Raw genomic sequence first — 72,089 nt, 5'->3', positions numbered from 1 at the left:
AATCCCACTTTAAACACTTCACTAAATCACAGCCTAGACAACATCCCCGTAAGTAGATCAATCATTATGACGACTTGGAATCACTGAAAAATCTTGTTTATAGGTTCATAATAATGATAATGAGCTTAAACATAAGTTATACTTAAAGTATGGTAAACATAACTCACTTACAAGGGGGGGTTTAGCGAGAAACCGGGCTCTGCGCGGTCAGAACTTCTGAGCTGAAAGCTCTTCTTCTCGGGGCCTTCTGGCATTCCGGGACTCGCTACTAACACCTAGGAGGTGCAAGGGAAAGGCTTAGATGGTTTGCTGGTGTTTGGGAGAGAAATGGGTGAAGAGATGTGAGAAAAATAGTGAAAACGCCTTCTATTTATAGGCTGTCAACACCGAGTACGCTGAGCGTACTCAAGAATTACGCTGAGCGTAATGGGTTTTTAAGGGTTACGTAGAGCGTATTCAAAATTATGTTGGGTGTAAAGTGCCATGTGTCGTGATCTCGTGCAAAGCCGTGGGGAAGAAGAAGCGGATCAGATCTTGCCATGTGTCACTCACTGGTTTAGTCCAAAAATTAATTATCTTCTAAAACCCCTAACTTTCGCATACAAACTCCATTTTGACGTTCTTTATATCCACACGTAGGTAGCGACATGATCTACAACTTTCATTTAAACTTCCTCGGCTAATTTTGACTTTATTATTAAAGTTATGTTTTAACAGACTTAGATAGTTAAACTCCGCTAAAAATTCATAACTTTGTCATCCGACGTCCGTTTTCAGCTATCTTTATATTGTTGAACTCCTATTAATGAGATCTTCAATTCTCGTTTAGTTTGTGTCGGAAAAAAATCGATCGATATAAAATTCGATTTCTAGGTTGTATACTACTACGCTAAATCTTAGAAAAATCATAACTTCCTCTAATGAAGTCAGATTTGGACGTTCTCTATATGCACGCTCTCGGTTAACGTCTACTATAACTTTTGTTTATATTGCTAAGGCTAAAAAGTACTTCGTCAAAAATTTACTTTTTATTATACGCGGAGCCGTGTCGGTTTAATCACGAAACTTCGACGGGTCATAACTGTTGGATTAGCGTCTAAGTCCATAACTATTTTGGTATGTACTTGACCCGATTGTGAGCATGGTCCTTTCGGGTTGCCTTCACCAAAGCAGCTTGATAGGATGATTTATGGAGAAAGAGTTTAATTATGATTTATTAACATATTATGTGAATAATATATTAAAAGAGAAATCATATTGTTTAATTAATATTAGTCAAGAATTAATCTTGTGGCTAAAAGAGATTAATTAAACTTGGGGGACTAATATTGTAATTATAAGATGATTGCATTGTGGGCTATGGATTCCTATTGGAAAGAGGATTGGACGAAATCTATGGGAAACCCATATGGATTTCGTCCAAGGGCTTTCTAAAGGGACTCCATGAGTTGCTTAAGGCCTAAGCAGAGAATTAGGGTTTTCACTAAAAACCCTAGCAACCCGCACAAGTATAAAAGGAACCCTAGGGCACCCAAAAACGTGGCTAAGCATTCCTTGGAGTTTCTTGAACGGTTTTGGTGCCTCCTTCTCCTCTCCTAAGTCATCCTCTTGCTCTTGGTGTTTGTGAGCCATTAGAGGTGTGACACTTGTGACACTAGGCTTTCAGAAGTCCATTACAAGAAGGAATAGATTGTTATTGCTACATAACAATCAAAGGTAAGATCTAAACCCTAATTCATATGTTAAATCATTTATTGTATGCTAAATCTAGGGTTTATGGCTTTGGATGATTATTGCATGTTCATTAGACAAACTAGATCCAAAGCTTTAGGGTTTGCATGTACACCATAGGAATGATGTAGTGCTCAAAACCCATCAGTGGTATCAGAGCCTAGGTCGTTTTCTAGTGAATTGATGCAATAATGAACTGTCAAAGATCAGGAAATTGAAATTTTTTGTTGTCTAGAGCATGAACTCGACGAGTTGGGTGAACTCGATGAGTTTAGAGCCCAACTTGACGAGTTTACTGTTCTGTTTCTGGGATTTTTGATTTTCTGGCCATATTTTGTTGAGGATAATTTCCAAAACTCGTTTTTCTTGCCTAAATCCGATTTTTTAAGTTTGGAATGGTTATCCTCCTCAAAATTGATGGATTTGGTTAAATATGGATAATATAAGATTATTATAAGTCAAATATTTAACCCAGTAACATTGAAAAGTTTCAATTTACACCTCTTAGTTTTATAGTTTAAATTTGAACTTAATAGTTTTAGTTTTTGAAATTTAAATAGTTAAACCTAATTGTTTTGAAAAGTTTCAAAACTTGCCCTCATGTTTTGGAATTTAAATTTTTGATTAAAAAGTTTAATTTTGAAATGTTTAAATTCTAAACCCTAATTGTTTTGAAAAGTTTCAAAACTTGCCCTCAAGTTTTGGAATTTAAATTTTTGATTAAAAGGTATTGATTTTGAAATATAAAATTCTAAAACCCTAGTATTTTTTTTTGAAAAGTTCAAATTAGACCATTATGGTTTTATTAAGTTAATTAAATGTATAATTTAAAGAGAGTTAATAAATTCATAATGATATGGTTTATATTTAATTAAATTAAAAGTATAATTTTATTAAATTAGACCACCTAGTATTTTAAAAGTGTAAAATACACCCTTATACTATATATAAAATTAAAAGGTCTAATATTATATATGTATGAGTAAAAGGCAAGTCTTATTGTTAGTAGGCATCATTCACGAAGCTGGTCTATAAGGGGTACTTAAGGAAGTGGCATGTAAAATGACCGTCATTGGGTATCCATTCTTACCCACCGCACTCTTGACTAGTGGAGGGTCGTTAGTCGAATGGGTAGGAGAGGACGCAACCTTCAGTTATAAGTATAACGAAATACGAAGTAACTAAATGTTTTAAAAATTCCCAAATCTTAGTTACTTTAGGAAAAATGTGGAGTTGGTGTTGTTCCATGAAATTACACTTTGTACCCTTGCTAAGACGTTGGTGGAGCGTGTGGGGTTAACCGGCACGTCAATTAGGTGACTGTAACATTGGGGACACCATGTATATTTACATGGTTATCCATAACTTGTTTGTGATCCTCGGCATCCCAGTCACAAACTAAGGACCCACTTGAGATTTAAACATGCCATTGAAAAGTTCAATGAATCTCAAAATATCTAGAAGTTTCAATTCATTTAAAACTTAATTTTCAATTTTCGTTTTTCATGGTGGAAATTGGTAAATCGTCATTTACTTACCTTCAAATATTCTGCAATTTGGATTACGACATCCCTCTTCCATATTGTAGGATATTGTGTTGGATCCTAGCCTTGATATTTCATTTGGTTGTTATATCAAGGATTCCAATCAACTAAAACTTGAATTTCTCCCGTTTTGCAGATGTCAAAGTCTGACAACTATGGTCTTCCTAAAATCTGTTGGAAAAAGTTTTCCACTTAAAGATGATGTTCCACGATTGGATTGTGGAAATGAAAATCATGCTTCACTTCCTCCACCTCCTCCAATAATTCTCCCTAACCTACGTGTTCGAAGACTTCAAAACTTCAAGGTCACTCAATCCCTATTGGCAAAAAGACACGAAGATGGAAAGTCTGTATGTGCTCATGTCTTAGATATGAAGTTGCATATTGATAGATTGGGAATGTTAGGTGTCGATGTCTCAAGGAACTTGGCTGTTGACTTGGTTCTTCAGTCACTTCCCGATTCATATGGTAAGTTCGTTAGAGAGTACTATATGATAGAACACGATGTGGCCCTCATTGATTTGACTTATTTGTTTATTGCTGCTGAATCAAAAATGATTTGGCGCACTGCTCAAGCAAATTTTTCTGGTAAATCAATATCCCATTCTTCTATGGGAAATGACAACATTGGAAGTCCAGAAAAGTTCTCTCTACCATTCCAAAAGAATCCATATGTTTCTACCTCCAAAAGATGGGGCATTGGTTAAGCTGCACTGACTACGTGAGAGATCTAATATATGGGCGAGTCAAGATGTATGACTCTACTTAAGGTAAAATCCACTATCTAACTCTATTAAGTTTTCTATTTTAGATTCTTAATACATGATGTGATAAGATTGCATTTTAATGTGTTGTAGGATCGAAGAAAAGAGAGGAAGCTTAAAGGAAGAAGTGAGTTGAGTCTGATCGCGAAGAAATGGATTTCGATCGCATAATTCGATGATCGAATTTTTGGAGCTGCTACTTTTAGAGTTATGATAGATTTCCTAGGAATGTGTAATAGCTAATTTTTATTCGAATTGCATTGTAAGGACAAGTTTTTCCGCACCTTTTATAAATAAAATAAATTTTTTTGTCTTATTTATATATTTCCTTGTAATGGCATAAATGAAAACTGGTATTTCTATCATAAGCAATATTAAGTGGATATGATTCTTAGTTATGTTATTTATGGTAATGTCATAATTTTTCTAAGTAAGGAAAGATTTCCATCGCCCAAGTTGCAATTAGACAGAAGCTTGGAATCACATGATTTGAATCATGTGATGTATGAAAATCTTGATACTTAGGAAATTAAGACTAATTCCTTGATCACACAAGTATGTGAATCAAGTGAAGGACTAAAGGACTAGAACACAATGTTGTGCCCTGGTCAAGTCCACCACAAATAACAATAAGACTATTCGTCATGATTTACTAAAGGTTTAGTAAATATGGTTATTCTTAAAAGATTAAGCATAATTCTGAATTGTTGAAAAGTTTCAATAGCAAAACAAATAAGAAGAATCAATTAGGCAGAAAGATAAAAGTTTCTCCAATTTGGAAAGAAGGGAGAGTACTTTGCTATCATGTTTTATGATCATCTTATTGATTATGAAACCATATTACAATTGATCATGTAGGTAAACCTTAGTGCACTGGTATGGCTAAGAAGAGGAATCGGAAATTGTTGAAATGGTAAAATCAATAGGTGAATCATACTTCGTTCCAAAATCAAGTCTTAGACTCCAAGATTGTGACTTGAGTAACATATCTAAAGAAGTTTTAACACACTCATCAAATGTAGAGTAGAAATTTGTTTTTCTTACTCTTGCACGTTTGAAATTGGTAAGTTGTGATGTCTTGATAAGACAAAGACCAACTAAGACCAATTGTGTGGAGTAGTTGTCTTGATAAGAATCTGCAGTAACTCTTGAATATTTGTTTGTCAATAAATGTTTTCTTGACAAGAGAATCTTATATGTCAAGAGTTCAGTGGGAGTCTAAATGATCTTGAAAAGTTTCAAGATCTAATCAATAGTAAACCTTTTATTAAACACTAGCACACAACTTGAGGTTTATAACCCATCGTGTTGACGTATTCTTGTTTCTCTGTCAATCCAGTTGAGTTGATTATGCATATGGGTTCTACGAGTTCTCAATAGACTGCATAAGGCAAGCACCTTGTTCAATGAAACTACATTGACTGGTATAGGTGAGCTACTAAATAACTTGGAAGCAATGGTGGGACCCTTGATGGCAAGAAATTAAGAATGAACAAATTCAGTCCATAAGAGTTTGGATTTGTCACAAACATTATCTTATGATTATGGTTATGAAAAATTCACATGGATAGGAACACATACACCATAAAATCTAAGTGTCATAAGGTTTCTCTCCTTCATGAAAATGATTGTGAGGAAACGCTTTCACTAGGAAGATTTTAAGGAGTTAGCTGTTGTTTAAATTGCATTCTCAAATTCGATTATGATTATGGCATCCCTCTTCATAGTTCGAATTGTGAAATTTGGCAATTGATTTAAACATATAAGACTTAATGTTATAAGTGTTGAAATTGTTTAGAAACACATATAAGCTATCTAAGGAAAGGTGTATGAGGTTGAGAAGCTTAGATAAAGGTTTATCGAAGCATATCGTATTAGAAATATGAACTTTGGTAGTCAATAAGTATTGATTTCTAGAAGTCCAACTGTTTTCTGAATATGTGTCAAAGCTAGTGGGAGCATAAATGTTATGCTGGTATGGATATAATTATCATGTTAGTAGGAGCATGATTATTATTTTAAGTGTTGTAAGTTAGCAATATTAATTATAGAAAACAAAGTTTCAATTCGCAAAGTTGCACAGGTTGAATAGTTTTTTTACTATAATTAAGGGAGAGGATATTATACTTCGTTTCGAAATCTAAAAGCTTGGATCGAGAAATTTTAATTGAATTTAGTCAAAGGACATATGTGGATGTTATGTTGAAAAGATTCAACATAAATGAATTCTATATATGGCAATATTATAGCAAGGAACTAGTAAAGTATCATGTTTTTCATTATGAATCGTGTCCCATACGCTTCGGGTATAGGATCGATTGCATATGCTGTAATATTCGACCGTTATAAAATTTTTCCAAATGCCTAGGGAATTAAGAGGGAAAAGAGACTAGAACCGGCTTGACTAAAATAATTGAATAACTGTCAAGTACAATCTAAGGTTCGCCAAGGATTGGTCACTTATGGGCAGTTGAAAGTATAGTAACGAATGGACCATAATGGCATTATTATGATTAGATATGATTCCATTAATAATGAGTTATTGTATGGAAAATATGGAAATGTTTCCATATTAGGAGTTGGACGTTAAGAATTTATGTCTAGATTAGAAACTTTTATGCAAGAAGGATGTTCAAAGGAATGTACTTTGAATGTGAGACTTCATGTCTATGGAATTTCCTTGTAGCAATCTCCCATAGAGAACTTTGTAATTTCATTGGCGAAGTCTTGGTGACTTTTGTGCAATAAGATTACAAAAGGATCATTGCATAAAATGTTAGAATCTAACATATTCTAGTAGTGGAAAGAATTTAGTATTCTTACACTAATGATAAAGATTAGGAGTTGTGAAATGAGTATCAATGAAATGTGTTAAATTGATCTATTTCACAAAGTAAGGACCATAGGTAAACATAGTGTGCATGCTTGGTGCATGGGACAACTGTTGTTGTAATTCAAGTAATAAGTTGATTACCCGAAACAACAAATAATGAGTAATCAATATGGTGATTAAATAAAAGTGTTTTATTTATACTCAAAGGTTTGAGGCCATATAGTATTAGTATTATTCTTGTATTTCACTTTGAATGTTTTGACTTCCCGAATAATAAGATTATTCAAACCCTCCATAGTCGATCATACTTTGGAAGTATGTATGAAAGAAGTCTGTCATGAATCTGATTGTAGATTGTCTAAAGTGTTTTAGACATAGCAAAAGTTTGCTGCAGGTTTCATGAGTGCTCCTATAAGATTAGAGTATTGGATTAAACTCACACTCGCTTGGATCGCTTCATGGATTTTATCACGAGTGATTGGTGAGACAATAATATCTTGTATTCTTGAAACCGAGACGTATGAGTTGTATTCTGCAAGTCGGTTGCACACTGATAATATGTAAAGGCACCAGTAACTTGGTGTTATAAAACATATTATTGTGTGTGATTTGATGAGTACGTACAAGCTAGCATTGGGTCAAATTTTATCCATTCCTTTTAACCAAAGTGGGATTAAAGTGATATCAGTGGGCCCCTCGATGATTTAGTGATGACACCCTAAGCACTTGGCTAAGTCGAGACTAAGTTGATGTGTTCAATTGTAGTCTGTTTTCAGTCGTCATAAATCGGAAGTCGGGAAACAACATATGAACAGAGAGTAAGATTAAAATCCATGTCTCAGTTCATACAATATCTAGAATGGAGGAATATAAGATCCCTTATCTAAAGGACACATTTCTGATATGATCAGAGTTCTACAACGGCTTTTGAAAGCTACGATTGCTGATCAGGTTTGAAGTCATACGCAAAATAGTTGTTAGACTTATCCAAGTGGCAGACTGTTGGATTAGTGTCTAAGTCCATAACTATTTTGGTATGTACTTGACCCAATTGTGAGCATGGTCCTTTCAGGTTGCCTTCACCAAAGCAGCTTGATAGGTTGATTTATGGATAACGAGTTTAATTATGATTTATTAATATATTATGTGAATAATATATTAAAAGAGAAATCATATTGTTTAATTAATATTAGTCAAGAATTAATTTTGAGGCTAAAACAGATTAATTAAACTTGGGGGACTAATATTGTAATTATAAGATGATTACATTGTGGGCTATGGATTCCTATTGGAAAGAGGATTGGACGAAATCTATGGGAAGCCCATATGGATTTCGTCCAAGGGCTTTCGAAAGGGACTCCATGTGTTGCTTAAGGCCTAAGCATAGAATTAGGGTTTCCACTAAAAACCCTAGCAACCCGCGCAAGTATAAAAGGAACCCTAGGGCACCCAAAAATGTGGCTAATCATTCCTTGGAGTTTCTTGGACGGTTTTGGTGCCTCCTTCTCCTCTCCTAAGTCATCCTCTTTCTCTTGGGGTTTGTGAGCCATTAGAGGTGTGACACTTGTGACACTAGGCTTTCAGAAGTCCATTGCAAGAAGGAATAGATTGTCATTGCTACATAACCCTAATTCATATGTTAAATCATTTATTGTATGCTAGGTTTTATGGCTTTGGATGATTATTGCATGTTCATTAGACAAATTAGATCCAAAGTCGCATGTACAACATAGGAATGATGTAGTGCTCAAAACCCATCAATAACTTCTTCGTTACTAGTCGGATTTCAGCGTTCTTTATATGTATGGAATCCCTGTGACATATACTATAACTTGGTTAAGATATTCTTAAATAATCTTCTATCAAAAATTCATTTTTAACGCTTATTATCTTAAAATTGACTACCCGAATCTGCGGACGTTACATATTGTTAATGTACATCGTCTCTCTGAACCAAACTCCTACAAAGACATTGTCTCTGATCCCCTTTGGCAGACCTCTATGGCTGAGAAACTTGCAGCTCTTTATCAAACTCATACATGGGATTTGGTTCCGCTTCCGCTCGAAAAACACATGATTGGTTGTCGTTGGGTATATAAAATCAAAAAAAAGTCTGATGGATCCGTTGAGCGTTATAAAACTAGACTTGTTGCAAAAGGGTACTTGCAAAAGTATGGTATAGATTATGAGGATACCTTTGCTCCTGTTGCAAAAATGACGACTGTTCGCACCTTGATTGCAGTTTCTTCCATTTGCCAATGGACGATTTATCAGATGGATGTTAAGAAGGCGTTTTTGAATGGTGATCTTCATGAGGAAGTATACATGTTTCCTCCCCTAGGTATTGCTCACCAACCAGGTGAAGTTTATAGACTTCGTAAGGCACTATATGGTCTCAAACAAGCCCTCGAGCTTGGTTTGAGAAATTTTCTATGGTGATTTCTTCACTTGGTTTTCGACCAAGTAATCATGATTCGGTTCTATTTGTTCGTTGTACGAGTGTAGGTCGGATTATTCTTTCCTTGTATGTCGATGACAAGATTATTACTGGTGATGATCATGATGGTATAGAGTCTTTAAAACGTGACCCGACTCATTGCTTTGCTATGAAAGACTTGGGCTTTGTTAGGTTCGATTTGTGCACCTTTTTGCACATCTTTTAGTCCCTTTTCATACATCTATTTAGCATAATTGTTCTTCATTTGTCTTGCATTTCATCATATTCATGTTAGTCTCTAGAACAACCTTATTTGCACACTTTTATGTCTTTTTCAGGTAAATCGGAGGTTGGAACGTGCTTTGGGAAGTGACGGGAAGCATTGGTGAAGATTTCGGGATGATCGGGTGAAGAACGAAAAAGTTGGAAAAATCAAGTTTAGATTCGGAGTCAGAGGGGTACACAAGCCGTGTTGGATTTACACTGCAAAACCAACACGGGCCGTGTTGACCAAAAAGAGGAGTTGTTGACCATGCTGAACATGGGCCGTGTCAGATTTACTCTATGTTCAACACGGGTCGTGTTGACCAAAATGTGAGTTGTTGACCATGCTGAACACGGGCCATGTCAAATTTACTCTATGTCCAACACGGGCCGTATTCGAACCAGAAACCAACTTTTGGCAGTTTTTCCTATCTTTCATATTACGGGTTAAGGGCCATTTTTTCACACACACAACATATCAGAGCACATTTTGAGAGGGGATTTCGAAGGTTTTTTCAAGGATTTGATCATTTATCATTTGGAAACATTATTTCTCTTATTTGTAAGTTGGAATTGCGCTTTAATTCAATCTTTTAAACTTGTGATCTTGTTCTAGCCATGTGTGGCTAGAACCCTAGTTTCTCTGATTTCATGTTTTGACTTTTTGGTAGTGACTTGAATCATATGACATGATGTTTGTTCTTAATTCCTATCTAATGAATTTGATTTTGCTTCAATCGAATGTTTGATTCTAATTGTCATTCTTATTGGCCATTTGACCGCGGAGGAGGTCCGCGCAACGCTCGATGTCGTGGCTGGTATGTATTCTTTCGTGTATTTATTTTGATGTTGAGATATTATGCTTATATTATGTTATGCGTAGGTACTTTTCTTGTGAATTCTGTACCTGCCTTGGTGTTATTTGACTCGGGTGCGAGTCGGTTTTTTGTATCTTTGGCTTTTAGTCAGCATATCAGTGTTAGTCGTGAGGCGTTGAGTCGACCTCAGAGAGTTTCCATAGCTGACGAGAGGGTGATATATGCCATGGAGGTTCTCCGAGGGTACGTATTCGAGATTTTCGGTGTTGAGTTCCCGATTGATTTGGTTCCTATTGCGATGGGTGATGTATGTGTCATTGTGGGCATGGACTGGTTGAGCAGATTCGGTGCGGTTATCGACTGCGAGTGACAGCTGGTGACCATACGAGATCCTAGTGGGGGAGTTCTTACGGTGTACGGCGAGGGTACACGTTCTGGGTCAGCGTTTTGTTCGTCCGCTAGGGTGAGGCAGTATCTACAGCAGGGCTGTAAGGGTTTTGTGGCGTATGTGATGGATACGCGGGTGGATTTCGAGAGGTCGAGGTCAGTTGAGGAGGTTCCGATATTGCGTGAGTTCCCGGATGTATTTCCTGAGGAGTTGTCGGGTGTGCCTCCTGTGAGGCAAGTGGAGTTCAGTATCGATTTGGTTCCGGGGGCCGCGCCTATTGCCAAGGTGCCTTATCGCCTTGCACCTCCAGAGATGCAAGAGTTATCCTCGCAGCTTCAGGAGCTGTTGGGAAGGGGGTTTATTCGGCCGAGCAGCTCGCCGTGGGGAGCGCCTATCCTGTTTGTCAAAAAGAAGGATGGTTCACACCGGATGTGCATTGATTACCGGGAGTTGAACAAGCTGACGGTCAAGAACCGTTACCCGTTGCCAAGGATCGACGATTTGTTCAATCAGTTACAGGGAGCATCTTGGTTCTCCAAGATCGATTTGAGGTCTGGATATCATCAGGTGAGAGTGCGAGATGAGGACATCCAGAAGACAGCGTCCAGGACGCGTTATGGGCATTACGAGTTTGTGGTGATGCCTTTCGGGCTCATCAATGCCCCGGCAGTGTTCATGGATCTCATGAACCGAGTGTGCAGGCCGATGCTGGATCGGTCAGTGATTGTATTCATCGATGACATTTTAGTATATTCGAGATCTAGACAGCAGCATGAGGAGCATTTGAGGGAGATCCTCGGAGTTCTGAGATCGGAGAGGCTTTATGCCAAATTCTCCAAGTGTGATTTCTGGTTGCGAGAGGCCCAATTCCTGGGTCATCTCGTTAACCAGAAAGGGATATTGGTCGACCCGTCCAAGGTTGAGGTGGTAATGAGTTGGGAGGTGCCGAGGTCACCCTTCGAGATCAGGAGTTTCCTAGGGTTGGCAGGTTATTATCGGAGATTTATCAAGGATTTCTCTAAGATCGCAGTGCCACTCACCAAGTTGACTCGGAAGGGTGTCGCTTTTTCATGGGTCCCCGAGCAGTAGGCCTCCTTTGAGACGCTTCGCCAAAAGTTATGTGAAGCCCCGGTGTTAGCCCTCCCGGAGGGGATGGAGGACTTTGTGGTATAATGTGATGCATCGATCTTGGGGTTGGGAGCGGTGCTGATGCAGAGAGGGCATGTGATAGCATACGCATCGAGGCAGCTGAAACCTCATGAGACGAGGTATCCCACCCATGATCTAGAGTTGGGGGCAGTGGTGTTCGCACTCAAGATTTGGCGTCACTATCTGTATGGGTTTCGGTGTACGATATACACTGACCTTAAGAGTCTGAAGTATTTGATGGGTCAACCCAACCTAAATATGCGGCATAGGAGGTGGTTGGATGTGGTCAAAGATTATGATTGTGAGATTCTGTACCATCCGGGCAAGGCTAATGTGGTAGCCGACGCCCTGAGTCGCAGGGCGGAGAGCGCCCCGTTGCGAGGTGTATGTTTATGATTGACCGTGATGGCTCCGGTGTTGGAAACCATTCGTGGAGCATAGGCTGAGGCCGTGAGATCGGAGAACCAGAAGAGGGAGCGAGTTTTTGGGTTGGTATCGGAGTTCGTTACCGATGGTCCGGGGCTTATGACTTTTCAGGGGCGTATATGGGTACCGTTTGTGGGAGGGGCGCGTACCATTTTGATGGAAGAGGCTCATCGGTCGAAATTCTCGATCCATCCTGGGGCCACTAAGATGTATTTGGACCTGAGGAGGGAGTATTGGTGGCCCTGTATGAAGAGGGATGTTGCGTGGTTTGTTGAGAGGTGCTTAACCTGCCGTAGGGTTAAGGCCAAGCACCAGAGACCGCATGGTAAGTCGCAGCCGTTGGAGGTTCCCGAGTGGAAGTGGGAACAGATTACCATGGATTTTATCACCAAATTACCAAGGATTGCTAGGGGAATCAATGCAATTTGGGTGATTGTGGACAGGCTGACAAAGAGTGCCCACTTCCTTGCTATTAGTGAGAGCTCCTCTGCAAAGAAGTTAGCAGAGATGTACGTGAGGGAAGTGGTATCTCGGCATGGGGTACCGATCTCGATTGTCTCAGACTGGGATGTACGTTTCACTTCCAGATTCTGGAAGAAGTTTCATGAGGAGTTGGGTACTAGGCTGCATTTTAGTACCGCATATCACCCCCAGACAGACGGACAGAGTGAGCGGACAATTCAGACGCTCAAGGACATGCTCCGGGCATGTGTGTTGGATTTCAGGGGGAGTTGGTATACGTACTTGCCCTTGGCAGAGTGTTCCTACAACAACATCCATCATTCGAGCATTGGTATGCCGCCCTTTGAGCTATTGTATGGGAGGAGGTGTCGGACCCCCATTTGTTGGGGAGAGGTCGGACAGCGTATGATGGGCAGTACAGAGATCGTGCTTCAGACGACAGAGCAGATCCAGCAGGTTAGACAGAGGTTGTTGACCGCCCAAAGTCGTCAGAAGAGTTATGCGGACAGACGCCGGTCCAAGCTTGAGTTTCAGGTCGGCGACTTTGTGCTCATGAAGGTCCCTCCTTGGAAAAGAGTGATTCGATTCAGGAAGAGGGGCAAGTTGGGGCCCCGATATATTGGTCCATTCCGGGTGGTCGCGAGGGTAGGCAGGGTAGCCTATCGTTTGGATTTGCCAGCAGAGTTGGGGTAGATTCACGACACTTTCCACGTGTCGCAATTGCGGAAGTGTATAGCCGATGAGTCGGCAGTGGTTCCATTGGAGGATATTCAAGTGGATGCGAGCCTGAATTATGCTGAGAGACCAATGGTAATCAGAGATCGGAAAATCAAGGTTCTGAGGAACAAGGAGGTACCCCATGTTTTGGTTCAGTGGCAGCATCGGAAGGGGTCCAAGATGACTTGGGAGCCGGAGCGTGAGATGCGTGAGCAGCATCCGGAGTTATTTGCAGAGCGAGACTTCGAGGGCGAAGTCTAGTTCTAGTGGGGGAGAATTGTAACAGCCTGGATTCCTAGGTATTTTTCATTCTTATATTTTTGGTGAATTGTGAGGAGACTCGGCGAGTTGGAGCCCAAACTCGCCGAGTATGATCGCGGCTATGGGCACGGGTTCGCGTCTGAACTCGGCGAGTCCACGCTGTTTAATGAAACCCTAATTCCCCGGGTTTGGAGCCTATTTAAGGGCACTTATAGCCTCCCATTGCGGCTACCAATCCCTTGAGAGAACCCTAAGAGAGCTAATTTGTTTTGGGAGAGGGGAAGTCACTTTTGGGCCTTTGTATTCCTTGTTTAGCAAGAAGAAGGTGGCAAGAGCAAGGAGGAGGTGAGATTCCAGCAGATCCAACGTCCAGAGGCTTCATTTTGAGGTAATAGTTCGAACCTCCTCCAGTTTTAGGGTTGATCTTTAGAGTTAGGGTTTTCTAACCCCTTTGGAGAGTGATTATGTGAAGCAAATGGTCCCTCTTCAATTTTGTGTCTTGGATCTGGACTCAAAGAGGTCCATAGACCTTAACCCTTGGAGCTTTTTGGGTTATTATAGAGTTATTGGACCTAGGTTGTCATTTTTGGGACCAAATCTCCTTTTGATGCCTTGTGGGGGTTATACAAGCATCAAGTTTCGAACTTTACGTGACATTCATGCTTGGGAAGGCCAGATCTATGGTTTGGGAAAGCAGATCTGACCTCAGAAGGTCAATAAAGTTTGTACATGGCATGAACTCGCCGAGTTGTTCTTGAGACTCGGTGAGTAGGGTTGGGGTTTCACGAAAATTGTTCAGCGAGTAGACTCGTCGGGTTGGGGGATGACCCAGTGAGTCAGGGAGAGTCAATAGGGGGCTGAGTCAAGCCGGAACTCGCCGAGTTGTTCTTGAGACTCGGCGAGTTGAGTCGTGGTGGCCCCGCGATTCATGCCAGGTGGAACTCGTCGAGTTAGGGAAGTACTCAACGTGTCAAGAGAGGATCCTAGGAAGTCAGTGAACACGTATAGACTCGCCGATTCGCTCTAGTGCACTCGCCGAGTCCGGTCAAAGTTGACCGTTGACCGTTGACCAGAGTTGACCAGTGTTGACTTGAAAGGGTTAGTCAACCTTAGTTGTGAAAGTGTTAATTAGAGATATATTGTGTTATAGGAGGATTATAGCTCGGGGGATCAAGCGCGAGTGATTTCCGGGATTTGTGAGTTATCGAGATACGCGAGGTGAGTCTTCTCACTATACTTTACCTTGAATAGGTAATCAGAGTTATGTGACAGAGTATTTGTATGCTATATGTATGTTATGTGTTGTACTGCATTATTTATATGTGATTTATGTTGTGCATGTTTACAGAGTTGGAACCGGAAGGTTCACAGAGTTAGAACCAGAGGGTTCACAGAGTAGGGTCCACGAACTTACAGAGTTATAGCCTCGAGTGGCTAATATGTGTTATGTGTGGTATTTTGGGGAACTCACTAAGCTTTGTGCTTACAGTGTTGGTGTTATTTGTTTCAGGTACTAGTGATGACCATGGGAAGGCACCGGCTTGATCAGTACACACACGGAATTTTTATGTTTTTATGGCAAGGATTGAGTTTCAAACATTGATGTTTTTATGAATGTTAAATGAATTGTGTTTTTATAAAATGCGAAAAATTGTTTTGAAATTTACGGTGTTACAGTGTTGTTGGGAACATTCACATAAAGCTTCATGCAATCTTATAATCTAATTCTAAGAGCTTGTTTAGATTAGGTTAATAAGGTTAGGGTTAATCAAAGAGCTTGTTTTGGTTAATTAATGTGGTGAATGGGAAGTGTTAGAGCTTATTAGCACTTTTAAGTACCAACTTAGATAGAATTGAACGAATATTGTGTCATCTTTAAGTCACATTGCTAATTTGTCATACATGAAGTTGGAGTCCTTACAAAATCTGAATTTAATTCACTCATTTAGTTGATTGCGTGTGTTTTTAATTTGTTTGTTTAGTATTTGCACTCTAAAACCCTCTTTTTTACTGTTGGTGACCATAGTACCTTGCGCAAAGAGGTATAGACTAATTATCCCATGTCTTTGTGGATCGACCCTGCTTGCCTTGTACTACCTTTTAGTGCAATATAGTGAGATTCTTTTGGAGTAGATCGTACCCCATTATTTGTTGGGTCTGACACGCCTAACAAATTGGTGCCGTTGCCGGGGACACAGTGTTACTAATTGTTTTATGCCAAGATCTTTTCGTACAAGTACTCCATTGCCACTTGATTCGGAGATAGAGAAGACTGCAAGGAGAATACGGAGGCAAGCGAAGCTTCATAAGATGCAACCGGTTTCTGGGACTTCTTCGCCGTTTACTCCCCCGGTCATCAACATTTGGGAGGACATACCCCTCTCAAGTGTCTCAGCATCAGAAACAGAAAGTCTCTCACTCTTATCACAACCACCCTCACCAAAAAATACCACTCCACCATCTTCACCTACCTATAATACCCCAAACACTATACCCGCATAAACTTCAACCACTACTCACACCATGGGAGATAACCATGGAGGGAATCCACCTCCAAACCCCCCACCCGAACAAACTCTCCGACAATGGTCGAGGCAAGAGGTTACTCAACAACCTCTTTGTATCACATATCCAGCTGCCACAAACCTTGAACTAAAATCCGGGCTTATCCACTTACTCCCAACATTTAGAGGTCTGGAAAATGAAGATCCTCACAAGTTCCTCACCGAGTTCCATGTAGTATGTGTGGGTATGAAACCACACAATGTCACGGAGGACCGAACCAAGCTTAGGGCATTCCCCTTTGCGGTGCAAGATGCAACCAAAGATTGGCTTTATGACCTCCCACCGAGGACGGTTACTACTTGGGTAGATCTTGCAAGGTTGTTTTTGGATAAGTACTTTCCCAAGATGAAAGCTTCATCCCTACGGAGGGAAATCATTGGAATCAAGCAACACAAGAGAGAAGCTTTTCACACATATTAGGAGCGATTCAAGAAACTTTGTGCTCGATGCCCAAAGCATGGAATTACCGAATATCAGCTTCTCCAATATTTCATTGAAGGAATGAATCCAATGGAAAAAAGGCTTCTTAATGCCTCCAGTGGCGGATCTTTACCTGACAAGACTCCTACTGAAATCTGCAATCTAATCAAGAACATGGCTGAAGATTCCAAACAGTCAAGCCATGATGAAGAATGGTACACGGATGCAACCCGAGGTGTAAAGGAGGTCCAAACTCCTCAAATTGAAGCTCAATTGTCCGAGCTTACGAAAGTGGTTATGATGCTAGCCAAAGACAAAGTTGTGCAGCCCACACCCCGCCCATGCGGTATTTGTACTCAAGTGGGGTATCCAACTGATATGTGCCCTCAACTTCAAGAGGAAGATTATGAAGAAGCAAAAGCCATGGGAGGTTTTCTTGGGTCTAATCAAAGGGGATATGAGCAGCCACGGGGTGATCAAAGATGGAGTAACAATCAAGGCTGGGGAGGAAATCAACAAGGAAATTATCAACCAAGTCAACCACACCAATACCAACAAAGACCACCTTTTCCACCACAAAACTTTCAGCCAAGGCAACCACAACACCCTGCTCAACAATCAGGTTCATCAAGTATGTCCTTAGAGGACATAGTGAAGAGTTTGGCAACTAGTACACAAGCTTTCCAACAAGATACAAAAGCAAGCATAAAGAACTTAGAGAAACAAGTTTCACAGCTTGCTACTTCCGTAAGCAAATTAGAATCTCAAGGAAAGTTACCTGCACAAACTGAAACAAACCCAAGGCACAGCGTGTATTGAGAGGCGGAAAGAGCTATGATGGTCCAAAATTGTCGGTTGATCAAAAGGAAGAAGAAATAGTGGTCGAAGAGGCAACCAAAGAAGAGAAGAAGGAAGAGAAAACAATCAAAAAGAAGCCCTTCATCGCTGAGTCTAAAGCCACACCTGCTCCATTTCCCGAAAGATTAAAGAGCACGAAGAAAGAACGGGAGGAGAATGAGATCATGCGAATGTTCAAGAGAGTTCAAATCAACATTCCACTCCTCGAGGCCATCAAACAGGTACCTAGATATGCAAGGTTCCTTAAGGATCTTTGTGTATCTAAAAAGAAATTGTCACAACTGGAAATTTTGTGTCATGTAATCTATACATTCAAACTAATGTGAATCAAAAACTTCAATCAAATACATCATACAAGTACTACAAATAGTCATCAAACAATTGGGAACACTAGAAGTTCTTATTTAGGTCCATTTTGGGCTAGAACTTCCTCATTGGTCCTAATGGACCAATAAACTTCCAATTTGACTATCTTGGGTTTAGAACCCTAAATGGGCTCTAATTGGACCCACATCTAATTTATTTCAACATTTTGGGCCATATTGGGCCTAGAATGAAATAAATCACAAGCTTTGATCCATAATTTAACCTAACCTAGCTTAATAAAGCATAAAAATCACAATTTTATTTTATAAGGCCAATAAGCACCCAAACTACCTCTAATGTTGGGCTTAGGGGCAAAAAGCCCAAAAATCCTTTCTTCTCTCCCCATTCTCGGCCCAAGCCCAAGGAAAAAGGGAGAGTTGACCTTGGGTTGCCACCTCACTTTTATATGTTGGATTTCCATGCACATAACTCATGTTTCCAAGCAAGCATCATATCAAGATCACTTCTTTCTTCTCTCCTCTCTCACTCTCGGCCAAACACAACACACACACACACTCACAAAAATCTATTCTACTCTCTCTAAATCTTGAAGAACATCTCCTTCCCCCTTCTTCAAAAATTTCGTGAATCAAGGGCTCACAAGGAAAATCCATCACCAAAAATCATCATCTAAGGTAAGTTGATGACTAATCCATGATCTAGCTACTTCATTTTGTTAAAATCTCTTCTAAATTTATTCACTCTTGTGATCTTGCATCCTAGAGGTCGAAATCTTCATCAAAGGGTGCTAAGACCAAAAATCACTTCATTTTTCTTCCATCTTCTCTCCAAAACCGAAACTACCCCCTTAAGGTGAGCTTCATACCCCCTATTTTCTGTTTTTATGAGTTTTGTGGGGGGGGGGGGAATACAAGTAAAAGTGTAGATCTATATGTGTTTGTATGCCTTGTATGATTTCCATGCTTATATGTGTGCTTTTGTGTGTTATAATGTTGGATCTAGCCATAAAACCCCTCAAAACCGAGATATATCTTGTGTTAAATGATTTTAGCTTCAAATATGTTTCTAAATACAAAGTGTTTCAAGGAAAATGGTTAAGTGGTTTAGTAACAATTTTCTTTGGGTTAAAAATACAAATTTTGGACCTAAAATGTGAAAAATACAAAATTAAGGGCCCAAATTGACATATCACGAATTCTGATGGATGAGGTGTGTCAAAACAGTTTCAATAAAACAATTTCTGGAAATATACTCATTTAGAGGACTAAAAACATAAATTTCAAGCTTAATGGGCTAAAAATGACATTTTCGGCCCAATGAGGCCCATTATGCGAATTTTTCTGTTTTGGAGGGCCAAAACTGTGATTTTCTGTAAAACAGTGGACCATAAGTGTTCCAAGTCCTTTTCAAAGGTTTAACAAGCTTTTTAAATTTAAAAAGGACCAAAGTTGCAAAAATTTTACAATTTGGGCCAAAATTGTCAAAGTTGCGAAAAAGAAGGGTTAAAACCGAGAAAACTGCATTTTCAGGGACTTAAACTGTTTTCTATGAAAAATATGCTGAAAAATATTAATTTCAATAATTTTTGGTGTTAAAATGTCAAGAAATGTAATTTAAGGACCAAACCGGGAAGTATTCAATAAAAGGGTTGAAAATGTAAATTTTACAAACAATGAGGGGCTGAAAACAGAAAAATTTCAAGGCTAATTCAATATACGCAATTTGATCAAATAATGGTACCGCGACTATCGACGAAATACAATACACTACAATACCAAATTCGTTGTGAAACGAATTGGTTCGGTCTCGAACCAATGAAAATCCGAAACTACTAACATGGCGACACTACGACACATACAAATAACGTTTGGGAACTTAACTTACATACGAGTGTGCACAGACGTCTACGCACCATCTTTGGGCCCCAAAAGTGTAAAATCTTGTTTGTTGGGCCTAGCTAGCCCAATGACCTGATCTTAAGGCCCGAAGACATATTTTTCTACGAAGTGTTGGGTTTCACCGACTTGGCACAACGTAGAGGGACTTTCAATGGCTCGTATACCACTGGTCCCCAAGGGTCCTTTGGTATTGCTAGTAAAGTCTACATATTTTTGCGAGGCGGGTCGGGGACCCCTCGTACGCATATTATCCCCAACTGGCTAATAGAGTCATCGAGGCCTTCGTGTCCTCTTTCTCTTCGGATGTGGGACGACACGTAGTCAGGGCGGCTGGATAACGTGATTAGTACGGACGACGCCTTCGGGATCGTTAGTATTGCTATAAACTGGGCGTTTGTGTAATGCGGGCTTGTAGTAATTAATCATGCTAAAAAATAATCCAACGTCGCCTGGGAATGAGACTACTATTTTTGTAATGGTTTCAACGCAACTTAATGGATTTCAAAGGATTAGGAAAACATCGGGTTTTCCTAGGTTTTTTTCAATACATATCGGATTCGAAATGCATACAATTTTAGTGAACAATTGCTACAAGTATAGAAACAAACAAGCATACCTATGGATCTTCACAAACATTTTCAAAAGCTTTCCTTTTCAGAAAATATCGGATTTTCTGGTGGTTTTTCAAACGACACGAAACATTGTTTTTCTTCAAATACTACTTATGAACTCACCAACATACCATATGTTGACGTTTTTCAAAATACTTGTATTCTCAGGAAACCCTTGAATCAAAGGAAATCATATTCAGTGATGGCTTGCAGCTTGTTTATGTACGAGTCGAACAATTTATTTTTGGGAATGTAATATTTAAACAGTGTATGTCATGTAAACGCTACTGGTTGTACTATATTAATGAATGGTGACGAATGTTGTTATGTTTCATATATATTCAATGTTATGGTATACAATTGAGTCACAACAGCCCCCGGACGTTTCCGCCGTCTGGTTCGGGGGTGTGACAGGTTGGTATCAGAGCTTTGTTTATAGTGAACTAGCATGTCAAGCCACACATTGATATGCAACTATAAACCAAAAAGAGGGACTAACATAACTCTGAACAAAACAAGTAAATAAAACACGCTTGCTTGCATTAGGGATAAGAACCTAACGCTGAATCAAACACAATAACACTAGTATCTCAGTTAATTCGGGACTGTTCTTAGTGATACCAAGGAGTGAATGTAGCCTGATCAACTACATTCTCTCCAAGGTAAAACTAACACACGTCTTGATGAGATCGGGATAGCTAGGGAACCTAAAATTATACCCTTTATCACCCAAAAAGAAAACGTTTGCTTGGTCTGTACAATAGTCATAGCATCCTAGAAATAATGTTAGCATATTTACGTACTCGCGCAGACAGCATGGCTGGTTTTCATCACCCTGGAGACCCCTACTTCCCTAATCAGGGAAACAACGGGTGGCTAGAGGAGGAGGAACCTGAGGAGGACCCCGAAGAGGAATCTGACGGGGAACCGGAGGCAGAAGTCGAGGGCGAGCCTGCCGAACCCGAAGAAGACGAAGAACCGTTCGGAGAGGAGCTCGATGACAGCGAAGGGGGTGATTCGGACGCAGAGTCCGAGGTCATCGACCCCCCTTACCCGATCAGGGTGCCTGCTTACCGTGTGGGCCCCACTGGACCTACCCCTCCTTGGGGCATTGATCTCTGGAGATGGAGCAGACATCAGGGACAGCGACCCCCATTTGGCATGTCACGTGAGTTCTTCGACCTGAGGGACGGAGGACCGGCCGACCGAGCCCTACCGGTCATGGTGAGGCGATTACGGGACACCGGCGACCTTGCTCAGGGCACTGCTGATCAAGTACGCCAGTTGTGGACTAGGGTTGAGCGTGCGGAACAGGAGACGCGTGACGTCCTCAGGGAGTTTCACATGAGGCAGGTAAGGTGGGAGTCTCGACTTCAGGACGCAGAGCGCTTGGTGGCTCGTCTTCAGGGAGCATCCACATCTTCGGCACCACCTCCTGACGCAGCTCATCGCGGTTAGGGATAGACTTATCATAGTAGATTACTAGGAACTATGTTAGGTACTCCGGCTCTATGTTTAAGTGACGACACTACTCATGGAGCCGTTATGCTGTCGGATTAGTGTCACATATGTATGCTCCTACGAGCAAATTTTCTTGTATTACATGCGGATAATATTAATGAACTTTTGTGTGTTTTGCTATGATATTACCAGTTGTTATGTGTTGAGACGTTATGATTGTATGCTCGATGGTAGTAATGTTTAGGTTCGTATCATACACCTAGTTAGTAGGATCGCAACCTCACAGAAACCACGTACACTCAACATCTTTCCGTTTCATGACAGAAAGATGCCTCGCCCAGCTACTCGCGGAAATCCCGAACTAACCCCGCCCGAAGTTGACACCACTGCTTTCCAGGCAGCAGTGTCTGCTGCGGTCACAGCAGCTATGGCGCAACTTCACCGAGGGAACAACGGAGGAGGTAACGGGCAAGGATCCGGAAGTTCGAACAACGGGACGAACCAAGGACCCACTAAAACGTGCACCTACAAGGATTGTTCGAACGCCAAACCCCGAACTTTCAACGGCACTGGAGGAGTGATTACCCTAAAGCGATGGATCGAGAAGGTAGAGTCGGTATTCGAGATATGCGAGTGCCCCGAGCAGATGAAGGTGAAGTTCGCGGCCTGTACTTTTGTGGACCAAGCACTCACTTGGTGGAACGGACACGTAGAAGCTATGACGCTCCCTGTCGCCAACTCTATTCCCTGGGCAGAAATGAAAGAAATGTTAATGGCTGAGTACTGCCCTCGAGGCGAAATACAAAAGATGGAACAGGAACTATGGAATCTCACTGTGCAGAATGGGAACATCGATGCCTACATAACGAGATTTAGCGAACTATCTCTGTTGTGCCCGGGTATGATTACATCAGAAGGAAAGAAGATTGAACGATTCATCTGGGGACTAACATCCCCCATTCAAGGGAATGTGATAGCTGCGAACCCTGAAACGTTTGACAGTGCAAAGAGATTGGCAAAGAGGCTATATGATCATAACCACAAAAAGGGCGAGAAGCCAGTGGAGGCTGAGAAGAAAAAGGAGAGTGATGGCAAGAAAGGGTGGAACAATAAGAGAAAGGGGCGTCAGGGCCCCGAGACCTCTAAAAAGCAGCAGACAGTGGCAGTTAACGTTATCACCGCACCGGTTCCAGCCACACCACATGCTCCAGCCTCAGCTGCTTCAAATGCTTCAAGACCCTACTCCGGTAATTCTCCCAAGTGCAATAAGTGCAGTTTCCATCACCATGGAGAATGTAAGGAGTTCCATTGCACCAGTTGCAACCGAAGGGGACACACTGCAAGGTTCTGCAGGACTTATCCTTCTCAGAACCAGAGTCAGGGAAACAACCAGAACAACAACAACCACCGCAATAACAATAACACCAATGCCGGTAGCAACAATACAGGGCCTAGCCACACCTGTTTCGGGTGCGGAAGGACGGGACACTTCCGTCGAGATTGCCCTAACAACAACAACTCAGGAAACAGAGGAGCAGGAAGAATGCTGACTATGGGTCAGAGTGATGCAGTTCAGGACCCCGCAGTTGTGACCGCTACGTTCCTCCTAAACCACACTTATGCATGCATCTTATTTGATACCGGAGCGGAGCGAAGTTTCGTAAGTGAGAAGTTTAAACATTTACGAAAACAACAACCCCAGAAGCTAAATGAAACCTATACGGTGGAAATGGCCAATGGGAAAACCGAATCCACTAGGGAGATCTACATCGGATGTACCCTAACCCTCAACCAACACGTTTTTCGAATAGACCTAATGCCAGTATCAATTAGGAGTTTCGATGTGATTATCGGCATGGATTGGTTAAGCCCCCACCATGCTGAGATTATGTGCCACGAGAAGGTCGTTCGCCTTCGTCTCCCGAATCACGAAACCCTAGTAATTTACGGAGACAAACCCAGTACGAATCTTCGTCTCATCTCGTGCATCAAAGCACAAAAACATCTGCGAAAGAACAATTTGGCATTCTTGGCTCACATAGTGGACAAGACCAAAGAAGAAACTAACATCCAAGACATTCCGGTAGCATGTGAATTTCCGGACGTGTTTCCTGAAGATCTTCCAGGAGTACCCCCAGAGAGACAGGTTGAGTTACGAATCGACCTCGTTCCAGGAGCAACTCCTCTCGCTAAATCACCATATCGGTTGGCCCCTGCTGAAATGCAGGAATTGTCCAGCCAACTCAGTGAGCTTCTGGACAAGGGATTTATCCGACCTAGCTACTCGCCATGAGGAGCTCCGGTGCTCTTTGTCAAAAAGAAGGACGGATCTTTCAGAATGTGCATCGATTACAGAGAGTTAATTAAATAAACTCACTGTTAAAAATCGCTACCCACTCCCACGAATCGATGATCTATTCGACCAGCTCCAAGGAGCTAGTTATTTTTCTAAAATAGATTTACGGTCCGGATACCATCAACTCAAAGTCCGAGAAGAGGATATTCCTAAAACCGCTTTTCGAACCCGCTACGGACATTATGAATTCGTCGTAATGCCCTTCGGTCTAACAAATGCACCCGCCGCATTTATGGACCTAATGAATCGAATCTGTCGACCGTTCCTTGACAACTTCGTCATTGTGTTTATCGATGACATCCTCGTCTATTCTCGAAGCAAAGAGGAGCATGGCCAACATCTCCGACAAGTCCTAGAAACTCTGCGAACGGAAAAGCTTTACGCCAAACTCTCCAAGTGCGAGTTCTGGCTCCGGAGTGTGAATTTCCTAGGCCACGTAGTTAGCCAAGACGAAATTCATGTGGATCCCTCTAAGGTCAAAGCTGTGGAAGGATGGGCAACTCCGACTACGCCCACAGAAATTTGTCAGTTCTTAGGCCTAGCAGGCTACTATAGGAGATTCATCCAAAACTTCTCTAAGATCGCCAAGCCGCTTACCTTGCTTACACAAAAGGGCGTGCCATTCAAGTGGACGGACCGACAAGAGATAGCGTTTCGAACCTTAAAGCAAGCTCTCTGTAGCGCTCCTGTACTATCTCTACCTGAAGGAACGGAAGATTTTGTGGTCTACTGTGACGCGTCGAATCAAGGCTTAGGTTGCGTTCTCATGCAACGTGGAAGAGTGATAGCATATGCGTCCCGACAGCTAAAGACGCACGAAGTAAATTACACGACCCATGACCTAGAACTGGGAGCCGTGGTCTTTGCTCTAAAAATTTGGAGGCACTACCTGTACGGTACAAAGTGCACCATCTTCACGGACCACAAGAGCCTCCAGCACATCCTGAATCAGGAGCTGAACATGAGACAACGAAGATGGGTGGAATTGCTAAACGACTATGAATGCGAGATCAAGTATCATCCAGGCAAGGCCAACGTGGTAGCTGATGCATTAAGTCGAAAGGAGTACTCAAATCGCCATACAAAAACGCACTCGATAACCATTCAGTCTCATCTGGCCACTCAAATTGCATCAGTCCAGTCGGAGGCTATGAAAGCGGAAAATAGAACTAGCGAGACATTACGCGGGATGGAGAAGAAGCTAGAAGTCAAGGAGAATGGGGTATACTACTTCATGAACCGTATTTGGGTCCAAAAAATCGGAGGATTTAGAGAGACCGTTATGAAGGAAGCCCACAAGACACGATACTCCATTCATCCTGGTTCGGACAAGATGTATTTGGACATAAAACAACACTACTGGTGGCCTAATATGAAGGTGGAAATCGCGACCTATGTTGGTAAGTGCCTTACGTGCGCCAAAGTAAAAGTGGAGTACCATAAACCTTCCGGATTGTTACAGCAACCGGCAATCCCTGAGTGGAAATGGGAGGGGATTTCTATGGATTTCGTGACCAAGCTGCCCAAGACGTCGGACGGATTGGACACCATATGGGTAATAATCGACCGACTGACGAAATCTGCCCACTTCCTGCCAATCAAAGAATCCTACAAGACGGAGAGACTGACGCGATTGTACCTACGAGAAATCGTAAGACTCCATGAAGTGCCAAAATCTATCATCTCGGATAGGGACAGTAGGTTCACGTCGCGCTTTTGGCAATCGCTCCACAAGGCAATGGGTACTCATCTTGATATGAGCACCGCATATCACCCACAAACGGACGGTCAGAGTGAACGAACCATTCAGACGCTTGAAGACATGCTTCGTGCTTGTGTGATAGACTTTGGAAAGTCTTGGGATACCCACCTACCGTTGATCGAATTCTCATATAACAATAGTTATCATTCGAGCATCAAGGTGGCCCCTTTCGAAGCACTGTACGGGCGTAAATGTAGATCACCGTTATGTTGGGCGGAAGTAGGTGACACCCAGCTAGCAAAAACGCATACGTCAAACAGGGCACTAACGGGACCGGAAATCATTCGCGAAACCACAGAAAAGATCGTTCAGATCAGAGCTCGATTACAAGCATCGCGCGACCGACAAAAGAGCTACGCTGACAAACGGCGGAAGCCCTTAGAATTTCAGGTCGGTGATCGAGTATTGTTGAAAGTCTCACCCTGGAAAGGGGTTATACGTTTCGGAAAACGGGGAAAGCTGAACCCGCGATACATTGGACCTTTCGAAATCGTCGCCCGAATAGGCCCAGTAGCATACAGACTACAACTACCCGCGGAGCTAAATGGTGTACACCCCGTGTTTCATGTCTCTAATCTGAAAAAGTGCCTATTAGATGAAACCCTTGTCATTCCTCTTGACGAAATCGAAATCAATGAGAATCTCCTGTTCGTCGAAGAACCAATCGAAATCATGGACAGGGAGGTGAAGCGTACTAAGCAAAGTCGCATCCCGATCGTGAAAGTACGGTGGAACGCAAAGCGTGGGCCAGAATTCACGTGGGAACGCGAAGATCAGATGAAGCAAAAGTACCCTCATCTATTCTAGCATTCTCAAATCTAGCTTTCAAACAGAATTTCGGGACGAAATTCCCTCTAACGGGGGGATGATGTCACAACTGGAAATTTTGTGTCATGTAATCTATACATTCAAACTAATGTGAATCAAAAACTTCAATCAAATACATCATACAAGTACTACAAATAGTCATCAAACAATTGGGAACACTAGAAGTTCTTATTTAGGTCCATTTTGGGCTAGAACTTCCTCATTGGGCCTAATGGACCAATAAACTTCCAATTTGACTATCTTGGGTTTAGAACCCTAAATGGGCTCTAATTGGACCCACATCTAATTTATTTCAACATTTTGGGCCATATTGGGCCTAGAATGAAATAAATCACAAGCTTTGATCCATAATTTAACCTAACCTAGCTTAATAAAGCATAAAAATCACAATTTTATTTTATAAGGCCAATAAGCACCCAAACTACCTCTAATGTTGGGCTTAGGGGCAAAAAGCCCAAAAATCCTTTCTTCTCTCCCCATTCTCGGCCCAAGCCCAAGGAAAAAGGGAGAGTTGACCTTGGGTTGCCACCTCACTTTTATATGTTGGATTTCCATGCACATAACTCATGTTTCCAAGCAAGCATCATATCAAGATCACTTCTTTCTTCTCTCCTCTCTCACTCTCGGCCAAACACAACACACACACACACTCACAAAAATCTATTCTACTCTCTCTAAATCTTGAAGAACATCTCCTTCCCCCTTCTTCAAAAATTTCGTGAATCAAGGGCTCACAAGGAAAATCCATCACCAAAAATCATCATCTAAGGTAAGTTGATGACTAATCCATGATCTAGCTACTTCATTTTGTTAAAATCTCTTCTAAATTTATTCACTCTTGTGATCTTGCATCCTAGAGGTCGAAATCTTCATCAAAGGGTGCTAAGACCAAAAATCACTTCATTTTTCTTCCATCTTCTCTCCAAAAACGAAACTACCCCCTTAAGGTGAGCTTCATACCCCCTATTTTCTGTTTTTATGAGTTTTGTGGGGGGGGGAATACAAGTAAAAGTGTAGATCTATATGTGTTTGTATGCCTTGTATGATTTCCATGCTTATATGTGTGCTTTTGTGTGTTATAATGTTGGATCTAGCCATAAAACCCCTCAAAACCGAGATATATCTTGTGTTAAATGATTTTAGCTTCAAATATGTTTCTAAATACAAAGTGTTTCAAGGAAAATGGTTAAGTGGTTTAGTAACAATTTTCTTTGGGTTAAAAATACAAATTTTGGACCTAAAATGTGAAAAATACAAAATTAAGGGCCCAAATTGACATATCACGAATTCTGATGGATGAGGTGTGTCAAAACAGTTTCAATAAAACAATTTCTGGAAATATACTCATTTAGAGGACTAAAAACATAAATTTCAAGCTTAATGGGCTAAAAATGACATTTTCGGCCCAATGAGGCCCATTATGCGAATTTTTCTGTTTTGGAGGGCCAAAACTGTGATTTTCTGTAAAACAGTGGACCATAAGTGTTCCAAGTCCTTTTCAAAGGTTTAACAAGCTTTTTAAATTTAAAAAGGACCAAAGTTGCAAAAATTTTACAATTTGGGCCAAAATTGTCAAAGTTGCGAAAAAGAAGGGTTAAAACCGAGAAAACTGCATTTTCAGGGACTTAAACTGTTTTCTATGAAAAATATGCTGAAAAATATTAATTTCAATAATTTTTGGTGTTAAAATGTCAAGAAATGTAATTTAAGGACCAAACCGGGAAGTATTCAATAAAAGGGTTGAAAATGTAAATTTTACAAACAATGAGGGGCTGAAAACAGAAAAATTTCAAGGCTAATTCAATATACGCAATTTGATCAAATAATGGTACCGCGACTATCGACGAAATACAATACACTACAATACCAAATTCGTTGTGAAACGAATTGGTTCGGTCTCGAACCAATGAAAATCCGAAACTACTAACATGGCGACACTACGACACATACAAATAACGTTTGGGAACTTAACTTACATACGAGTGTGCACAGACGTCTACGCACCATCTTTGGGCCCCAAAAGTGTAAAATCTTGTTTGTTGGGCCTAGCTAGCCCAATGACCTGATCTTAAGGCCCGAAGACATATTTTTCTACGAAGTGTTGGGTTTCACCGACTTGGCACAACGTAGAGGGACTTTCAATGGCTCGTATACCACTGGTCCCCAAGGGTCCTTTGGTATTGCTAGTAAAGTCTACATATTTTTGCGAGGCGGGTCGGGGACCCCTCGTACGCATATTATCCCCAACCGGCTAATAGAGTCATCGAGGCCTTCGTGTCCTCTTTCTCTTCGGATGTGGGACGACACGTAGTCAGGGCGGCTGGATAACGTGATTAGTACGGACGACGCCTTCGGGATCGTTAGTATTGCTATAAACTGGGCGTTTGTGTAATGCGGGTTTGTAGTAATTAATCATGCTCAAAAATAATCCAACGTCGCCTGGGAATGAGACTACTATTTTTGTAATGGTTTCAACGCAACTTAATGGATTTCAAAGGATTAGGAAAACATCGGGTTTTCCTAGGTTTTTTTCAATACATATCGGATTCGAAATGCATACAATTTTAGTGAACAATTGCTACAAGTATAGAAACAAACAAGCATACCTATGGATCTTCACAAACATTTTCAAAAGCTTTCCTTTTCAGAAAATATCGGATTTTCTGGTGGTTTTTCAAACGACACGAAACATTGTTTTTCTTCAAATACTACTTATGAACTCATCAACATACCATATGTTGACGTTTTTCAAAATACTTGTATTCTCAGGAAACCCTTGAATCAAAGGAAATCATATTCAGTTGTTGGGCTGAAGTTCTGTTTTGTATTGCGTCTTTTGGGCTCGTAGATTAGCCTTGTATTCTCCGGTTTGGGCCTGTCCTACCGAGAGCCTTTTATGTATTGTATATAAGTTATCGCTTGCATGCATATTAGGTTAAGATTCAAGATTTCTGTTTTAGCGTTCCAGAGTTTACGATATTGCTCTCTTGTAATCTTCCAATCCTTTACAGTTGATGTTCTTAATCGAGCTCTTCTAAGGATTTTATTTAATCATTCGACACGTTTGATTCAAGCTGTTTGTTCTTGTTATTGCGTTCTGCATTGTTATTTATATTGTGTTCTTGCAGTTTCATATTCATATACTTGTTCACGATCTAATCGATCTTTATAGATTAAAAGTTATTGTTTTAATCTCATCAATTGGTATCAGAGCAGGAGGCTGTGTAATCGATACACTTCTTTTCTGTGAAAAAGATTTTCATTAGGGTTTTCCGCAATCATCGATATTTATTGAGCCGTCATCTTAATTGACATATCTTAGTATTTATTGTTTTGCCCTAATCTGTTTTTTTTACAAGTCTGATCTTTGAACAGGTTATTACGATCATTATGGACGCAACGCAATCAAACCCTATTAATATTTCCAACAGCATTGGTTCGACGACAAATATTCCAATCTTATACACCCATGACTATGAAGTATGGGCACATCATTTTGAAGATTACGTGATTGGATCGGAGGACAATGGTTTTCTCATATGGGAAGCCATTATCAATGGACCATTTTCTCATTCCGCGACATCCAGAGTTATTAAGACGCAAAAAGAATACAACGATTTGCTCAAGGACGTGACGAATATTGCGCAGGATGAGAAAGATAAATTCCAGTGCAATATTAAGGCACTAAGGTTGATCAGATTCGCCCTTCAGTCCGACACATTCAGACTAGTCAGCTCATGCACTACGGCGAAGGAAGTGTGGGATAGACTTCGCGAACTGTATTCAACAGACGAAGATCTTGAACACTCCATCCAAACCTTGCTTCTATCTGAGTTTGGAGAATTCAGGCAAGGGGCCGAAGAAACCGTGACCCAGACGTTTGATCGCTTCAATCATCTTCTCAGCAAGATGATCAAACACGACATTGAAAGGAAGCTCATCGAACAAAAGGTTACTTTCTTGAACGGACTGAGATCGGAATGGAGAGCAGTAGTTTCCACAGTCAAAGCCCATGAACAGTTTAAATCATACTCTTTGGCGAAACTGGTGGGTATTCTAAAGTCCCAAGAGAAGATTGTTGTTCAAGAGAAGAACGTTGTGTCTAGTCTTGGTTCGTTGGCCCTCCTATCTAAAAGTAAAGCCGTGATGGAGGATGAAGAGCTCAACTTGGAAGAATATGACCTCACAACTGAGGATTATGCCATGATGGTATCCAATCCTAAGAGGTTCATAAAGAAGAGATTCCCCAGCAACAAAAACCGAAATTGGCAGGGGAGTTATAGCTCTGAAAAGGCAAACAATGAACCGAAGGCTGAGGAGTCCAAGAAGGAACCGAAGGCAGATGGCGACTCCGGAGTAAGCTGTTTTTACTGTGGTGGCAAGAACCACTATGCTAAGGACTGTGTTCTTAAAAAGATGGCTGAAAAGGATGACGGAAAGGATGAGGAAGCCGTACTGCAGAAGAGGTTGGATGAGTTGAGGAAGAAAAAGTCTACCGCTAACCCTTCTATTAATGCTCTTATTGTGCAGGGTTCGGTTAATAACGATGAGTTCGGTAGCACCGAAGTTTGGTCTACTGACTCAGAAGACGAAGAAGTGAGGAAGCCTACTCATGGAAAGGCTTATATGGCTAAGGAGGAAAGCAGTGGTGGAAAATGCTTCATGGTGTCAAGCGCATCTCAAATGAGAGGATACAATACCGATGGAGGAAGCAATGGACCGAAAGTGCAGGAAGATATGTGCTTCACAGCCAAACCACTCAGCCAACAGTTCAATGAGCTTGATGAACTGATAAAGAAGGTACAATCTGTTTTTATTTCATCTAAAGTACCATCATCCTCATATGAGAAAGAACTAAAAAACGTTAACACAAGAATTTCTCATTTAGATAGTAGCTTAACTCAAACTAGAGTCACCAATTCTAACCTGACTGATCAATTAAGCAGGGTGGCGTCGAAGAGTGAGGAGCGGCGTATGTGGATTGAGTTAAAAGAGTCGGAATTAATTAAAGTCAAAGACGAAAACATTTATTTGCAGAGAGACAATTTGAAATTGTTAAAACAACGAAATGTTTTTTGTTTAATAGCTAAACGTTTATATTCCAATATTACTCAGCTGCACTTGGACTGTGAGATAGGCAAAAAGATCCACCGTATGATTTTACCATTCCTAGAATTTAAGGAGGATGAAATCGATGCTGAAGCTTACAATTGTGAGAGTGTGATTTCGTCTGATGATGTCAACCCAACTTATCAAATCGGACTGGACAAAATTGAGTCCTTCATTAAATCCAAAGACCATAAGGACATGCTCAAAAATCTGTTGGACGAAAATGATAGACTTAAACTGAGAACCGAAACCATACAAAAGTTTGACTCTCTAAATGCCAAAGTAAGCTCAGAAAATAAAATTGATGTTGAAAATGCATCTGAGCTTAACGAGGACGAAAACATGAGTGAAATTTCTGTAGAGGATACGGTTGACTGCTCAGAATTTGTGAAAAGCGAAACTGAAAACCACAAAAATCTTGTTTCTGAAAATTCTGTGGAATTCGCTAGATTGTCCCAACAAAAGTCCCCGAAATTAGTAGAAAAGGCTGTTGTCTATCAAAAGGTCAGAACCACTCCGAATCAGGTATACAAAGTGACTGGAGTAACCGAACATCAGACAGCTGAACTCACGGCTATTGTTAACGAAGACAATGCTGATGGCTGTGATGAGTTCTTCTGGGAAGCTCCTATTGACAATGGAAACGAAACCGTTGGCCTATCTGAAAGAACCTCTTGGATGAAGAAAGGGAGATACATACCTGAACCCTTGAACAAACCTGATAATTTCAATGAACCAAGCACAAGTGGTACAAAAGACACTCCTCAAGAGGTTGATCATTCAGTAAAAGAAGACATTCCTTCAACGCCAACAGCTCGAAGTGAAACTTCATCAGATACTCCTTCCACTTCCTCAGGGCAAACTGAATCTTCTTCAGATATTCCCTCTGCTCCCTCGTTTCAAAGTAAAACTCCTAAAGTTCAAAAGGAATCAGCAAAGGTTACATCAAAAGCGAAAGCGAACGTTCATCATCAACCTAAACAGATGAGGGATAAAAAGATAGAAAGGAACCTAAGATACAGGAAAAACCTTTCTGAAAGGAAACAATTCTGGCACTCCCAGAATGCATACTATTCACACAAGGACAAGAATCTGAAGTATGAAAATAATCTCGTAAGAAAGCACGATAATTCCAACAACCGAAAGCCAAGGTTCGGTTCGCAAGAAGATACCAACCGAAAGCCAAGGTTCGGTTCGCAAGAAGATACCAACCGAAAGCCAAGGTTCGGTTCGCAAGAAAATTCTAACCGAAAGCAAAGGTTCGGTTCTGAAAAGGATTTCAACCGAAACCAAAGGTTCGATTCCAAGAACAACTCCAACCGAACTCAGAGGTTCAGTTCTGAAGTCAGAAGAGAACAAGACTCAAAAGTTAAACCCACCAACGATCAAAAGCAAAAGGGTCACCTAGAGTCATCAGCAAGGAAGACACCTCCATCCAAATCCAAATCCTCTCTTCCTAATTCTTCTTGTTCATCTCCATCTTGCTCTAACACTAATTCCATGGGTTCTCAAAAACCACGTCCATCTGCTGAACAGAAGGAAAAGCAGAAAGTCGATGAATTCAAACCTGAGTCTAAAGCGAACAAATCCAATCCTAACAAAATAAAAGTTTTCACCATTAAAAAGAAAGATGAAACAACTTTAATTAAAAGAACATATCTTGTTGATATCTCTCTAACTATTCCTGTTCCCATGAAAACCTCACATGGACCCAAGAAACTTTGGGTTCCTAAATCTGCTTAATTTTTGCAGGTTATAAGTGACGAGCAGTTTGACGAAGAATGGTACATCGACAGTGGCTGCTCGCGTCACATGACAGGAAGGAAGGAGGAACTCAGGGAATACAGATCTCTTGCAAATGGTGGCAACGTTAAGTTTGGAAATAACTCTTACGGCACCATAAAGGGATATGGGATGATAACGAATGGTGATTTTACCATAAGAAAGGTGGCTTATGTGGAAGGACTTCAACACAACCTCATCAGTGTATCTCAGCTTGTTGGAGGTACAGGTCTCAAAGTTTCATTCGATGATGAAGGTTCTGAAATCATAGAGAAAACAACAAAGAAAGTGATTCTGAAGTCAGAGCGAAAGGGTGAAATGTTTCCGCTGAACATGAAACCCATCAAAGGAAACCCAACAATTTGTCTGCTATCAAAAGCTCAATACGACGAAAGCTGGTTGTGGCACAGAAGACTCTCTCATCTCAATTTCAAAGATATCAACCGACTTGTCACTGGAGGTCATGTTAGGGGTCTTCCATTGCTCAAGTTTGACAGAGAGCATTTATGTGCTGCATGTGAAATGGGAAAGCAGAGTCGTCAAAGTCACCCATCCATTGTTAACACAAAAGTTGTTGAACCACTCGAATTGCTTCATATCGATTTATGTGGTCCTTCATCTATTGAAAGCATCGGTGGTAGCAAGTACATTCTTGTTGTCGTTGATGACTTCTCTAGATTTACATGGGTGTTCTTTCTAAAGCTCAAATCTGAAGCGACTCAAAAGCTGAAAGTGTTTATCAAGCAAATTGAAGTCCAGCTCAAGAAGGTCGTTCGCAACATCAGGAGCGACAATGGTCTCGAATTCAAGAACAGGGAGTTTGAAGCGTTTCTTGCAGAAAAGGGAATTAGCCATAATTTCTCAGCTCCCTACACACCACAGCAGAATGGAATAGTCGAAAGACGAAACCGATCTCTGTGTGAAGCTGCCCGAACTATGTTAAGTTTTGCTTCCTTACCTCTATATTTTTGGGCTGATGCTATTTCTGCTGCTTGTTATACACAAAACAGGTCATATCTCAACAAGCGATTCACGCTCACACCATATGAGATACTAAACAACAGGAAGCCCAATGTGAAATTTTTCCACGTTTTTGGCTCAAGGTGTTTCATCTTTAACTCTAAAGAACACCGCAACAAGTTTGATGTCAAAGCCGACGAGGGAATCTTTCTGGGTTACTCACTCACTTCAAAGGCGTACAGGGTCCTAAACAAACGATCAAGAAGGATTGAAGAAACATACTATGTGACCTTCGACGATAGCTATGTCAAGAAGCTACAGGCCATAGATGACACTGCCAGGGAAATCTTCCCTCAAACTGGTCAAGTCACAATCTCAATCGCCAATATGTACGAGAATTTTCTGGATCTCTTTGATGAACCGGAAAAAGCTTCTCTCTCAGAAGCAGGGGCAGCCGACAACAAAATAGATCATATGAAGAAGATTGTCGAAGATGCTGCAAGAAGAATGCATGAAGGAGAATCGCCTACTGATGAATCTCCAACCAACAATGCTTCAGTCGAGGGGGAGCCAAATTCTCTTGTCGAGGGGGAGCCTAGCTCACAAGTCCAGGGGGAGCCAAGTTCTACTACTTCAACCGAAGGTCCTTCATCAACCGAAGATGCACCTCCTCACGAAGGTCCTTCAATGTCAGAAAATCCAGCACCACAAGAAACCCCTGAACCTCACGTTTGTCAAGACTCATCAATTGAGGGGGAGCATGATGATATGACGCTTGATTTTGATAGCCAATCCGAGCCTGAAGAGATGATCAACGCTGAACTAGATCCATCCTTTGATCCGAATTACCCTCCTCTTACAAAATGGACCAGAGATCATCCTATCTCTCAAGTAGTTGGTGATGTATCTGAAAAGGTTCTGACCCGATCTCAACTGAAGGCAAAACAGACATCCTTATTCTCAAAAGTTGAGTTTTGTATGTTTAACTCATTTGTATCAAAAGTCGAACCGAAGACAGTGAACACTGCCCTCGATCACTCTGATTGGGTTCAAGCTATGCAAGACGAACTAAACGAGTTTGAGAGGAACAAAGTCTGGCGCCTCATTCCAACTCCTCCGGATGCTTCAGTTGTTGGTCTCAAATGGGTGTTTAGAAACAAAATGGACAAGGAAGGTAATGTCATAAGAAACAAGGCTCGCCTGGTTGTCAAAGGATACTGTCAGGAGGAAGGGATAGATTACGAAGAGACGTTCGCTCCAGTAGCTAGGCTAGAATCAGTTAGAATTTTTCTGGCCTATGCTGCTCACAAAAACTTTGAGGTCTTCCAAATGGACGTCAAGTGCGCATTTCTCAATGGAGAACTTGAAGAAACGGTGTATGTGGAGCAACCTCCTGGGTTCGTGAACGAAAAGTATCCACATCATTGCTACATTCTGGATAAAGTTGTGTACGGCCTCAAACAAGCTCCGAGGGCCTGGTATGAAACGCTTACAAAATTTTTAAAGATGTCCAAATTCAAACAAGGTTCGGTTGACCCCACCTTCTTTCGCAAAAAGGAAGGTAACCACCTTATGATAGTTCAAATTTATGTCGATGACATCATCTTTGGCTCTACGAATCGCAGCTTAACAGCTGAATTCAGGAAGTTGATGGAGACTAAGTTTGAAATGAGCTCAATGGGTCCTATTAATTTTTTCCTTGGTTTAAATATAAGACAGGGACCCGAAGGCATCTTTATCAATCAGGAAGCTTACACGAAGACTCTCCTAGCAAAGTTTGGCATGATGGGAGACTCAAAAGTCAAAGTCCCTATGGCATTCGGCACCAAACTTACCCCTTCACTAGATAAACCGGCCGTCGACATCACGCTCTATCGTCAAATGATAGGCTCACTGATGTATCTAACTGCTAGCAGGCCTGATATCATGTTTTCTGTATGTTATTGTGCTCGATTTCAGGCTAACCCACGCGAACCTCACCTGCTGGCAGTGAAGAACATCCTACGCTATCTCAAGCGAACCGCCTCCTTGGGTCTATGGTATCCATCCAACTCTGGCTTCTTCGTTCAAGCCTATTCTGATGCAGACCTTGGAGGATGTGGACTCGACCGCAAAAGCACAACTGGTGGCTGTCAATTTCTTGATGGGAAGTTGGTCAGCTGGCAATCCAAGAAACAAACATGTGTGTCGCTGTCTACTGCTGAAGCGGAATACATTGCCGCTGCATCCTGCACATCACAAGTGATTTGGATCCAGAGTCAACTTCGAGACTATGGACTCAATATGAAGAAGATCCCTCTATACTGTGACTCTGAAAGTGCAATTAGGATCTGTCATAACCCGGTGCAACACTCTAAAACCAAACACATAGCACTGAGGTATCACTTCATCAAAGATCATGTGGAAGATGGAAATGTCGAAGTTCACTTCGTAAGAACCACTGATCAACTGGCTGACGTCTTCACCAAAGCTCTTCCAGAAGCCTCATTCAATAAAATTTTGCAAGGACTAGGTATGATGGAATCAGAATCAGTACCTCACACTACCTCTCAATCTCAAACGTAAGAAGCGAAACCAACCGAACGTTCGGGTTCGGTTCAACCATTTCACTCGCTCATTACTTCAAAGGTAGTTTTTCTCTGTTGTATTTTCTTTATGTAAAAGTTTTTTTTTATTGCATATCTAAACTCCTTGGTTTCTTAAAATTTTCAAGAACCGAAACCTCCAGAAGGTTCGGGTTCGGTTTTTCAAAATTTTCAAGAACCGAAACCAACCGAAGGTTCGGGTTCGGTTTTTCAAAATTTCCCTGAACCGAAATCAACCGAAGGTTCGGGTTCGGTTTTTCAACTTTTTCCAACCGAAACCAACCGAACGCTCGGGTTCGGTTTTTCAATCTTTTTCCAAGTTTTTTTTAATTGTTTTTTTTTTTACTCTTCTATAATTTTTTTTATTATTTTTAATTTTTTTTATATATATAAATTTCAAAAAAAAAAAAAAAAAAAAAAAAAAAAAAAAAAAAACTACAAAAATATTTTCTTTTATTTTTCTTTGTGTGCTCATTTGTTTATGGGAATATATTCCATGCCTTACTTAAGTGTCCCTAGAAGCATGCTGCTGTATGTGTCCCAAGCCTCATAAGATTTTGAATAATAGCCTTCATGACCTGGTAAACACAAACCTTGTCTTCCCAATAAGGCTAACTTATTTATTCTAATCGTGAGCTACCTCACTCTATTCTCACACGAGTTCAGAGTCTCCTGCTTGATCCTTATGTTCGCAGCAGAGGTACTATGTCTTCTTCCACCATCTCCATTACCATTCTCCATAACATTCGTTTCATCACTGTAACCCTTGAGACTCTCAGCAACTTCCACTGGGGTTTATGGTTACACAACCTCTGTGTTTATGATCTTAGTTTCGTGCCACTACGAACTGAGTGAAACCCAAAATTCAACACCAACGAATTGACGGTGACCAATTAACTTGATCAAGTTTTCACCAATGAATTGACGAATGTACCTTCATGAAATCTCAATTTCTTTTCTTTTTGCGTGGTTCCAATGAAATTGTTACACACCATAACATTTCTTCCCAAGGGATCCAGTTTTAAATTTTTTATCTGAGATTTCATATTCATCCAAGCCACTACAGAATCAACTCAACCCTACTTGTTCAACAGACAACACTGGTCTCACAAGTACTTTGTTCACATTCGTTCTTATATCAAGAATTGAATTGATGAATCAAAGCGAAACCACCCTTAATTTGCCTTATTAAAAGAAGCCTTTCAACATTTATTAATGAATGTTTGATCGTAATTTAACGGGATTCCACACTAACACTTTGCGGTCTCTCTTGACCATGAAGGAAGAGATTCGTGCCCGGGATCATCAGTTTTGTGTCATCATTGACATCACAGATTATCCTAAAAAGAGTTGCTTTATTTCTTTATTCATTTTACACTCTTTGCACGAAAATCCTAGATTTTCAAAAAATTCCGTTACTAATTATTTTACAGGCTAGAAAATTAATGGATGGTTCATAATGAAGCTGTGGTTACCAATAATCCACGTGGGCGTTTTATTCAAAAGACAGCAGATTAAAAAGGGGAAGAGACAAAAGATGCTGACGCGGCGGAAGTTCAAAGGATAGAAATTCAAACGACGGTAAAAGGCGGGCGCGTGAATTTGAAGAGGCCGCGCTTTTTCTGACACTATTGGACGCGTGTGCAGTATTGAAGCGTCATCCATCTGGCATTAATGGCGCGTGTGGAAATGGAAACGGTTCCTCTCTCTGAACCGGCGCTTATTGGGCGGCGTGATCCTAGGAATCTGACACTCTCTCTCCTACGTGATCATCGCACGTCTCAACTGTCACCAATCAGTCACCCAAAAACCCTTCCGTATTTCCATAAGAGATTTGAAACGATTTTTCTCTCTCCTATCACCTACTATAAAAACCCATAAACACCACCTTTTACCTCTTTACTGCCCCCATAATTCCTAAAGCGAAATTACTCCCAAAATTCTCTCCCGGACTTCTTCTTCTCCAAACCTGCAACAATGGCTGAATCTTCATCCGTTCATGCCACTTCTCAAATTCTTCCCATCAGGCCTCAACAATGCCTTGTCATTGATCTGAACCCACTAGCCTATGATCCCTACATGTCGCCGGTTATTGAATGTCTCAAGTACTCCCAACTTGCTCCGGCATTGTCCAGAATTGAAACGGTGCCAATGGTGGCTCTATCTCAGGTCTATGCGACGGCCTACTACGACAAGGGCGTCGACAGGATCTTTTTCGAAGTGGCGGAACACAAAACGTCGATTTCTCATCCCCGCTTCTGCAACATGCTTGGGTTTGCTGCAGACCCATCGCGCATTAACCCGGAGACGATTCTGGTTGGAATGTTATACAGCATGTTCTACAACATGGGCTACACGGAAGTTCTTACCTCCGTCGCCAGGTTCAAGAAGTCATGCCTACCGCCCCTGTGGAATGGGTTATTTACAGTTCTCTTCAAGGGACTGTCTGAACGGAGCTCAGGCTCGGACGGGGCTAGTCGTCTTTTCCTGTCAATCATGTATGGGGTGTACAACGGGATCAACCTCGACTACGGGTCTGTCCTTTGGCAACAACTGATTCAGAGCCTTTCTTCCACTTCTCGACACTCTGAAGTGTCGCTGGCCCGGTTCTGGATCTTGATTACAAGATGGGCCATGGACAGGTTTGACGTCCTAACTGCTGACGGTGCACCGATGTCTTCTGTTGGTACGTTCCATACCAAGAAGATCATCGTATCCGATGCATCGAAATTCTCCTTCATTGGCTCTATCCCGGAGTCGATGTATGGCAGTGTGCCATCAGACAGCAGTATGATCAAGGCGATCAGGGAGTTAGGGCCATCTGGTCCGAGGGAACTGACACCGGACATGCTGCGATCAATTCATGATGCCGACAAACCGGTGGCAAGGGGTAAGAAGGCAGACAAGGGGAAGAAACCATCAAAAGCCCCAAAACCTACTCCCAAGAAACGCAAACAACCAAAGCCTGCTTCCTCCCCAAAACCGAAAAGGAGGAAGACCCAACCGAAACGGACGCTCGTCCTTTCCTCAACCTCCAGTGAATCCGAAGGTGGGAGTTCGGACTCTGAGGGGTCACAAGGAGACGAATCTCCACAAAGAGGCAACACACCCCCTCGGTCCCCAACCCCGGAGATGGAACTTCACCAATCCCCAGTTCCTTCCCCTCCACCCACAATTCCTATTTCCATTCCCACCATAAACCCTACTATACCACCAACCTCATTCCCTATACCACCACCCATATTCACCACATCAACCGAAACCCCACCTGTAACCGAACCTCCACAAACCGAAACCCATACACAATCACCACCCGAAACTACCCCCCCACCTACTCAACCTGCACCAACCAAACCCATAACACCCCCAACTTCCCCACCACCTCCATCTCCAGAAGACGCCTCCGATGGCGATGATCAATACCTCGGTGGTGACCGTCTGACCTTTGATTCGGTCTACTATAGTCCGTTTCAAGTTCAAAGTGATGAGGAGGATGATGCTCCTGTGACAAAGAAGCATCTCCGCGCACTGAACGAGAAGGTTGATCAACTTCTCGCCTCCTCTTCCAATCAGCAGTCATCCTTATCTGAAGCTGCCCTTCAGAGGATTGTTGATGCCTTCTCTAGGGCTCAACATGACTCAGTGGCCTCTGCTACTGCTGCAATAGACGCCTCCACCCGAGCTTGTGAGGCGGCGACCGAAAAAGTCGATAAACTATTCCATGACGCTACAATCCTGCTGCAGTCTATGCAGGAAAGCGCCGAAGCCACCAAAACAACACTGGAACCACTTGTTAATCAATTGGCCCAGTTTGTAAAAACGGAGTTATCCTCGTTCGCTACCCTCAGACAAAACCTTAGCGATGACAACTCGGCACTCCGTGCCTCCATTGAAGCCCGCTTGGCAAAGCTACAAGAGGATCTTGCGGCTGAAAATAAACTGATGGACGTCCTGGCGAGTAAGACTACTGCCCTCAAGGTCAAGAGCACCCAACTTTCCAACTCCGAACAACAATTGGAGGCTCTTCGATCCGAAAGGGAAATCATCAAGACGTGTGTTTCGGATGTCCACGCCGCTTTATCCAACATCCTGGAAGCACACGATCCCATCCTCAATCACTCAGTGAGGCGTACCCTTGCTGAGAAACTCTCTCCGGCCATGGCTCTCTTGAGTAAAATTGAAGGCCTACCCAGTTTCGTGTCCATTCCGAAACAAGGGGGAGATGAGAAGAAAGGATCGAAACCACCTCCTTCCTCAAAAGCAACTCACACAACCGAACCACCCCCAACTGGTCATGCCTCGGGTTCGGGTGTGAAGGACAAGGGCAAAAACATTGCAGAGGGAGGAGATGAAGATGAAGATGAAGATGAAGACAAGGAGACTATTGCGGACATGTTAAAGAGAAAGAACAGTCGCAATACTGATGACGATGTCAGTCGTGTGGCACGTGAAGCTGAAGAAGCCGAACGTAAACAAAAAGAAGCCAACGATCTCCTTGAGAGCCGAAAGCTGCTCTTCCCTGCCTGGACCAGGGATCGACTGATAAAAGAGGCCATAGAGACTCCAAGTATACTATGGCTCGAGCCGGTGATATCATTCGACTGCATCAACTCGGTCGATTCGCAATTTGATATGCCGCTGACTCGAAAGGCGTTCATCTTCCACGCCTTCTCCAACATTTTCGAAGTCCCGCATCCGAACGATGAGCTTGACAGGGAGCTCATTGACTTTTATCTGGAGGCCGCTCGCCCTCAATTCCTTACATGGAGCGCCCAGAAGATTGTCAATGTTCGGGTGATGAAGCCATTTGCCGTGGGGAGATTCACAAACGTCAAGTTCAAGCTTATCCGAGGATCTGCAAGAACTGCTCACATGATCTCTCTGGCGGATCTGCCCAATCTGAACCCTCATGACTGGATAGTCTTGTACAACATCTTGCTGACAAACGAAACCGAATATGGTCCCATCTTAGACCATGTCAAAAGGATGCTGGCATGCTATATCATGGAGGTGGCCCTAATGGATCAGGAGGTTGCCACAGTGTTTAAGAAGAAACCGAAAGTCAAGCCTGTGGGATCGGCCAGTGATCTAAACACGATGAAAATGGGCAAGATAGATTCGAGGCGAAACTCTGTGATGTTCACCAGAGCCGAAGGACAGAAATGTCTGTTCGCGTTAGCTGACAAGCACCTCTACACCACTACCTGCTTGGAACACGTCCTATCTATCGTCAAGCGGTGTAAGGACAATTCGGCTGATGACATCAAATATTTTGAAGATATGATCAATTGGTACATCCGGTTTAGACAGACCATCCTTTCCATAACCAAGTGTCTGTTTAGTACCGTGAAGAAGAAGGTACCAGCTTCAGCCGCCGGCCCAAGTAAGAAGTGATGGTCTCGCTCCAAATTGACGCAAAGGGGGAGATTGTTGGGCTGAAGTTCTGTTTTGTATTGCGTCTTTTGGGCTCGTAGATTAGCCTTGTATTCTCCGGTTTGGGCCTGTCCTACCGAGAGCCTTTTATGTATTGTATATAAGTTATCGCTTGCATGCATATTAGGTTAAGATTCAAGATTTCTGTTTTAGCGTTCCAGAGTTTACGATATTGCTCTCTTGTAATCTTCCAATCCTTTACAGTTGATGTTCTTAATCGAGCTCTTCTAAGGATTTTATTTAATCATTCGACACGTTTGATTCAAGCTGTTTGTTCTTGTTATTGCGTTCTGCATTGTTATTTATATTGTGTTCTTGCAGTTTCATATTCATATACTTGTTCACGATCTAATCGATCTTTATAGATTAAAAGTTATTGTTTTAATCTCATCATCAGTGATGGCTTGCAGCTTGTTTATGTACGAGTCGAACAATTTATTTTTGGGAATGTAATATTTAAACAGTGTATGTCATGTAAACGCTACTGGTTGTACTATATTAATGAATGGTGACGAATGTTGTTATGTTTCATATATATTCAATGTTATGGTATACAATTGAGTCACAACAGCCCCCGGACGTTTCCGCCGTCTGGTTCGGGGGTGTGACAGAAATTAAAAGGAAATCAAGTCGTAACAGTTGGGGAACATGTATCCGTAGTTTTGCAAAAGAGGATGCCCCCAAAGTGCAACGATCCCGGTGTCTTTACCGTGCCTTGCAAATTGGGGAATCTTCATGTACCCCGAGTCATGCTTGATCTAGGTGCATCCGTAAATGTCCTACCATATTCTCTTTTCAAATCAATTGGTGTAGGAACAATGAGAAAAACCGGTGTGATCATCCAACTTGCCGACCGGTCTTTGGTACACCCAAAGGGTGTACTAGAGGACGTGTTAGTGCAAGTCGATGAATTTATCTTCCCGGCTGATTTTTATGTCTTAGATATGAGAGATGATGACTCTCCAAGTTCAAGCTCCATACTTTTAGGTAGACCTTTTCTTAAAACTTCCAAAATAAAAATTGATGTCTACAATGGAACTTTAAGTATAAATTTGATGGTCAAGTTATCAACTTCAATGTTCATGAAGCAAAAAAGGTTCCTTCCGAGGTTCAATCCGTCAATCTTGTGAATTTGATCGAGCCCTCAACTAAAAAGGGTTTAATTTTGTCTAACAATGAATGTCTAGAGTTAGTTTTGCATGGAAAACTAGGCAGGGACAAAGCCAAAGAGCTTGCAAAGGAGGTCGATATGGACAATGAGGTGTTGGAGATTTTGGATTTTATTGATGACAAGAAGTATGTGAGGAGTGATGATATAAAACCCAAGCCATCCACCAAAGTCAAAATCCTTCCACCGGTGGAACAAGCACTAGATCCGGGAGCAAAAACTCCACCGAACCCTTTAAAGCTAATACATGTCGAGAAGGAGAGCACTCAACCAATCATCAAATAAAATAAACTATCGAAGAAGGAAAAGAATGAGTTGATAACCCTGCTGAATAAATACCAAAAAAGGACTAAGTGGACAATCTCCGATATTAAAGGTTTAAGTCCTTTTTGGTTTATGCGCAAAAAGAAAGCCAAAGGAAGGTTGAAGGTTCCGTTGAAGGAGGCGGTAAGAAGATTGATATGTTGGAGAGGCCCACATACTTAGAACGAAGCATATGTGGGGGCAAAGTCGAGCCAACGACATAAAACAAGGGCAGCTTACCGGGAGGCAACCCGGGGTATTTTTGTCATTTCTTAAAAAAACAATTTCCATTTCTTTGAATTTTTGGTTTTTAATGTTCCAAATGCATTTAAGCATGTTTTTAAATCACCAAACGGACCTCGGGATGCAAAATCATTTCGTTTGAATGAGAGGGATTTTTTGGGTTCAAAAAGTGGGAAGTGGCAAACAGAGCCGTACACGGCTTGTGTTCATTTTTGCCTTATATTGAACACAGGTCGTGTTCAAGCAAGGCAAACATTTTCGCAGTCATAGGGGTACACGGTCCGTGTCCTTTTTACCTTATGCCCAACACAGGCCGTGTTCAGCCGTTTGTAGAATTTTAAACCCCCAACACGGGCCGTGTTGGCTGTTGAACAAATGTGTTTTAAGTCTAAAAGTCGGTTTTTATCACCCCCATTCACCCATAACTCATCCCCAAAACAATTTCTCTCTTCCAAGAACCCCTAGGTCCGAAACTTTCACAATCTGTTTTGTGCTTTAGGGCTTGATACTTTATGTAGGCAAGCTTGGGGAGGTTGAAAAGGAGGTTCTCACCACCAAGTGCAAGGCTCCAAGAATGATTCGGTAAACTCTTTCCATATCTTTAATCGTTCATATTTTGCTTTAAAATTCAATATGTATGCACTTGTGACTGTTTTAGACTCTTACCCAACCCGACTACCATCTCCCACCACCTTCCGGTGATTAGATAGGTTGTTCCACCCTATCCAAGCATCGGGGACGATGCTTATCTTTAAGCTTGGGGAGGGGTAGAGGTTTACACTAGGTTCATTCATGCATTTTCAAAAAAAAATTATTCCATGTTTGTTTTGATCCAACCCAAGACAGCCTAATCTTCTAAAAACAGTTGAATTGGTAAGTGAGTCGTGGCCTTGAGATTAGACTTGTTCTTTTTATTGAAAAATCTCAAAGCAAGCTAATCGCACATGAACACACCTCCCGAAGCTACTCGTGCAAAACAGAAAATGAAATGGTTGTCAACACCGGAGCATAACGACAGGTATGAGTCAATCTTTGGGACACGTAACCGTTCTTATGAATAGTAAGTGCTCAATTGGTCCTAAAATGCCAAATTCAAGAAAACAATAAAAGAATATGAAATTTCAGTGTCCCGAACCTTCTAGCGCTCTAAAAAGTCCTTTCTACTACTTCCCTTTTATATACCTTACTTGGTGACATAGTTTCCAACTATACTTACGGGTCTTTGCATGTTGACCTCAGTCCCCCGAAAAATGTCTTAGAAGCCCCTCACGGTAATAGACTGTGAGATGGCCTCATAATAGAAAAGTCAAGGACGGAAATATAAAGAAATAAGTCTAAAAAAACAATAATAATAATAAATAAATAAATAAATAAATAAATAAATAAAATAAAAAAATTTATTAAGTTAATCTATGACCTTTGGAACTCGAATAAGTAAGCTCCGAGGGGGGTTCTACATCTAATCGCCTAAAGCTGAATTGTTTGGGACTGATTGTGTTGAAAGTTCGCTACACGGGTTCCATAGAAAGTCATGAACTTAATAATAACAAAAAAATATATAGCTGTGTATAGGTATCCAAATAAAGCTAATTTGTGGCCTTTGAGGTTCGGGCGAGTAAACCCGCGGGATCTCTTTAAATCTAGCACACTAAGGTCATATGGTCTGGATGTGTTGGTTGGAAGTCCGTTACATGGATTTCAAAGAAATCCATGAGCTTTATTTGTAGGAAAAACATAATTAGATAGTTTGTATATATTTATTTTTATAGTTTAATTGAATAATATATTTAGGAAAAATATATGGGGTGCCTAACTACCCTCCGGTCCTAACAACCGAACTCTACTACTATCACATATAACATATCATGCTAGCATATAACATATCATGTAGTAGAAACCTAGAGGATATCACAGAGACAATCATCTATCATACGTCTCCTACTGGTGGGCCGACATTGTGGCCTTAGAACCACCGCTACTGGAAGGTAACTCACCTCGAAATAGCTGCTGATCGGTGTGGGAATTGACTGTCTGCTGCTGCTGCCGCTCCAGAAATCCTCCGGCTATAATTCCCACAAAATACTCAGTCAAACACCGCTAATTGCCCCCCCCCCCCCTTGGGTAAAATGACCATTTTACCCCTGATCAAGTCAAAAGTCAAAGTGAGGGTCAACTTCCAGTTGACCCGACTCGCCGAGTTGGCTCGCCAACTCATCGAGTCCCGTCCATTTGATTGTCCTTAATCCCGCCTTTACTCGTCGAGTTAGGCATTGACTCGACGAGTTCGCCTTCTAAATTGATGTCCAAGTCCTTCATCCTACTCGCCGAGTTGTATGAACAACTCGCTGAGTTCATCTTCATCCGATGAACACTTTATATTGTGACTCGCCGAGTTGTATGAACAACTCATCGAGTCTGTTCTTGATCTAAGAAGGTTGCCTTGAACTCGCCGAGTCGGGGAATTGACTCGCCGAGTTCTTTCATGGATGAGTTCGGCTTCCAACTCATTGAGTCCACCCAGGACTCACTACTCTGCTCGGCAGGAACGAAAAGGGGGGAAAAACTTGGGGACTCGCGGCTCGACTCGCCGAGTCCGATGAGCGACTCGCCGACTCTGCCACATGCAAATACTATACACTCGATCTTGCTCGAAACCAGTTCATGCCATTTACAGATCTGGATTCTTAGGGCAGGATTTTCACGTAAAGTTTCCAGCTTTACGTGTAGAAATGCATAAAATGGGGATTAAAGGCGAAATAAGGGCTAAGAAGGTAGATCTGGGACATTCAAGCAATTTACTCCCATAAAGGTTATAGATCTGAGCTTCTGGAGCTCAAACATGACTACATCTAGTAGATAATCAACCTATTACGAATTCTACCTCATGCACAAGCTTGGAAAAGGTTCAAGAAGAGCTCAAAAGGTGCTTTAATGGGGTTTTAAGCATACAAACAGAATGGAGCAGAGATATACCTCAGAGAACTCTGAAATAGCACCAAGATATCTGGTCTCCTTCTTCTCTTCTTGATCCACTCTCCTTCTTCTCCCAAAATCTTCAAGGAATCACTCTAATCACTTCAATCTCACAAGAAACGAGTTAGGGTTTGATGTAGGGTGCTCTGAGGGTGAAAGGGGGCGAGCTTGGGCCGCACAAGCTAGCTTAAACAGGGGGCAAACCCTTGGGATTAGGGTTTCATCAGACAGCGGCGAATCGCCAAGTCGCCAACTTAAACATGCTCCGGATCCCGTCTCTACTCGGCGTGTCGGACCTACAACTCGCCGAGTCCAAGGCTAAAAAAGAAAAATACTAAGATAAATTTTACGTACCAGGAACCAGGTGCTACAAATCTCCCCCACTTATTTTAGACTTCGTCCTCGAACTCTGCTGCGCGATCCTGAAACAGCTCAGGGTAATGCTCCATCATTTCTTCCACCGGCTCCCAAGTCCACTCGGACGCCTTTTGGTGCTGCCACTGCACCTTCACTAACTCTACGCTCTTGTTCCTTAGATCCTTCGACTTCCGGTCGAGGATTGCGACTAGGCGCTCAATGTAATTCAGGCTGTCATCAACCTGTATATCCTCTAGCGGCACCATCACTGAATCGTCCACAAGACACTTCCGCAACTGGGAGACATGGAAGGTGTTGTGGATCTGGATGAGCTCGGCTGGCAGATCCAGCCTATATGCCACCTTGCCCACCCGGGCTACAACCCTGAACGGTCCAATGTACCTCGAGCCCAACTTGCCCCGCTTCCTGAATCGGATGACGCCTTTCCAAGGTGACACTTTCAGGAGAACCATATCCCCGACCTGGAACTACAGGTCTGATCTATGCTTGTCGGCATAAATTTTCTGCCGACTATGCGCAGTCTGAAGCCTGCTCCGAACCTACTGGGTTCTCTCGGTCGTCTTGAGCACCACCTCGGTGCTCCCTATGACCCTCTGGCCAACTTCAACTCAACATATCGGGGTCCTGCACCTCCGACCATACAACATCTCAAATGGAGGAAGGTCAATACTCGCGTGGTAGCTGTTGTTGTACGAGAACTCAGCCAAGGGAAGATAGGTATCCCAGCTACCACCGAAGTCTAGCACGCAAGCCCGCAATATATCCTCCAAAGTCTGGATGGTCCACTCACTCTGACCATCCGTATGCGGGTGAAAGGCGGTGCTAAAGTGCAGACGAGTGCCCAACTCATCATGAAACTTCTTCCAAAACCTAGAAGTGAACCGTACATCTCGATCTGATATTACTGACACTGGCACCCCGTACCGTGTCACTATCTCCCTGATGTAGATATCGGCCAACTTTTCGGCCGAGATACTTTCCCGAATCGGAATAAAATGGGCGCTCTTGGTCAATCGATCCACGATGACCCAAATCGAATCCACTCCTCGCACCGTCCGGGGAAGCTTTGTGATAAAATCCATCGTAATATCCTCCCATTTTCATAACGGGATGTCCAACGGCTGCATCTTGCCGTGCAGTCTCTGATGCTCGGCCTTGAACTTCCTGCAAGTCAAACACCGCTCGACGTACCACACCACATCCCGCTTCATGCAGGGCCACCAATATTCTAGACGAAGATCCCTATACATCTTTTTCGCCCTTGGATAAATATAGAATCGGGATTTGTGCGCCTCCTCCATCAAGATTTGGCGCACGCCTCCATGATATGGCACCCACACCCTACGGTGTAGTGTCAATAACCCCCGTCTATCATAATCGAAGGAGGTGACTTGACCCACTATTCGCTCACTCTTCCGATGTTCCTCCTTCATAGCCTCCTGTTGAGCCTCCCGAATCTGCTCCAACAGGGGAGTCACCACAGTCATCCTCATGCAAATATCCCTGATCGGCGCCGCCTTGCGGCTAAGCGCATCGGCCACCACATTGGCCTTCCCAGGGTGGTAAAGGATCTCGCAATCATAATCCCTCACCACGTCTAACCACCGACGCTGCCTCATGTTCAGATTCAGCTGATCCATGAGGTACCTCAAACTCTTGTGGTCCGTGTAAATGGTACATCGAATCCCGTAGAGGTAATGCCGCCAAATCTTGAGGGCGAAAACCACCGCCCCAACTCCAAATCATGTGTTGGGTAGTTCGCCTCGTGTGGCTTCAGCTGCCTCGAAGCATAAGCAATGACATGCCCCCTCTGCATCAATACTGCGTCCAAACCTGAGATCGACGCATCGCAGTATACCACAAAATCCTCTACGCCTGCGGGCAGGGCTAAGATTGGCGCCTCGCACAATCTCTGCCTCAGAATCTCGAACGCTGCCTGCTGCTCAGGCCCCCATTGAAAGACCACGGCTTTCCTAGTCAACCGTGTCAGGGGTACAACTATCTTGGAGAAATCCCAAATGAATCTCCGATAGTAGCCTGCTAATCCTAGGTAACTCCGAATCTCGGATGGAGACTTCGGAACCTCCCACCTCATCACGGCCTCTACCTTGGCTGGGTCTACTGAAATCCCGTTCTGGTTGACTAGGTGCCCAAGAAACTGCACCTCGCACAACCAAAACTCACATTTGGAGAACTTGGCGTACAAGCTCTCCCTCCTCAGGGTCTCCAAAACCTCTCTCAGATGCTCCTCATGTTCCTCCTGTGTCTTGGAACAAACCAAGATGTCATCAATGAAAACTATCACAAACCGATCCAACATCGGTCTACACACGCGGTTCATGAGGTCCATGAATGCGGCAGGAGCATTGGTGAGCCCGAACGGCATCACCACGAACTCATAATGGCCATAACGCGTCCAAAACGCGGTCTTTTGTACATCCTCTTCTCTGACCCTCATCTGATGATAACCTGAATGCAATCGATCTTGGAGAACCAAGATGCTCCCTGTAGCTGATCAAAGAGGTCATCAATCCTCGGGAGTGGGTAACGGTTCTTCACCATTACCTTATTTAGCTCCCGGTAATCTATACACATCCGATGCGACCCGTCCTTCTTTTTCACAAACATGATTGGGGCTCCCCAGGTTGAACTGCTCGGTCGAACAAATCCCTTGTCTAGCAGCTCCTGCAGCTGCGTAGACAACTCCTGCATCTCAGGAGGAGCCAACCGATAGGGTGCCTTGGCTATTGGAGCCGCACCAGGAACTAGGTCGATTCTGAACTCCACCTGACGCTTCGGAGGTATTCCAGGAAGCTCCTCCGGGAACACATTAGCGTAGTCTCGCACCACTGGAACCTTGCTCACTGTCGCTTTACCCGTCTCCCGGGTATCCATAACATACGCGACATATCCCGCGCAACCCTGTTGAAGGTAGTGCCTAGCCCTCGCTGCTGAACATACTGTAGGTCCACGCTGTGGCCTTTCGCCGTGAATCACCAACTCTACCCCACTCGGGGTCCTGATCCGCACTATCTGTTGTGCACAATCTATCACCGCCCCATTAGGGCTCAACCAATCCATGCCTATAATCACCTTGTTCCCCCGCAACGGGACGGGAACCAAATCCACCAAATAGCACTCCTCAAATAATATCATAACACAATCCCTGAATACTGCTGATGCTCGCACCGATTGATCATCGGCAATCTCTACCTCTAAAGGGCAATCCAACATACCCGAAGACTCAGTAAACCTCTTGCTAAGCGCAAGGGAAACAAATGACCGGGTGGCCCCCGAGTCAAACAACACCTGGACAGGAATACCGTTCACATGGAACGATCCTAATGCATATACATAGAGCACATATCAATATCATAACATCATAAAAAAGTAGAGGGAAAGAATCATACCCGTCACCACGTCGGGTGCGGCGCATGCCTCCTCGGTAGTCAGCTGAAATACCCGGCTCCTCACCACCGAAGCCTCTGCCTTGCCCTGCCGACCATCAGTGATCCGCAGGGTCGCTGGAGTTGGGGCCTTCATTGGCGCTGATGCTGTCAACTGGGGGCAATTGGCCTTCTTGTGGCCCCTCTGGTTGCAATGGAAACACAGCAGCTCAGATGTCTGAATCACGGGTGCAGGGGCGGTACAATCCCTGCTGATATGCCCCAACTTGCCGCACTTATAGCAGCCTGACGATCCCAGTCTATATGCACCCTCATGAGGCCTGCCGCATTTCCTGCAGCGGCTCGGTCCTGACTGGCCTTTCGGCCTACCATCGGATCCCTTAGGCTTCTTCCCCGAAGCCCCTCCTATATGTCCCTCCTCCGACTTCCTCTTCCGGATGTGCTCCAGGTCTATCTCCCTCTCCCTCGCCCTGGCAATCATAGAGTCCAAGGTAGGGCAAGCCGAGAAGCTGACATGCTCCCAAATATCAGCGCGTAGCATGTCGTGGTAGCGGGTCCTCCTCATGTCCTCATCACCCGCGTACTGGGGCACCAACAATGCCCTCTCCCGGAACTTGGCGGTGATCTCCGCCACAGTCTCTGTCGTCTGCCTCATGTCCAAAAACTCCCTGGCCAGCTGCTGAAGCTCGACAGCCAGCGCAAACTCTGCCCTGAACCTGGTCGCAAAGTCCGACCAAGTCATAGCCTCGACAGCCGAGGCTCCCAACGAGTCCCCCACGGACTCCCACCAATCCCTAGCTCGATCTCGTAAACACCCTGCTATGAACCTCACCTTCGACCCCTCAGGGCAGAAGCTAATCATCTGTGCAGACTCAATGTCTGCAATCCATCGTCTGGCAGCTATGGGGTCCTTCGCCCCGTGAAAATCTGGCGCACCACTGCCCCGAAAGTCCTTGAAGGACAGCGTGCGAGATCCCGACTGGCCAGATGCCATGTCGCTCTTGAACGTCCGGAGGCGATCCTCCATCAACTCCAATATCCCTTCCTTGATCAACCCGAAGATAATGGGGGTCGACTCAAGGATGCCTCTGGTGATCTCTGACGCGATGAACTCGCGTAGCCCCTCATCTACTGGCTCGGAACCTGATCCCGAACCCGATCCCTCTCCTGTACTGCCAACCGCTGGCCTCGAGCGTAGTACCACCATTCTAAAATACAAAAGAAATAACAATTGTTAGCGATTCTGATACTTCTGGAGGGATCACACCTACTACAAGTTCCCTGGTCTTATCTTGGCCTTCCTTGATTCGGGTACGGATCCTATGCTTTCAGTAGTATGGGACCATACTACCTTCCACATCTATCCGTACCTTCTCCAAGGACTGTCTCGACTCCACCAGGTCCCTTTCACTACCGCTGATCTCTGCTACTCCTATCCTAGGCTTACCCTAGGAAACCTCTGACTCCACCCAACCCAGTCCTCAGCTGCTGAAGGTCTCTTAGTGATGCCAATTAGCTATTACCTGAATACAATCACATGCGACGAGGCTCGGATAATCCTTCGAGTAAGGGACTCATCCCTACAACGGTTAGGACTCAAACAAGAGCTACGCAATAGGGTCAAATCCAACACTCTGAGATTATTCAACCCTGATCACATGTGACCTTAATGTATTCACCTAACAGCTAACTCCCATCACTCAAAGCTCACATAGCACAAAGCAAACAACATTTGGACAAAAGGAAACAATCTCAAGCAACTCTATCCTCATAGAGGAAAACTGAACTAGCATACAATGCTAAACTCGTACTATCAGGCTTAACCTAAACAGGCTATCCTACTGCTGTCTACTCAGTTCTAGCATGCAACTTTTCATACACTGAAGTACATAAGCAGGCACATAAGGCATCACTCCTAGATCCTTAGTCCTATTCTAGCATGCTGTTCTACTGAAACTGATAAACATAACATAAGCTTGTATGGGTACTTTGGGGAATACTTACTTGAGCTCGGCCGGTCGCGCACATCACACACTTCGTTCTTTCTTAAAAACCTTTACTTAGCCTTTTAGAAAACATTTTCTTTTTCCATAATCTTTTAATCCCTCGATTTGAGTTCAAACACCCCCGAAAGGTGTGTCCGAATCCCTCAAACCAGGGCTTTGATACCAACTTGTAACGTCCCAAAAATACGAGCCAAAAATTTCATTTTTAAAACATGCACTTAGCATATCATCAGGGATAAAACGTTCAACGATAATATCATTTTACAAAAGATACTGCATGCCTAGAAAACATTTTTATAAAACACTAAAGTGTCAGAGTACAATTTCGCAGGAGGATCCCGTGATGCGGAAAACAAGGCATGTGTGTAATGTACCGCTACCGCGCCAGCTCCTTCCCCTTCGAAGAAGAGGTACCTGAAACCGAAACTAAAAACTGTAAGCACAAAGCTTAGTGAGTTCCCCCAATATACCACATACCATACAATTACATAGCATACATACTACCGGGCAATTCTGGGGTGCCCGACCTACCCGGTACGGCCATTCTGGGGTGCCGACCTACCCGTGTCAAGCCGTTCTGGGGTGTTGACTACCCATGTCAAGTCATTCTGGGGTGCAGACTACCCTTCGGTCCTGACTACTGAACCTCGGGGACTATTTCACCCCCTGCTAATACTACTATCACATATCCTAACAGATCATGCTAACATATAAACATAACATCACATACTGTCAGACATATCTGGGGTGTCTGACTACCCTCCGGTCCTAACAACCGAACTCTACTACTATCACATATAACATATCGTGCTAGCATATAACATATCATGTAGTAGCAACCTAGAGGATATCACAGAGACAATCATCTATCATACGTCTCCTAGTGGTGGGCCGACATTGTGGCCTTAGACCCACCGCTACTGGAAGGTAACTCACCTCGAAATAGCTGCTGATCGGTGTGGGAATTGACTGTCTGCTGCTGTTGCCGCTCCGGAAATCCTCCGGCTATAATTCCCACAAAATACTCAGTCAAACACCGCTAATTGCCCCCCCCCCCCCTTGGGTAAAATGACCATTTTACCCCTGATCGAGTCAAAAGTCAAAGTGAGGCATTGACTTTACTCGTCGAGTCCCGTCCATTTGATTGTCCTTAATCTCGTCTTTACTCGTCGAGTTAGGCATTGACTCGACGAGTTCGCCTTCTAAACTGATGTCCAAGTCCTTCATCCTACTCACCGAGTTGTATGAACAACTCGCCGAGTTCATCTTCATCCGATGAACACTTTATACTGTGACTCGCCGAGTTGTATGAACAACTCGTCGAGTCTGTTCTTGATCTAAGAAGGTTGCCTTGAACTCGCCGAGTCGGGGAATTGACTCGCCGAGTTCTTTCATGGATGAGTTCGGCTTCCAACTCACCGAGTCCACCCATGACTCACTACTCTACTCGGCATGAACGAAAAGGGGGGAAAAACTCGGGGACTCGCGACTCGACTCGGCGAGTCCGATGAGCGACTCGCCGAGTCTGCCACATGAAAATACTATACACTCGATCTTGCTCGAAACCAGTTCATGCCATTTACAGATCTGGGTTCTTAGGGCAGGATTTTCACGTAAAGTTTCCAACTTTACGTGTAGAAATGCATAGAATGGGGATTAAAGGCGAAATAAGGGCTAAGAAGGTAGATCTAGGACATTCAAGCAATTTACTCCCATAAAGGTTATAGATCTGAGCTTCTGGAGCTCAAACATGACTAGATCTAGTGGATAATCAACCTATTACGAATTCTATCTCATGCACAAGCTTGGAAAAGGTTCAAGAAGAGCTCAAAAGGTGCTTTAATGGGGTTTTAAGCATACAAACAGAATGGAGCAGAGATATACCTCAGAGAACTCTAAAATAGCACCAAGATATCTGGTCTCCTTCTTCTCTTCTTGATCCACTCTCCTTCTTCTCCCAAAATCTTCAAGGAATCACTCTAATCACTTCAATCTCATAAGAAACGAGTTAGGGTTTGATGTAGGGTGCTCTGAGGGTGAAAGGGGGCGAGCTTGGGCCGCACAAGCTAGCTTAAACAGGGGGCAAACCCTTGGGATTAGGGTTTCATCAGACAGTGGGGAATCGCCGAGTCGCCAACTTAAACATGCTCCGGATCCCGTCTCTACTCGGCGAGTTGGACCTACAACTCGCCGAGTCCAAGGCTAAAAAAGAAAAATACTAAGATAAATTTTACGTACCAGGAACCAGGTGCTACAAATCTCCCCCACTTATTTTAGACTTCGTCCTCGAAGTCTGTTGCGCGATCCTGAAACAGCTCAGGGTAATGCTCCATCATTTCTTCCACCGGCTCCCAAGTCCACTCGGACGCCTTTCGGTGTTGCCACTGCACCTTCACTAACTCCATCCTCTTGTTCCTTAGATCCTTCGACTTCCGGTCGAGGATTGCGACTAGGCGCTCAATGTAATTCAGGCTGTCATCAATCTGTATATCCTCTAACGGCACCACCGCTGAATCGTCCACAAGACACTTCCGCAACTGGGAGACATGGAAGGTGCTGTGGATCTGGCTGAGCTCGGCTGGCAGATCCAGCCTATATGCCACCTTGCCCACCCGGGCTACAACCCTGAACGGTCCAATGTACCTCGGGCCCAACTTGCCCCGCTTCCTGAATCAGATGACGCCTTTCCAAGGTGACACTTTCAGGAGAACCATATCCCCGACCTGGAACTCCAGATATGATCGGCGCTTGTCGGCATAACTTTTCTGCCGACTCTGCGCAGTCTGAAGCCTGCTTTGAACCTGCTGGGTTCTCTCGGTCGTCTTGAGCACCACCTCGGTGCTCCCCATGACCCTCTGGCCAACTTCACCTCAACATATCGGGGTCCTGCACCTCCGACCATACAACATCTCGAATGGAGGACGGTCAATACTCGTGTGGTAGTTGTTGTTGTACGAGAACTCAGCCAAGGGAAGATAGGTATCCCAGCTACCACCGAAGTCTAGCACGCAAGCCCGCAACATATCCTCCAAAGTCTGGATGGTCCACTCACTCTGACCATCCGTATGCGGGTGAAAGGCGGTGCTAAAGTGCAAACGAGTGCCCAACTCATCATGAAACTTCTTCCAAAACCTGGAAGTGAACCACACATCTCGATCTGATATTACTGACACTGGCACCCCGTGCCGTGTCACTATCTCCCTGATGTAGATATCGGCCAACTTTTCGGCCGAGATACTTTCCTGATGATTTTAAACAAGATGAACTTCCCTGATTTCATCCCCTTTCTTGAAAAGCTTAACGGAAGATGCAGAGATGTGTATTATTGTCCACATGAAGTGAGATGTGTATTACTGTCCACATGAATTTATGTATTTACCAATGAGTTAGGGCACACTCGGAATTTCTTTCCAGAATTATCTTTGGTCTTGGAGGTACGAATTCTTGTAGGGAGTTTACAATCACAGAGGACTTCCTTATCTACTCTATGATTGCTTGAATCTGTGAAGATTCTTGAGCCACTCGACATCTTCTTTCTTCTTCAACGACAAAACCGTGATTCCTCCTGATTTTGGATGTTAACATTCGTTTATAAGGAGTGACTAAGCTAATTAATTGTTATGCGGTTGTTTTTATTGCCACGTATGCTTCCACATCAGCAAAACTTATAGAATCCGGTCAAAATGACCTAATGTGTACATATTAATAAAGTATAAGGGTTTAATTTACAAAAAAAAAAAGTAAGGATTAAATGTGTACATTTCAAAAAGTAACTTACCCTTTCAAATCATTTTCCCTTTGCAAAACCACCTATGTTGAATTCTAAACCAAACAATATTAATAGTATCTAAATCTTTGATCTTTGAGATGAGGGCCAAATGTAAGCCCTAAAAATGTATAAATTTATATACTATTTAGATCTTTATGTCTATGATAGTAGCAGAATGATCATAAACAATTAAACATTAACCAATTGTGTGAGCACTTACGTCCAGTTTCAAAATACCACGTTCGATATGTATTTGTATGATTTCAAATGCTTCTTTGTTTAATTACTAATTTTGTAACAAATTTTAAAACCCAATTTCCAGTTGACTTTTATATATATTATAAAAACTAAAACCGTTCATTGTTTTCCCACGTGTATGTGCATTTTTTTCGTATTTGGGCAAAAAAGATTGTTCATAGTTTATTGTTTAAAATCATTTGTTGATTTTTTTTGTATTTTATATTATATAAAATCATACCAAGTTAAAGTAGAATTTGAAAGAAAAAGAAATGTGAAATGTTAAAAGCATTCAAAGCCATTGTTGTGAGCCCCCACAAGTTGCAGTCATGAAATGGACACCATTGGAACCAAACGCACGAAGAAACAAGAGCTTTTATTACCTGTTCTTTTGATTTTTGGACTTTTAGGTATACTACTCCAAAGGGCATTTAACTCAAATAATCTTGCCATGATTGAGGAAAATAATGCGAAATATCTTCCACAATACCTAATAATTTATGTAGTAAGGTTATTTTTATCATGTAATAATAAAATAGTTTCATCCATGTCATAATCATTTTGTAATAGCTTCTATATTAATATAATTACTATATCAACATTTAATTAACAATTTATAAAATATATTTTGGTTGTGTTAGGTTATAATTTTTGACCTTCTGTATTAATTTAACTCATCAACCACTAGACTTCAATATTAGGATGTCTAATGTTATAATCTGTAATACATATCAAAGTATCAACACTATAATAATGTGATATTTAAATAATAAAATAAGATGTATTATCTATTTTTCACTGCATTTATAAGTTACACAATTCTATATATGCTATTTATAATCTAACAATAATGAAAATTTACAATATATTGTTATTATCTTTCCAAACGAAAAAATAAAATAAAACATACAATTTAACAAAAAAAAAATTAACAACCAAAGTTGTATTGTGAAATTATCATAGATTAATATTAATATCAAAAGAATATACGTCTCCTTAAACGATGCACAATTAAATATGAATTATCACATGCTAATCACTAGAATAAACATTCAAGAAATATAGTAAATTAATATTCTAATATATAACTATAAATAATTTCATAACAAAATATAATAATATAATAACACAATTTACAGAGTTGGGTAAAAAAATCTACATTTTGAAGTACCAATTGCAAGCCTAGAACGAAATCTTATCAATATAAGATACTTTATAATATAATAATCTAAAAAATACATGTAAATGTATTTGATAATGAATAAATAGAATAACTATGACATATTACAATCAGATAATGCCTTTGTTTTGTATCCTTATGTTTGAGTTACGCTTATCAAATCCCAAGTGACAAACTATTTTAATATTATTTTATTCAATTTATGACTCTTCTTCACAAAACCAAACCTTCTTCCACCATTTCAACTCCACTTCCCTCTATCTCTTTCTAACTCCACCATATCTACTCCTCTATCAGCTTCAAAAAAAACCCCTTAAACTCCATGAAAGCAACAGTAACAACAAGATCAAGCATCTAATGCTGCAAAGACCCACGAAGAATATGAATCTTTTTTCATGTTTCGTTACAACACTGGTTCTTTCGACGTTCTTTATGTTATCAGAATCAGCAAATTGCAACAACACAGACCATGTTATCATCTCGAAGGCCTTCATGTCTGTTTACAATTTCAATTCTTCATGGTTAGTCTGCTCAAACTCGCAAATCTCGGAGATTAATCTGTCGTCAAGAAACCTTACTGGAGCTCTTTCATGGAAGTTCCTCAAGAACTTAACTCACATCCACACCATTAACCTTTCGAACAACTCTCTTAAAGGTTATATACCATCATGGTTTTGGTCGATTCCAAATTTAGTTGAAGTAAATCTGTCGAAGAACAAGCTTGGAGGTACAATCGGGTTTGAATCCGGGTCGGGTTTGAGTTCGATTCAAGTTCTGAATCTTTCTTTTAACAGGTTCACTAACTTAGCTCATCTGTCCAATTTCTCAAACCTATCGGTTCTTGATATGTCTTATAATAACTTAAAGGTTTTACCTTTTGGTTTAAATTCTGTCAAGAAACTCCAACATCTTGATCTTTCGAGCTGTAATATCTCAGGTGATTTAAAACCCATCTCGAATCTGACCTCATTAGAGTTCTTGGATGTTGCAAACAATCATATGAGTGGCACATTTCCCGATGATTTCCCTCCACTTTCGAACATCAATTTCTTGAACATCTCGTTCAATAATTTCTCTGGTGTATTGCCTTATGATAAAGTTCAAAGATTTGGAAATTCTTCTTTCATTAACTCTGGAATGTTGTTCAAATTTTCAAACACTTCCGTGAATCATACTGCTACTGTTCCTGTTTCTGTTCATCATCCAAAAGAATCACATGTGAAGCCACACCAGATTCTTTCAGCGCATAGTAACCCCAAAGATCCAAATTCCGTGAAGGAATACAAAAAACCCAGTTCGAAAAAGAGGTTAATTTGGATCATAATCATATCTTCGATATCATTTTTAGTGTTATTAGCGATGGGTGTATGCATATATTGCATATTTAAGAAGAGAAAGATGGCAAAAAGAAACAAATGGGCAATCTCCAAACCGGTTCACCAACACCAACCATTCAAGATCGAAAAATCCGGTCCGTTTTCATTTGAAACGGAGTCCGGTTCGTCATGGGTGGTTGACGTCCGGGAACCGTCGTCAGCGGCGGTGGTGATGTTTGAGAAGCCATTGATGAGTTTTACTTTCAAGGACCTGATGGCTGCCACGTCACAGTTTGGGAAAGAGTCCTTGCTGGCAGAAGGCAGGTGTGGGCCCGTGTATCGAGCCGTATTGCCAGGTGAGATCCACGTGGCAGTCAAGGTGTTGGAGAATGCTCGAGGGATGAGTCATGATGATGCTGTATCTATGTTTGAAAACCTCTCAAAGCTCAAGCATCCTAATTTGTTACCCATTTCTGGTTACTGCATTGCAGGTTAGTTTCGTCTTTTCACATTTACTTTTCCATTTTTGCGAAATTCACGACTACAATCTTATTACGCTACAATACAATGAGCCAACACCAAGTCCAAAAGCTAAAACAACATCGACTTGAACGCACATTTTCTGACTATTTTTTTGTTAAGTCGCTTTCATGAAACAAATATTTATAACTTATCATATCAACTCGTGTTAATATTAACTTTTGTCAATGAGTAATGGGCATTCTGAGGTCCTAAATGGCTAATTTGCCCCCTATTGGTTGTTACTAGTAGGCTTTCGTGATTGAGTTGTCTAGTAGTAGTGTACTTGATTAAAAGAAATTACCACGTATTTCAATTTTGACCATATTTGTAGAAAGTCAAATCTGAACATGTGAAGGCTAGAAGATATGGGCAGTAAAGGCCAGAGATGAAAAGTTGGTCAGAAAATTTACAAAAAAGCACAAATTTTGAATACAAGTACTCCAAAAAACCATCATTATAATATATATATATATATATATATATATATATATATATATATATATATATATATATATATATATATATATATATATATATATATATATATATATATACCCACTTGTTAAAGACGGTTTAAGCAAAAAGGTATGCAACATGCAACATTGATAACATACTTCCCGAAATTGCTACAAGACATGTGAAGTAGTATAGAAAGGGTGAAATCATTTATGAAATAAAATGGATTTCAACTACTTTGTATGATATTTGTAGGGATATTTATTAAATAGTTATTCTTTTGTATTTAAAGTGCAGTGTTATTTCAAAGATCATTGAGTACGTTTGTTGGGTGTTTAGAATTTATTGCACTTATTCAACATTTATTATGGATTCAATCCAAAAAAAAACACATTTAAGTTTTCCAAAATTTGAAATCACACCATTTTATTTAAATTTTGGAGTTACATAAAATATTGAATAATGTTATTTTGCAAATGATAGGCAAGGAAAAGCTGGTGTTATACGAGTTCATGGCCAACGGCGATCTTCACCGGTGGCTACAAGAGCTCCCAACCGGCAAAACTGACGTGGAAGACTGGAGCACCGATACGTGGGAGTATCCCGTCGACTCATCATCGCCGGAAAAAATGGAGTGGCGTACACGTCACAATATAGCCATCGGAATAGCCCGTGGCCTAGCCTATCTCCACCATGCTCAATCCACACCGGTGGTGCATGGCCACCTCGTTCCTTCAAACATCCTCCTATCAGATTATCTCGATCCCCGTATAGCCGGCATCGGACTGAGCCATGATCATGACCGAGTCCATGCACAGACCACCGATTCCGACGTGTTCAGTTTCGGCGTTGTGTTGATCGAGCTGTTGACCGGTCAAACGGGGTCGGAAGAAACGGTGGTGAAAGCGAGGAAGTTGGTAAGGGAAGGACGAGGGGTGGATGCATTGGACTCGAGGCTGCGACTCGGGGATAACTCAGTGAGTGAGATGGTGGAGTGCCTCCGTGTTGGGTACCTGTGCACGGCGGAGACGCCTGGGAAAAGACCCACGATGCAGCAGGTTCTTGGGATGCTTAAAGACATTCATCCCATCACGGCGGAGTTAAACTGACGGACTTTTTGTGTTTTGTCGCCGTCGATCGGAATCCAGAGCTATGATTGCTAAATCCAGGAAATTTGTTTTGTTAGGGGTTGTATATCCTGCATGTAAAGTTGTACGCTTTCCTGGATTTGGGTTTTTTAGTTTGAGAAGTGGTTTTGGTTTGTAGTTTTGTTGATTGACTGGAGAGAGTGGTTGCATGGTTGGTTGCTTTCAAATGCGTACATATTTGGAATTGAAGAAAAGTCCAACTTCCATTTATGGTAAGTTTATCATGAAAATTGCATAAGGTATAAGTCGCTGATGCAATGTGCATCTTCATTAGGAAAGTCACGTGACAACCATGTGACCAATTGATTGGTGATCATTTTAATATTTATTTTTACTAGATACATATTATTTTTTGTCAAATCTGTATATGAATAGTAACACTCTTTCGTTCAACCACAAATAAAACTTACAAAAAAAAAAAGAAAAAGGCTACATATGGTTATTGGGAAAACAATAATACAAATGATGTTTTAGAATTTTTTAATAGAAATAAAGTATGTCACAGTAATTAAATATGGGGAACTATTTTATCGACAATTGTCTATGAAGATAACGCGTTATCTAAGAAAACATGTAAATGAAATAAATTAGACATAATAGTGTTGCCGAAATGAATTGTTGTCTATATAAAATAATATATAATCTTGTCAATATAATGGCATATTTTGGGTTGTTTGGTAAATATTGGTTACATGTCTAGAGAATGCAATGTTGTTTAACTATTTAAAGGTTGAATTTGTTCGGATGTTATATCAAAGAATCTCAATGTCGCCTGATTCATAGGTCACTTCTAAATGATTTTATTCAATTTCACCATTTTATTTTAATGGTTAAGTTGTTTATCTGTTTAGACTTTAAAGGTGAACCTGAGACTCTTAATTCGTTTAAAGGTTGTACCAAACACTCTGAATGTCTCTAAATGATGCCATCTAAATGTTAACAAATAGCCTCTTACAAATTCAAAAAATTTATGGAGTACAGATTTTTAAAAAGGTATGTTGAATAAGAAAAACTATATTCTTTAGTTTCTTTATAAATCGTTATATATGTATTTAAGCTAGAGACAAACTCGTATATAATTGAAGAACTTAAACTATGTATTTTTTTCAAATTTATTAAGTAAAAAATAGCACCGTAAACACCAGGTGACTAAAACGATTAGAGGTGTTTGAAATTGCTTAGTTAAAGTGTTTATTTATTTACAATTGACATTAATAATAAATTATTTTTAGTTTATAAATAGAAAAATATCTAAAATATTTATTAACTTAAATAAAAAGTTTTTGATAAGCTCTTTTTACTTGTTGACTTAAATAATGAGTTTTATAAGTTAATTTTTTTAAACTTACTTAGAATAAAAAGTTTTTAAAGTTACTTTTTTTTTGTTTATTTACATAAATAAGTAGTTTTTGTAAATTTACTTTACTTAATGCACATATATGCAGAATTTGTTGAACACTAGCAAAATGACTTATCAAGTTATCTAGTTATTTCGTGTTATACTTGATCTAAACATTCCTTTTTAAATTCTATTTGGACATTGAATAAACTGTTAAATTCTTAAAAAATAATAAGTTTGTTTATAGTGAGAGCATGTGCGTTTAATGAGACAATAGTCAAAACTGCAGTCTCAGTCGATTAAGTTATAACGATCGTAACACAGATGAAGTCATGAAACACTTGATCGATCTTGAAATTAAAAATAAAAATGGAATAAATTCAAAGAGGTGGACAAATAGAAGTGGGTAAGTTGTGACTTGTGAGGCAGGGAAATCCCACTAATTGTTTGTACTGTTGTCCATTGTTTTTTATCACCCAAAACCTTTAATTATAATTATTACTATTTTTTTCCATTCTTTTGTGTTTCTTCTTTTTAGGCTTATTTTGATATCTTTATTCCTTTTCTAACTTTTATTTTCACTTTCGAATATTCTTCTTCTTATCTTGCTTTCATAAAACAAAAGACACCCAATAAAGTTGTCCACATATCTTAAAATAATTAACAATCATGATTCATTTGTAATGGTGATCACATGCTAAAATTCAAATTCGATAATTAATCACAAAACCCATGAAGAATTTACGATGTGTTTTTACTAATTTGGAAGGAGTTTGAAAGACTAAAATGTAAGTTTTAGTAATTTTTTTTTTGATAAAACACACACTTGTACAAACAACCCCATCACAATAAAAATGGTATTTTTGTCATTTTAAAATTTTGATCATATAACATAATATATTTTTAATTCCTTTGACAAATTTCTATACCAAAAAAAAAAAAAAAAAAAACTAATTCTATTATATGTCCGCTATCGGCCACGAATAACATATTTTAATTTTTTCAAACTCTCACTTGACATATTTTGTTCTTTCCAAAAACAATTATTAGAACCAAATGCCTCTTAATTATTGAAATAAAAAATGGCAAACTTTGCAAATTCAAAATTAATGAGCTATTTTTAAAATAACTGAATAAGTTATGGTGTTTTTTTAGAGAACTTTTTTGTTGATAAAATATAAAAATATAGGAAGAAGAAAAACAAATCATATGGTCAAATTGCTAACGTTATTTAATCCTACTGAATGTTTAATTTAACAACATAATATTTTATTATAACCGATTAATTTGTAACACATCATCCTAACAAAGCCAATGGTATTGATTTAGGACATCTAATATCGTACACACAAGTGTTATGGGTTAACAAATCAATTACGAAGACCAAAAGCAGGCGAATGAGTGGCTGAGCCCCAACTACTTTGGACCTGACCTCGACCTCCATTTTCACCTATTTTTGTCTTTCCTCATTGTTTTTATTTTCATATGACTACATATTTGGCTTTGTATTATTTGCTTCTTTCACGATATAAATTGCAATAATTGAGTGAGAGATAGTATGTGTCTCTATATTATTTATATTTCAGACTCCGTCAAATGTATCCATATATTTATTGAAGTATTTCATCTATTTATAAAAACTTTTATATAGAAAAAAAAAATCAATTATTTCACATTAACAGGTGACATTTAGGTGCTGTTTGTTTTTTCGAAACGAAAATTCATGAAATCTGCGGACCACCTCTGCAATCCTCTGTAGCAGAAGAGGTGGAACAAATGGCTGCAGCCTATAATAAGAAGCATGTTTGTTTTTAACATCTGCAGACTGCTGCAATAAACTGAAATTTAAATAAACTAATTTTATAAACTGAAAATAGTTCTCAACACCGAAATTTAATAATTCTAGTTTTAAAACATTGAAATAATAATAAAAAGAACATGTAAAAAAACAAAAATATAAAACTTTTTTTCTTAAAAAAACTTTAAAAAATGTAAAAGAAGCTAATAGTTTTATTCTAGAAAAAAAAACTAATTTTAAAAAACATTAAAAAAGGAAATAATAAAAAAAATTAAGAAAGTATTGCAAACATTGTCTACAAAGTTCGTAAAAAATTACACACGTTAAAAAAGATGCAACTAAAATTGAAAAATTAATAAAACGGTAAAAAAATTTAAAAAATCATGTTAAAAAATCGTGGAAATTATAAAAATAATATGTGTCACATCCATAAATAAAAATTTAAGAAAATCAAAGTTTTAAAAAAAAAACTAAAAAAAAAAGTTATATAAAAATTATTAAAAAAAACACTTAGAAAAAATGAAAGTTGAAGAGGTTAGAAGAGGCAAGTCAAGTGTTGCACCACGCAGCACACGCGCAGAGGTTTTGTAGTCTGAAGTCTTCCAAAAAACAAACTGCTGTGAGAGGGAAAGTGTTGCACGTGTGCTGCGTCGCGCAGCAATAAGTGGTTTGAAGAGGTTTTTATAGAAAAACAAACAACACCTTAGTGTTGTATGGGTGAACCGATTTCTATCGTGTAAAGGAATTAATTCCTTGGTTTTTCAGTTTTTTAATCTTATGGAGTTATTATTTTTTATTTTTTATTTATTTTAGGTGTTTATAAGTTATTGATTGATGATTTTAATGTCACCAAGTCGTTTTACTAAAAATCATCACATGAGTTCAAACTTTGATTTTATAAAAAATAGGAGATACAAATAGCACAATTGTTTAAGTAGAGTTTGTAGCAATGGGCAAGGTAATACTTATGCATGTATTGATTTCCGTCCACAACAAATCGGTTCTTTTCCCAACGAAATATCGTTGAATATCAACTACTCGTTAAAGAACATTTGTCATTGTTTAACCTCCATACAAAAGTATGAACGACAAAATCATAGATCATGTGACACCACTACTTCTAATATTACAGGATTCCATTATCATCTCTCTCGTCTGAATTGATTTTGTCATGCATTGAAACAGTTTTCTTATGCCAAATGCATAATACAATCAATATTTCCAAACATTCCTAGGAAATTATGTGTGTGCTTTATGTGCATCATATAATTGTTCAACATCACTTCTTGTAAATATATATTTCCGCAAAGCTCTATAACATGTTCACAAAACAAATATGAACATTCTCGTCCTATTATCTCCTACATCTTCATATATTCATCCAGTGCGTCGGTAGTGATGTTTAATGCTAAACGCCGAATTGCAAGTGTATAATTTTAAAGTGTAGTAAAATTTTGTTTAATTTATAATCCTATCTCAACTAAAAGAATTTGTATCCAAATGGTTGGCTATGCATAGAAATATTTGTATGCTCAAATGGAACCGTTGTTTGAATGAATTATGGTCGTTCAATCAATCATCAACAAAGTAATCACTACCAGAAGTTCGTTAGCACATGCTCGATCTTTGTTTATTACAACTTTGTTCCTTCAGATGACATTCAAACTTTCCGTTTCTTGATCGATCATGTTGCCTAACACTTGAACAAATGTATTGAAAAACATCTCATGAAGATGAACCCAAAAAAGCTCCATCTTTCGAGTGTTTTGTAATATGTTTATGAGAATAAAAACGTAGAATAGTTGTATGAAAATTGTATACAATTTATGGTATTTACATAGTTAATTTATGGGGAAAAAACATTTAAGTTTCCAACAAATTTTTTTTTTTTTTTTTTTTTTTTTGAAGGAGTTCAGCTTTGTGAGTTGTGGCAAAGCGCCAAATCATATATGGACCAACCATACGAAAGAAGGGCAATGTCATGCATCCAAATAAATGGTACATTAGCACTACCATGGGCCTGTCCAAAAGGTCGGGCGACTTGATCCACGGCCCAAAACATCGACCTTGAGCAGTTGAGCGGCATAATCTTATTATGAGTAATAATGTAATTGGGCCCAAAATTTATCCACGACACATCAGTTTTTAAAGCCTGGGAATTGGCGTTCGTGAAACCGAAAATGTGAGTGGCAAAATTAAAATTCAACGCCTAAGAGAAGAAGATGAGGAGTCGATATTCTATCAGGCTTGTTGCTTCACGATTATTATTTATTGGATATGTCAGTGCATTGGTAATTAAAAAGGCATTTATTATTCATTCAAGTATAAACTAAAGGCAACAAATTTCATATTTCTTGTATTCTTGTAATGTAATTTTTGATTCTTGGGCATCGGTGCATCAGAATAAACTCTTTATTATCAAACTTTCTTAATCCGAGCTTGTGGAAAGAGGATGTCGATTCAAGCTTGCTTAATCCCAAATTAACAATTACGTTAATGGGGATTCCCAAATCCGAAATTAATAATTACATTAATTTTAATCTTGTAAGAGTGATTGGAATTTTGATCTCATTTGGTGAGTTTTATGTCAAGACACTGAAATAACCGTCAGTAAGTGTATTTGTTGAGTTTCTTTGAATCATATATAGTGATTCAATTTATGAGTTCATGCTTTAGTTTTTGTCTTGTGGTAGAAATATTAGATAGTGTTTTTTTATGGGTGGAAGGAGAAAGTGGACAGCTGTATAGGGTTTAAATTTTTTTATTATATTATATATTTATTTAAAAATAAAAAAAAATTATAATAATGATAAGACCTTTTTTTTCTGACTCGTTCTAAGCATTTGAAGATATTTAAATCATTAGAACCAGTCATGTGCTTTTATATGATGGAGTCAAATCCGTAAATGTATTTAAGTTTTTTTTTTTTTTAAGCATATATGGTGATTTGGTTTTGGGATTATAATTGGTACTTTTTATTATCATTTTGTATTTTGATTATAAATTTTGATGGCTAATGATGGAGTCACACATACTTTCAACTGCAGAGAACTATGACAACAATTGGCATATATCTTATACAAAAAAAGTTTATGTTGTTTGTACTCTAAAAAAAATTCACTTGAACTTTCAGTTACAGAAATATGAGAAAAAGATAGTGACAAGATGGTAATTTTGTTAGTTTGCTTTCATACATTGGCAGTGACAAGATGGTAATTTTGAATGTGTAACGAATCTAAATTCTTTAACATTGGCAATGACAACCGACAAGACAACAACTTTGTTATAGTTTACTTTCATACAAAGATGCTTACTATAAGAAGTTGAATTCATGTGTACATACAAGATGACACTTTGTCTTTTGATATATTATTGTGGCCATTTTTCATTTTGCTTTTGCTGTTCCTAATTGATGGTATTTTTGTGTTTTGTACTATTTTTATACAAATAAGGGCATTATTAAATTTTTCCTTCAATGCATAGAAATATCTACAGATTGGCCTTAGACAAGCCTGAGCAACACATCCTTGGGCTTGGCATGAGAGGTATACCCGGTAGTTTTATGTATTAAGTTAACCTTCCATTCTTATATTTTATGGAGCCACAGACAGCCACAAACAACGAGTCACTTACTCACTCTACAACAATTGCTTTGGTGCAAACTTACAACTTACAACTTGGTGAGTCGTGGTTCTTGTACTACTTTGTATTTTTTATATTTTGTGATTAAATATTTTTGGTCCCACTCCCAATGATTTAGTTAAAAAAAATTACTATCGAATGGAAGCCTTGTAGCTATTTTTTAAATATAATCAATTTTGCTAAATAAAATTACAACAAAGAAGACAAACAGATAACAAGTTCGACCGTATTATATAGTTCCATAAAATATTAACTATATAATGATAATACAGTATTAAGATATAGAAAGAAATAATACATATTTAAATATTTTAGTACAAAGTGGGGATATAATATATGTACATTCTAAAAAATAAACATACGAATGGATATATGATCTTCTTTTAAAAAAAATTAACAAAATATCAGTTATATTTAATGACATGGCATAGTTTTTTATACTAGAGACTATAGTAGATATATTAATTTTCAACTTTATAGACTTAAAATATTTAATTGTGGCTTCTTTATGATATATATATATATATATATATATATATATATATATATATATATATATATATATATATATATATATATATATATATATATATATATATAGGGTTAGGTTCATTTGAGACCACTTATATTTTGTGAGACCGTGAGACGCATTTGTTTATTTTTTTTTATTTTTTTTAGTTAATTCATATTCCGAAAATAATATTTAAAAAAAGAATTTTTTGATTTTTCCATTTATTTTGCATTTTAAAATTATTTTTAGAATATGTACAGTGTAATATTCTATTTAGAATATTTCACGTATTTTTCAAAAAAAATAGAATTTTTTTTTAATTTTTTTTTATTTTTTTTAATTAGTTCAAGTTCCGAAAATAATATTTAAAAAAAGAAGTTTTAGATTTTTCCATTTATTTTGCATTTTAAAATTATTTTTTAGAATATGTCAGTGAAATACTCTATTTAGAATATTTCACGTATTTTTCAAAAAAAAAAACGGATTTTTTTTTATTTTTTATTTTATTTTTTTTATATTTTTTTAATATTTTTTTTAGTTAATTCAAGTTCCGAAAATAACATTTAAAAAAAGAATTTTTGGATTTTTCCATTTATTTTGCATTTTAAAATTATTTTTAGATTTGGTCTCACGGTCTCACAAAATTAGAATGGTCTCAAATGAACCTGAACCTATATATATATATATATATATATATATATATATATATATATATATATATATATATATATATATATATATATATATATATATATGTTTCAATATTTAAGAACTTTGGATTTATAAGAAAAAAAGAAAAATAATGAATTATTAAAATTGATTTTTTTATCATTTACATTTAAATAAATAAACAAAATAAATTAATGAGCTTTAACTTGGAAATTTTGAAATAAAAAAGAAAGTTTATTAATGAAATTAATATTCATTTATTACTATATTTATTGTAATTATTACATTAAAATATTATGTGAAATTTATTAAAATAAAAAACTCATAAAATGACATGTGGAAAAAAATTAATTGAAAATAATCATAAAATAACATTTGACAAATTGAATGGAAATATAACATGAGACAACAAAAACCTTTCATTTATTAAAGTAGATGTTTAATTTTTTTTTTAACAAGTTTTACTTTGGCACTTTTTAACTTTTAAGTACCGAGATGAGAAGTGGACAAGTGGTATGGGCTCTTGAGTCTGATTCGATGTGTCGAGCTAATTCTAGTTGGTGTTGGGCTAATGAGGCTTTCCTCCCCTCAACCTTAAAGAGTTCAAATTTAAAACCTTAACATAAATAAGATTAACGAGTCTATTTGTAAAATAAATAATTCATGATAAATATTTAACATTTTATTATATTTTAAAACAGGTTTCTTTCTGTTTGTAAAATAAATAATTGTATTAATAACTACTTTAATAATTACACTAGGTGTTACAAAGTGTTTTAGTGAGATAGACCATATTACATTAGCTTGGATATGCTTTACTTATACACATGAACATGATGCATATGATAGGGTTCAAATTTAAATTCAAAATGTTACTAATGATTTGCGAATTATCTTCACATGATAGGTTTTAGGATGGATTCTTTGTCGTATTTTTTAAAAGAGAAAAAAAATAAACATGTCTAATTTTATTTACATTATATATTTCCATATAAATAATTAAAAAGTTGTCAAATCTCCTATGTAGCCATCAATTTCATAAATGTAGTATGAGAAATAACGACTTCTAGTAATTGATAATTATTCGACCCTTTCACATATGAAATGACGATCAATCGATGATCTCCTCTGAGAAATAGTCAAAACATTATCTTTTTTTCTAATACAATGACAGTTAAGTAAGCATATTTATTTTTCACCCTATCACCTTCTTAATAACTTAAATTAAAAATATTTACACCCTACTAACCACCTTACTTAAATGCTATATATAGTGCTTAATGTTTTAATTTTAAAGATTCCCTTATTCAATATAAATGAATTTACGTGAACATGGTGTTAGACATTGTAAATAAAAAGATTATTATATTTGTTCAATTGTTAACCCATTTTTTGGTGGCATGAGTGAGCTACTACCAACTAAGATGTCCAATTATATATTCGAAGCGATGGCGCAAGCTGAAGAAGTCAACCGAAGAGACTCAAAAAAGAATCATATACTTAATGAACGTACAAACGGTCTCTCGGCAAAGGTGAAATAAGATGAAGAATTGATAGTTGATACTAAGAAAAAATTAAAAGAAACACGAAAGTGGATTGGTAATGGATATGCAGAGATTAACAAACTTGTGGTAGGACAAGAAAGATATTGTTAGAATTAGTTGATATTTGATTGACCACAAAAAGACAACGTGTTTGTTATAATTCTGAAAGTTAAGTTCGTAATCATTATGATGACAGTTTGTATCGTTTTAGTTTAAACTAGCATTCATGGTGTCTTATATTTGTTGGTGGATACATTATAGATAAACTCTATCTTGAGTTTTTGCCATCTTCATCAACTGCCCAAAACCAAGTGGGATCAAAGTCTTCAAATGTTATCTTCTTAACACCCTATGGTTGTCATAATCTTTCTTATAATGTAAATGGATCCTTGGTGGTGTTGTTAAAATGATCTAAAAATATTTATTTTTTAAGTTTGCTTCCGTTTCCGCTTAAATTTGTTGTTTTAAAAAAAATCATTTTTAGCTTCTCAAAACCCATCAGACTTTAGAAGACACGTTGAATACGTCATTGCCCATGGATAAGTTCAAGCTTTGCTTGGACATGGTTGAATTATGTAGGTGTTAAGTCCATTCGAAGTAAATTGGTAATAGAGAAAGGAAGTTCTTGGTTTCTAGAGTCATTCTGAGAATACTCAAGTTAAGGTTGATATTGTTAAAATGTGACTTGAGCATTTGAGATCAAAGTGTGCTCTTGGTGAGCAAAGGTGCTT

At 40.1% G+C, this 72,089-nt stretch overlaps 1 protein-coding gene across 1 annotated transcript; it reads left to right on the top strand.

Moving 5' to 3' along the window:
• Positions 1-58,552: 58,552 nt before the first annotated feature.
• On the top strand, positions 58,553-62,065 carry LOC111885066 (calmodulin-binding receptor kinase CaMRLK). Its single transcript, XM_023881358.3, has 2 exons — positions 58,553-60,220; positions 61,191-62,065. Exons 1-2 carry the CDS (start codon positions 58,771-58,773, stop codon positions 61,814-61,816), a joined length of 2,076 nt encoding a protein of 691 aa, XP_023737126.1. The 5' UTR covers positions 58,553-58,770; the 3' UTR covers positions 61,817-62,065.
• Positions 62,066-72,089: the final 10,024 nt, after the last annotated feature.

This window comes from Lactuca sativa, chromosome 4 (genome assembly GCF_002870075.4).
Source record: "Lactuca sativa cultivar Salinas chromosome 4, Lsat_Salinas_v11, whole genome shotgun sequence".
In the NCBI taxonomy this organism is placed as follows: domain Eukaryota; kingdom Viridiplantae; phylum Streptophyta; class Magnoliopsida; order Asterales; family Asteraceae; genus Lactuca; species Lactuca sativa.
Note: the sequence above shows the minus strand (reverse complement) of the source record. Positions and strands in the feature narration are given on the sequence as shown.

Coding starts and splice junctions, on each gene's coding strand:
- LOC111885066 (XM_023881358.3), top strand. CDS start 58,771: ATGCTGCAAAGACCCACGAAGAATATGAATCTTTTTTCATGTTTCGTT. Junction 60,221..61,190: donor TTCTGGTTACTGCATTGCAG/GTTAGTTTCGTC, acceptor TGCAAATGATAG/GCAAGGAAAAGCTGGTGTTA.